Source organism: Mytilus edulis, chromosome 12, assembly GCF_963676685.1.
Source record: "Mytilus edulis chromosome 12, xbMytEdul2.2, whole genome shotgun sequence".
Taxonomy (NCBI): Eukaryota; Metazoa; Mollusca; class Bivalvia; order Mytilida; family Mytilidae; genus Mytilus; species Mytilus edulis.
Window position 1 is genome coordinate 66351379 of NC_092355.1, and position 72089 is coordinate 66423467.

Consider the following 72089-nt stretch of genomic DNA (forward strand, 5'->3'; position numbering starts at 1 on the left):
GCAAGTGAAAACCTAATTATCAATGTTTCTTAGCGTAATTTGACAAAATTGAACTTTTTTGGCTGCAAAAAGCGAATTGTTATTTCACTATTTAACTTTCATTATTGATTGAACAAAAAAAATCAAACTTTAGATTTTTTATATATCTCGTAGCTAGTGCCCCTTTAATGACATCCTATATTAAAATGCATTTACGTTTGATAACTGTATATTGATTTGGGGTATGATCTACATATCATATATAAATATGCTATTGAGAATCTTGCATTATTAATGGTCAATTATTATATTAAATTAAATCGATTCATTTGAAAGTTCACCTTTCAAACAAAGTGCTTTCAAATAAGTTCCCAAATGAACACCGGTGAGTTAGTGCTTATATAAGCATGGGTCATATTTTAAATATTGTATATAAGTATAGGTCATGCTTTCTTAAATATTTATATAACTATAGGTACTGAATTTCAGTGAATGTTATATTATAATGGGTACGTTTTTTGAGGCAAAACTGGCACACCCACCGTGCGCTAGATACTCTCTGACTATTGGAAATATGCGTTTGTACATTTAATAGCGTGTTAAAATTGCTATATAATTATTAATAACCTCTAGCAAATTGGTTGTCTTTAAATTAGTTATGTTTGTCGTTATATAAATATTGTTATTTTACAACTAAAGACGACGAAATGAGCAGGGTGTTGTCAGACACAATATACAAACACTTCCAACATGTGAAAGATGCTAACAATGTTTAGCGTGAGACCTTCTAAAATGTTAGTTTTTTTAACGACTGCTCAGTCATTATTATCAGGAAGTATTTTTTTATCAATTCGTCTTGTTTTTGTAAATGTCAATCAACCAGGAAAGTAGATACATGTACGTATTGTTATGCGTTTACTTTTCTACATTGGCTAGAGATATAGGGGGGGGGGGGGTTGAGATCTCACAAACATGTTTAACCCCGCCGCATTTTTGCGCCTGTCCCAAGTCAGGAGCCTCTGGCCTTTGTTAGTCTTGTATTATTTTAATTTTAGTTTCAAGTGTACAATTTGGAAATTAGTATGGCGTTCATTATCACTGAACTAGTATATATTTGTTTAGGAGCCAGCTAAAGGACGCCTCCGGGTGCGGGAATTTCTGTTGGTGACCTTCTGCTGTTGTTTTTTTGTTGTTTTTTTTCTATGGTCGGGTTGTTGTCTCTTTGGCACATTCCCCATTTCCATTCTCAATTTTACATGTAAAAGGAGATTTAGCGGGTGTAGAAAGTACGCCACTCTCCCTTTTTGATTGTTGAAAATATATGATTTTTTATCGTAAAATTGTCAAAAAATATTTCGGCTCGCTACGCTCGGAAGTAATTCTTCGCTTTTTGAGAATTACGCACTTACTGTTTCAGAAATCTATGATCTACCACAATCTAATACAATTATCGTGATAGGGATGTAAAATATAGTACACGTGTTGTATACGAACTATGCAAGTTAACTAAGTATTTCCTATCCTAATTAAGTTTCAACGGGTCAATTATTCTTTCTATCTTTTTATCCAAAAAGATAAGTGAAATTATTGTAGTTTAGAGATAGAAATACAATATAGCCGTGAGCACAGTCAATTGTGCATACGCATTTAAGTAACGTGGGAGAGGTACACAAAGGGTTTTGTCTGCTTAATTTTAACTGCATGTATTCAAATTTGAAAAACTATAATTGATAAGAATTTGATATTAAATTATGTGATCTTTCAGATAATAGTATTAATTCCGATATCATATATACATGTACATGATATATCAAGGTCACGGGAAATATCAAAAACTATTTACCGGGTAAATAAGTTTCCAATAAGTAAACGACAAACACTGTTTTCTTAGATTGTCAATCAAATACGGAACCGAGCAGCAACGTTTTATGAATGTGGAAAGTTAACCGTATGAAACATTTTGTTCAAAAACTTTCTGCTAAAGTTGATTTTCATACTCTCAGAAAATGCATTAATTCATTACGGATCATCACAAGAAAATAAAGTAGGGTCCTACATTAAAATATTATTAAAACTAATGACAGTGGTTACTGTAATTAATTTTTTTTCAATATATATAGATATAATATATGAATATATTAAATTCTTATTGTGTACATTTTCCCCCTGGTTAGAAATATACATTTTAAGAGGGCCCGGAAGGTGATTTACAAAGTAAGGGAAAATGGCAAAAAAATATTGGATAATGAAATGAGAAAATAGGTATACAGAACAAGTAATTATAAGTGCAAAAACATAGGGAGTATTAAACTGTTGAAAATAAAAGAATAAGATTCCGGCAATTTTTGATTTACAGATTTATTTAAGAAATCATCTGTCATCATAAATAGTAAGATCGTTTTATGAGAATTATATATAGAGGAAGTCAGAGTTTACTTTAAAGATAATAAGAAACGTTTTAACAATTCATTGAATACAGATAGTAATTAAGGACCCTTATACATACCCCGGCTCTTATTTGTCATTTTTGAATCGATTTCAAAACCTTTATAAAATAGTTGCAAAGTCCGTTATAACCTTTTTTAGATTGGTTTAATATCTGTGTGTGGGTGTGTTTGTGTGACCGTTTTTCTTTTTATATGAAAACGGCTTCATTCCTCATAATGTATTGTTACATATAACAGAAATTATCATGCTAAAAGATACTGAACGGTTTAACTTTGTGAATAAAATACAAAGTTTACCGTATGAGCTCGATTAACCTTAACAATAATACAAAGAAACTTTAAAGTGTGTATAGATTTCATTTAATTATTGTACAATAATGAATTAAAACATTGAAAAGAATACGGAACTTTAAAGTTAGCGTGTTAAATTTTTATAAAATTTCAAAATCTCTTTTGACACTTTCCCCGTAAAAAAATCACAGCTGATATCAATTGTACACTCACAGATAACAGAATAAATTGATTGTTATCAACCAGGTACACTGAAATGGACAAATTTAAATATAAGGTAAGACCAATGTTTGTTTCATAAATGTAACAAAGTACGTGTAGATTTCGGCATGTGTAATGTATCCTACATTTTGGAGTGCATTTTATATCCACAAATGATCCACATGCTTATACTTTCGCAGACTATGAATGTGAAAGTTCGCTCTATGAAAATATTAAAATAAATGTGTACCCTTCTAATGGAACAGGTGTTTATAAATAAAATAAACACCACGTGGTAAACTTCCGGATGGTTTCGTATTTTATTACCTTCCATGGTGTATTGCTTTACTGATTGATTGACAAAGAAGGGGTCCAATGAGTTGAAAGTCCCTCTTTTATCTTCTGTCTCTTTCTTTTATAAAAATTGTCAAGACTTCCCAAAGGCGCGATCTAGGGGATCCTGCCCCCCCCCCCCTTTTCGTGGGAAAATTTGGTTGATTATATATAGGGAATCACTGAAGCATGACTGGAGCGGGCCCCCTCTTAGGTCAGTCAGCGGGCCTCCCCTTACAAAAAGATCATATATTATTCTATATATATATATATATAGAATGAGTCGCACAGATCGGTTTAAACGGCTCTTGTTTATTTCTATAAATAATTCTATGAACATTTTTTTGTCAATGAATTCCGTCCGAGCCTTTATAATAATCGTTTGAATGTGGAATGCGTCTCAATTTTGCAGGATTATACCGGCACAATGACAAGATGTTGTACATTCAAATATGAAAGTGGGAGTTCATACACGTTAATTGTAAAAATAAATAGATGTGTAATGCCTAATGGTTTGATAAAAATAAATTACTAATATCTAGTAATGTAACACTTCAACCGATTAAATTGTTCTTCCGTCTTTAACAAATGTTTAAGGATGATCAGATATTCGAAATCCTCTGGTTTTATCAATATTGGCCCTCCATAAGCTCTGGTTTTCTTTTCTTGATCTTATAAAATGTTAAATTTTCTTTAAGGCCATTTTGAAAATCTTGTATAATCCTTAACAATGCTTAAAAGATTTGAAAAGAAACATGATTTCAATGTTAAATGCATGAAAAATTCTATTCCCACTATATTTCCAATAGTTTATAGATATCTAAAAAAAAAAGTCGACGACAGGGATCGATGTATTCATTTTTTTTCTGCCTTTTAAGTTTCGTTAATTTTTCACTATCAGATTATAACAGTCCTTAAAGAAGCTTGTATTTCTTGTACAAAGTAGCGAAAATCCTCAATTTAAGGATCTCATTTTTAGATCTAATGAGGATAACTCCGTATTTTGTACCGATGTATATGGTGTATATATATATAAAAAAAAACAGAAGATGTGGTATGATTTCTAATTGACAACTATCCACACGAGACCAAATGAATCAGATATGTACAACTATAGGTCACTGGACAGCCTTCAACAATTAGCAAAGCGGCCAATTCCGCATAGTCAGTCATAAAAGGCCCCGAAATGACAAATGTAAAACGAGAAAACTACCAACGACCTGTAATGTGTGTACAAAAAATGAACGAAGAACAAATATGTAACACATCAATAACGACAACCACTGAATTAAAGGCTCCTGACTTGTGACAGGCACAAACATACATATTGTGTCGGGGTTATACATGTTAGCAGGATCCCAACCCTTCCCCTAACCTGGTTTACAACATAAGAACGAACTACCAAAAAACAGTTGAAAAGGCTTAACTCATCAGATGGATACACATAGAAATACATCTAACAAAAATACAGAGTGTATGCACTGTATAACTTTTATTGCTGTTCGTATATAATATATTAAAGGCTAAATATGAAATTAAATGCAAGCCAACGTATATTACAACCAGCCATATATAGATGTACTAACAGTGCGTTGGTTAATACCTACAGTGATGAATTAAGTACAAAAAGAAGATGTGGTATGATTGATAATGATACATCTCTCCACAAAAGATTAACGTGACACAGTATTTTAAAACAACTATAGGTTACTATGTCTTAGATCGGCTTTACAGACAAATTATTGGCTAGGAGTACAAAAAAATGTGACATAATAATAAAGAAAAGAAATTATAAGGTGCTTAGATATTATGGCTAAAGAATAATGAACAAAAAAATAAAGAAAAGAGAATAAAGGCAAGACGAAAATCCTTAATCTCCAAAGCAGCAGCCACTTCCCCATCCCAATCAAAGCCCCAAGCTATCAACACACCACCTTCAGATTTAGACCCTCAGTGATTTTGATTCGATGCTGATCAATGTATTTGAATGGGGATATATGGTTGTAACCCCAGCCCCCTTTATCCTGGTTGGTAACCCCCATTTTTAAAATGGCTGGATCAGCCGCTCCTGCATGCTTTGTGTTTTTGTCCTACGATATAGGGTAAAATATTTTGCCTAAAAACAGCTTCTTTTGTTTCCATAAAAGACACCAATTATAGCTCACAAAAGGTAATTTACCTTTTAGCTTACGCTTTTATTATTATAAATGCTCTTCATTCCTATGCACTCGAAACTCAGAAATACTGAAAACTAACCTATCCCTCATGAAAGATCTAGTAATACATGAGTTATATAAAATTTATATAATATTTTGAAAAAGTACTTTTTAATTGTTTATGTCATTGACAATATACATGTAGATAGATTTGGACATCGCTTATATTTAGATAATGTCCCCTTTGTGAAGTAGTTGTGTTTTCCATGGTACTGTGTGCATTTTTGTATATCAAAAACTTACCTTGAGAAATTTATATACGTTATATTTGCCAAGTGATAATGAAGTGCGAGGGCATTTGGCATGTATCTTGATATGATTGTCATATTTTTTAAATGACACATTTTGTCTGTTAATTTCCAGTTTATGGATTTGGAAATTGTTCCCACTTGACATGATTAATTTACAATTTTTACACCTTTTGTTAAATTCAAGACCTGTTTGGTTTCAATTTAAACCAAAAGCTATATATATATGTGTAAGACTCTAAAGTGCGATGTTCACGCTAAAGTGCGATGGTCTACGCTAAAGTATGATGGTGTCTCACGCTAAAGTGCGGTGGTTGTTCGTTTGCTAAAGTACAGCTTAGTGGTATGGCACGCTAAAGTGCGATGAACCAAACGGATAATATTATATAAGGCTAAAATGTTAAAGTACATGGATGTTAAAAAACTTCTTTTTGCAAAAGCTAGTAAGCTTAAATATGTAATAGGCTTTATATTTTACCGGTAGTGATTTGAGTGCATGATAAATATACGCTTGAAAACATGTACCTTTATTTAACATACGTTTCTGTTCCATAAAATTCACAATATTTTAATGGGGACCGCAAATTTATTTATAAAACTTCAAATAACGTAAATATTATTTAAATGTATCCGTTTTTCAATAAATGCAGGATACAGGATACGTATACGTATACTATTTTGTATCTATAAAGTAAACTTCAGATACAAGTTCTCCTTCCAGCACCCGAAAAAAACTCACATCTGCTTCAGCCGACAAAGCACGGTTTGGTTTAAACTAATTATTGTCTTGGACACTTGGTTTCTAGCTGCTTGCAATTGGTTTATAAGTTGTAATAAAATTGAGAATGGAAATGGGGAATGTGTCAAAGAGACAACAACCCGACCAAATAAAAAAACAACAGCAGAGGGTCACCAACAGGTCTTCAATGTAGCGAGAAATTCCCGCACCCGGAGGCGTCCTTCAGCTGGCCCCTAAACAAATATATACTATACATATATATTCTAGCTTGTACATTCATAATCCAACAACGTTTCTTACGTCTAAACTTTCGCGGACCATCGCACTTTAGCGTGTGTAAGCATCGCACTTTAGCGTATACCATCGCACTTGAGCGTGACCATCGTACTTTAGCGTCCCCATCGCAATTTAGAGTCATACATATATATATTCAATAAAAATTATCGAACCCCACAAAAATCGGAAATGTTCGAAGTCAACACTCATGAAAGATCTTTTATAATTCAAAACATTGTACCAAGCTCGTTAATGTCAACAAACGCGTAGATTGACGCGGAAACTTTAACACGTATGGTTTTCTTTTATTTTAGAGTTATTTTCAAATTAATTTTGATTTAGCTATTTTTTTATTAAATTCTTTCACTTTTTTTTTTAAATTATCATCTTTTTTTTCACAATTTTGTATGTACTTATAATACATATATATCACTGCCCTTCATAAGGGTGTGCATAGCAATTTTTTTTAGTGATAAGTGCTAGGGCCTTGGCATATAAGTCGTAATTTCAAATTACGCATTTCAAATACAGAGTTTGTCTGTTAATTTCCAGTTAATCGATTTGGAAATTGTCTGAATGAACTGTTGTCTGTATGATCTTTATATTTTTGTTCTTTGCATTTGGTCGGATTTTTGTCTTTTTGACACATGATCTATTAATTTCCATTCTCAATTTAATTCTTAAATTAAAGCTCCATGGACATGGTTTACTTCGTTTTTTTTTTTTTGTTAATGTATTTTTATTGCAACCAATATATTTCGGTCACAATAACTCTGGTTGTTCTTGTTAAAGTCTTACAGTTTTTGATTGCAATGCAACTCTATCTGTCATGGCTTATTCTAGTTTTTCTTGTTAAAGTCTTTTTGTTTGCAATGCAACTCTTTCTGTCATGGTTTACTCTAGTTTTTCTTGTTAAAGCCTGTTCGATTGCAAATCAACTCTTTCGGTCCTGGATTTCTCTAGTTGTTCTTGTAAAAGCCTGTTTGATTGCAATGCAACTATCGCGGTCATGGCTAAAACTAGTTGTTCTTGTTAAAGCCTGTTCGATTGCAATGCTTCTCTCTCGGTCATTTCCTACTCTGGTTGGTCTCGTTGTGGCGTGTTGGTTGTAACAGTGTTAATCCTCAGGTTATGGCTACATTGGTTGTTATGTTGAGGCCTGCTTACATTTGATGCAGCTCTTTTGGTCATGGTTTACTTGTGTTGTTGGTATTGTTGCCTGTATAGTTTTGTTACGCTGTTGGTTTATTTTAAGGCCACAGTTAAAAATATTTTGGTTTGCCCAAACCCTACCCAAAGGTTGAGACAGTGGGTAGGTAGGAAGGCATTTTCTTTTAAAAACAAATAAATTGAAGTATCAGATGTTTATTAGTCTTCATGCCTATTTGATTAAAAAAAACCTTCTTTAAATCAGGACAATAAAAGAATTTGAGTAGGCAGCTTTTTTTGGGGGTAGGTAGCTTTTGGGCATCAAACCTATTATTTATTATGGCCTAATCTAATAGTATTTTACAATTTTATTTCCAGGTTGAGCTACATGTCCATCTGGATGGAGCCGTACGACCACAAACAGTATTAGATATAGCAAAGTAATGTATTATATATGTATTATCGCAGCTTAATACTGCAGCTAAACTATTGTTTGTTGCCTTTAGGGCTACAGTAAACACACAATCTTTTTTTTTTTTGCCTAACAAAGGAATATTTGTACAATGTCGATTTCATGTCACGTCAAATTTAGAGTACTTAGTCTAGTTCATGTAAATAATAAAATGATACAAATTAGCTAACACAGAATTAATGCACAGTCATGGGCAATAGATACGTATACACTTTGATTTACAAGCGTTAAAACAAAATGAAAAAAAATAAGATACTTAACTCTTAAAGGGCGTTGTTGAGCGGTAATATATCGTAGATCTACTGAGTGATATCTAAGTTTCAAAGAATACATGTATGTAGTACTAGTGTACACAGTTAGCGCTTTGTTCATTGTCCATATTCTATCATCACAAAATAACCTACGATAGTAGAAGGGCAGTATGTTTTCTGGTCTGTGCGTTCTTCTGTTCGTTCGTCTGTTCGTTCGTCTGTTCGTCCGTCCGTCTGTCCCGCTTCAGGTTAAAGTTTTTGGTCAAGGTAGTTATTGATGAAGGAGAAGTCCAATCAACTTGAAACTTAGTACACATGTTCCTTATGATATAATCTTTCTAATTTTAAGCCAAATTAGACTTTTGACCCCAATTTCACGGTCCACTGAACATAGAAAATGAAAGTGCGCGTTTCAGGTTAAAGTTTTCGGTCACGGTATTTTTTTATGAAGTTGAAGTCCAATCAACTTGAAACTTAGCAAACATGTTACCTATGGTATGATCTTTCTAATTTTAATTCCAAATTAGATTTTTTACCCAATTTCATGGTCCATTGAACATAGAAAATGATCCGTGTACTTTGGACACATTGTTGTTCGTTATGGATCCTTTCCCTGTTCTGAGTTCTAGATTCACTGTACGGTTAGGCTATATTAGGTTTGTTTTAAGTAAGGGTTATGTTTAAACAGGCACAGTTTTCTCACGTGAATTTCACAGGAATATCACGTAAAATTCACGCGAAAGTACGTTTGAAATGCGCGTCAATTTCACGTGAGATTCTCATTCATTTAGATTCACGATAAATTCATATGAGTGACATTTCCCTATGTAATGTATGTAAAGTTTAGGAATAGTCTTAATGTTTGGAAGATTTAAATTTATACATGTATTATCATCTCTATTATTGCTAACCATTCCAAAAGACTTATTTTGATGAAGTATTATATACGCTTGGATTTATTTAGCCTTATATGGTTAGGACCTCTCTAAAGTAAATATTGACCACATGTAATTTATAGCAGAGTTGCACTACTCATGCACTTGAGAGAATAACGAACACTGAAATATTTGCCACTGGTAATTAAGGAACAAATAATCACTTATACTATATCAAATTATTCCCGTTTAACCTGATTGCTCATGTTTGTAAAAAATGTATACAATGTAGCGATTATTAAACTAAATGAATATTTTGTTAAGAGTGCTACTATGATTTAGGTTTAAAGCATTCGCATACTGTGGTTGTCAAATTCCATCATAATATATAGTACCCTTAACACTGAACGTTTATTTCAGATCTCGAGAAATTCACATGCACCACGAGAATATAGAGGAATTCAAACGAGATGTTGTTCTATATGAACGATCAACATTAGAAGCTTTGTTAAACTGTTTTAGAGTATTTATGCCAGTGATAGCGTATGTTTATGTTTGTCAATAGTTAATTCATACAACATTATGTTCACTAACAAACACATACAGACGCACATACACTTGTTATCATACAAAATAGATGTACTACATTATATAAGAGAAAATAAAAAGATATATAATTGAAGTAAAAAAATTATCATAATTATAAAAAAGTTGCTCGATCAAATTAATTCAAATTTAATTATACATGTACGCCTTATATTTTGAGATTTGACACAAGTGGCTAAAAAAAGTCAATTATTTCGAATGCATGCAACCCTGACATTTTAACGTTCTGACGTTCTTTTTAAATCCTTACATTGAATGCTTTCAAAAATATTTTCTATCTGATCTTCCAGTGTGTTTAACGTTGTCACACCAACATCATACTAAAAAGAAAAAAAGCTTAATCTATACTCGATACTCGTACGTCCTTACCAATTTCTAAAACCTCGTAAAAAACAGTAGATTTTATTTATGATTATCATTTCTAAAGGACAAAACAAAATAGGTATGTTTAAGATTATCAAAACAAATAAGAGTAATGTGAAACCCATAACTAATAAAACAAAGTAATGTTCAAAGGTCTTGTAGTTCCTACAAAATCCTGCATTGCAATTACCGTTTTGCCTTTCATTATCTTATGTTCTTGTTAAATTTCACAGGGGATGTAGAGACGCTATCTACAGGATTGCGTATGAATTTTGTGAAGATAGTGCCAAACATAATATAAAATATGTTGAGACTAGATATTGTCCACATTTGCTGGCTAATACAGCTGAGAAACGAGAATTCGCCATTAAACGTGGAGATATTTCGCCACGTGATGTTGTAGATATCGTTTGCACTGCTTTAGAAAAGGGATCAAAGGATTTTAATATTACTGTTAAGAGCATTTTGTGCAGCATGACACACAGACCAGGTATGTCTAGATTTTTTTAACGCCACTTTTAATCACCGCTTTTGGGCTATTTCGTGGCGCCCAGTTTTTTATTGGTAGAGGAATCCAGAGTGCACGGAGATAACTTCCGACCTTCGATAGGAAAACTGACTATACCAGTCAACAAGTATTAGCCTTTCAAAAAGGGCTAGTCATCTCTTAGCTGATTAAAATGGAAAGTGCTCTCGCTTTGTAGATTAATTCATTTACTAGAATAGCCACGTGCATCGGTTTGTAGATTAATTCATTTACTAGAATAGCCACGTGCATCGCTTTGTAGATTAAGTCATTTACTAGAATAGCCACGTGCATCAATCAACAAAGTTTACCACACACATGAGGTCACACGTTATGAAATAGTAAATATCATTTAACGTTGTTGTTTACTAAACTCCAGAAGATTCGGCTATTCATAGTTAAAAGTTACATGTGTACCAATATTATGAATATGCATGATTAATGACAAGGCAAAATCTAATTGCTAAAATAGAGAGGACAAATCCTATACTCAACGGGATTGAAGGACATTTACTAGGTTTGGATTGTCCTAACCAATCAATAAACTTTGATTATTCACGTCTCGTAATATCTTCCAATCAGGTTGTAAGAAGCATTCACGCACTGACTGTCCATCGTTCAATTCTTAATATCGTCTCCTAGGAATCGAGGGAACCAGCGCGAGTGTGGTTCGAACCCACAACCTCAGTGTTGACTGGCTAGTGATTACAGTAGATTACGTAAACCACTTGGCCACCGAGGCCTACACAATGTGAAGCTAAACATTTTAAAAGTAGAAGGAGTAAGCTCCGTGTTGAAGATTTTGACCTATAATGGGTGATTTTTACAAGTTGTGCGGTGGATGAGAGAGTGTCTCATTGGCACTCATACCACATCATCTTTTATCTATTTGATAAAAGTGAATATAGAATTATAGAAGAACATTTTTAAGAAACGCAATTTTCCTTAAAATTTTATTATGATATAAAGGAAGCTAAATATTTCCTTTAAATATCAGTTTTAAATTCAAACTCGACATAATTATGCAAGAAATGTAAATGTTTCTAAAATTGGTATTTACCACCGGACGTTGAAGAAAAGTCACCAATCTACTAAAGCCGGATATTGAAACGGTGTACCTTTATTTCATTTTGGTCGTTATAGCGACATAGAAAAGGAATAACACATTAGATCTGCAAACTCGTTTATACGACTTAGCTTGTAATGGGCCATTCCAGTTAATATCTGCTAAAGGGGGATGGATGGTCCTTTCTGAGGGGTGTAAAATTTATATATCTTAGGGGTAAAATTTTTGTTTTTTTCATCTGACACGTACACTTATACGCAAAAATTTCTGAGGGTCTTGCAGCAGTAAATTATTTAAAATAATTACATCTTAGGGGTTACAAAAAATACCTATTTCAGATCTTAGGGGTGCTTTGGAATGTAGACAGTTTCGTATCATGCATTATCTGGTATTGTATTTAAAAATTCTGATGGGTACAATCCTTGCAGTAAAAAATTCTGATAGGTCAATTTTTCCCATGAAAGCCCATCCACCCAATATGAACAGAAACTCTACATCTGATAGGTCTTAATTTATAGATCTGATGGGTAGTTTTTCATGATGTTTTGTTCTGATAGGTATGAAAAAAAATCTCCCCATCCATCCCCACCTGTCAGAAATTAACTGGAATGGCCCAATGTACTTGCTATACATGTAACGACTTAGCTTGTAATGTACTCGTTATACATGTAACGACTAAGCTTGTATTGTACTTGTTATACATGTAACGACTAAGCTTGTAGTTTACTTGTTTATACATGTAACGACTAAGCTTGTAATGTACTTGCTATACATGTAACGACTAAGCTTGTAATGTACTTGTTATACATGTAACGACTTAGCTTGTAGTTTACTTGTTATACATGTAACGACTAAGCTTGTATTGTACTTGTTATACATGTAACGACTAAGCTTGTATTGTACTTGTTATACATGTAACGACTAAGCTTGTAGTGTACTCGTTATACATGTAACGACTAAGCTTGTAGTGTACTCGTTATACATGTAACGACTAAGCTTGTAATGTACTCGTTATACATGTAACGACTAAGCTTGTAATGTACTCGTTATACATGTAACGACTAAGCTTGTATTGTACTCGTTATACATGTAACGACTTAGCTTGTATTGTACTCGTTATACATGTAACGACTTAGCTTGTAGTGTACTCGTTATACATGTAACGACTAAGCTTGTAGTGTACTTGTTATACATGTAACGACTAAGCTTGTATTGTACTTGTTATACATGTAACGACTAAGCTTGTATTGTACTTGTTATACATGTAACGACTAAGCTTGTATTGTACTTGTTATACATGTAACGACTAAGCTTGTAGTGTACTTGTTATACATGTAACGACTTAGCTTGTAGTTTACTTGTTATAACGACTTAGCTAACAAAATACTCAGCCAGCGTCTACTTCAAATGAAAGACTGACGAACGATGTGTATTTAGACATGGACAATATTTCGAACTTTAAAAAAAAAGTACTATATTAACCGGACTGTGTAAAACGTTTCAATATCTGCATAAGATTGTCAGTGCATGACGTTTGAATATTTAAACAAAAACATTACCTTCAAAATAGTTTATATCAAGTTATAATAAACTTAGAAATGTTTATAATGATAACAGATATTATTAAAACTAAATAGGTTTAGCATGTATAATAATAGTTATCAAAGGTACCAGGATTATAATTTAATACGCAAGACGCGCTTTCGTCTACATAGACTCGTCAATGACGCTCAGATCAAAATAGTTATAAAGCTTAACAAGTACAACGTTGAAGAGCATTAAAACTCGCTTTATTATTTGAAAAAATAAACTGTGTTCTGTGTTCTATGAGTTAATATATAATTGTTTATATATACAGAATGGTCAATGGAAATAGTAGAGTTGTGTAAGGAGTTTAAATCGCGTGGTGTAGTGGCGATTGACATAGCTGGGGACGACTTTGAACCAGGCGTTGAACCAAATGAATGTCTACACAAACAAGCATTTAAGGTATTAATTCTAAATAAAGATAAAATAGGTAAATTCTTCCAAAGGCCCATAATTTTACAATATACTCTTTGGTATAGTCATTTTTAGAGTTAGTCCCCTTAAATGCTAATTTTCAATATGTTGCCTTATGTCTAGATAACTATAAAAAAAAAAAAAAAAAATTGAAAACGAAAAATTATCAGCAGGATAAGATATACAAATATAAAAAAGAAGATGTGGTATGATTGCCAATGAGACAACTATCCACAGTAGACCAAAATGACACAGACATTAACAACTATAGGTCACCGTACGGCCTTCAACAATGAGCAAAGCCCATACCGCATAGTCAGCTATAACAGGCCCCGATAAGATAATGTACAACAATTCTAACGAGAAAACTAACGGCCTTATTTATATAGAAAAAAATGAACGAAAAACAAATATGTAACACATAAACAAACGACAACCACTGAATTACAGGCTCCTGACTTGGGACAAGCACATACATAAATAATGTGGCGGGGTTAAACATGTTAGCGGGACCCCAACTCTCCCCCTAACCTGTGACAGTGGTATAAATCGACATAAGACTGAAATTGATAAAGTTATTCTCTTTTAATGAAGATTTCTACTATAAGGTGATGCAAGTGAGCGACATACACTCTAAAGAGCCTTAGTTGACTCTATTCTAATACATTTTGTAAGACTAGTAATGATTATTTTTTATTCAATCGGGTTCTATGGCGTTTACCATAAAGCTTGAAAAAATGACAATCCATGCTTATCCCCAATTTCAACATTTTTTTATATCGATCTATTTTACAATGCACTATAAGGAATGAGTCATACTAATCTAGTTGTACAGCTTTTTAACAAAGTCTTTTGTTTGTTGTATTTTTAAAGGTTGCGTTCGACGAAGGTATCCATAGAACAGTCCACGCTGGTGAAAATGGACCAGCTGAAGGTGTTAAAGAGGTTTGTTATGTATTAAATAGCATGAATAGTTCATACAATGTTTACATAAAGTTACAGAAATGAACATTCATGTATATGAATGAATAGAAAGGCAATGAAAACAATTTGACATTTGACCAAAACGAAGGAATTTATTTTGATATATTAGGGTAAAGATGATTTTATATGTCATGTATGTAGGATAGTTATGAGCTAGAATTGTCTAAAATTGAAGACCAAACTAAAATAATGTGCTACGAGTATAAGAATGAAAAAAAGATAATGGGCAAAAAAGTTTTAAAGCTACATATAAAATTGTTATTTGGATGGAGAGTTGTCTCATTAGCACTCACACCACATCTTCCTAAATCTATATACATGATATACAAGGAGAACAAAGAAATCAAGACTCAACATTTGGACCCTTGTATATCATAGAACCAGTACCACAGTTAAAATCCCAAAGAAGCCACCAGTACCATAGTTAAAATCCAATCGAAGCCACCAGTACCACAGTTAAAATCCCACCGAAGCCACCAGTACCACAGTTAAAATCCAATCGAAGCCACAAGTACCACAGTTAAAAAAACAAAATGTTTACCAGATTAATAAACTGAACATTGAATGTCTTTAATTCAAGACATTCATTTTGAATATTAAGAAAAGAAGATTTGAGCTTTCATTTATGAATGAAACATCAGCCAACTAGAAGCGATCTATGAATACACATACGTTAGATGAATCTACTTCATATTTATCTGACCGCCTCAGTTGTCTTGTGGTAGCGTGTTCGCTTCGAGTGCGAGAGGTCGTGGGTTCGGACCATAGCTGGGTGAAACCAAAGACTTTAAAATTGGTATTTGCTGCTCCTCCGCTAATCACGCGGCATTATGGAGTAAGAACCTCAGAATCACAATAATGGTTCCGGGTAAAGTGAAATGTCTGCCCGCAAGCACGTTACAAATCCGACTGAGTTTGTCGGTCTCATACAAAGCAGCGTTAATATTCATGGGGTCATTCATATTTCATTAACATGTTCTCGTCCTGAATATGCATATTAATTTGCCGCTGACCGTTAAGCAGCCATTATCATCATGATATTTACAAATTGATATTTTAGGCATTAGAACATATGTATGCAGAACGAATTGGACACGGATATCATGTTGTAGATGATGACAATTTGTATCAACAATGTATAAAAGATCAAGTTCACTTTGAAGTTTGTCCGTTTTCCAGTATAAGAACAGGTTCTGTGTCCGAAGACTTAAAAAAACATCCACTTCTAAGGTAAATTATTTTGATATTTATGAATATGTATTTTTGTATACTGCATCGATGTCATTTCATAATCTGATGCGTTTGTAATGCTCGCATGACGAAATCTATTTAATACAATATCAAAGGCGTGTACAAACCAGATAGAATGTGCAGGTTTGATTGAACTAATCCGAAGATCAACAGTGATGAGGGTTGGAACCCCCCCTTTTTTTGGCCGATCAATGCATTTGAATGGGGACATATAGTTGTAACACCCCTTTGTCCTGGGTTGGGAACCCCCCTTTTTAAAATGGCTGGATCCGCCCCTGGTTACGTCTGCTTAATTTCTGGTTGAAACTTTAACATCCAAATTATGGTACCTTCACAAGGATCTTAAGGCATGTACAGTGTAAAAAACAAAATACAAATTATGTTACACTGCAACAAACGACAACCATTGAATTACTGGCTCTTGACTTCGGATAGGCACATTTAGAATGTGAATGTAATGTGGTTAAAATAAGGTTATCTAATTAAGACACGTAATCACAAGTGTAACCACAGATCAGAGCACATTTTTGTTTTGACATCTACGAATGTCGACTTCATTTTCAATCTCAAAACTTCGTATCTTGCATCAAAATTTTTAGGCAACAGTAAAATGCCAACGTGTCTTAAGGGCAAGAGGAACTTTTGACCCTTTCGGAGAATTTAACTCGTGTTTCTCTTCTCTTGCTTTTCTTGGTAAGGTTCGTTTTGTTTTATCTCAGACACGGAAATCAAACTCGTTCAAATTCATACTATGAAGCACTTCACACAACATTGATTTATAAATTGTTGCAAAGCATTACATGTATATGCCGGAACGGATATAATCCTAGATTTGTCAGTTTTCTTACCGAAGGACGATGGTTTTTGTTGTTTACTCTGGATTCATTGACCAATAAAAACTGTCCATCATGATGTAGCATGCTGAAAGTTTCGTTAAACAACAACAATTATTCAATTAATGCATAGAACCAATTGAATGTAGTTGTCATTTTGAAACATTTTGTTGGCCTTTGGGTGTATTTTTCTGTTATTAGGATTGATGTATTGTATATACCAGAATGTCCGTTTAAAAAGATAGTTGTTGACCTTTTTATGGTAACGTTTCTTCGACTACATCTCCAATATGTCAGTATTTTTAGTCGCAGTGTCATGTTATATGCTAATGCAACACCGTTTGTAACGTTCTTTTTGATTGGATAACGTCGCAAATGTTCATAGCGTCAGTAAATTGATACTTTAAAAAGCACGTGCAAGCGCAGACGGCGTATGAAAATTTTTAAATGAATGTTTTGATGTTGTTTTCTATCAGTTTTATTATACTGGAGATAACAATAATGTTTACGTGTCTTCGACTACTTCTTCAATATTTCAGTATGTTAATCGCAGTGTAAAGAGATAATACATTAGATGTTAAAATGTATCTCTGTTTGAAAGAGGTTTAAGTTCGAATTATAATTTATTTAGTTAAAAAAAATATATGTGTGGTTCCTTCTTTTAAGTTTGATAATAGCCTTCCCTAAATATTTTTTTTCATTTAACATTAAAGTTCATGACCCCTTCTGTGGCCATTTTTGTACAAACTTTTTAAACTTCAATTGTATCAAAACTACAGATATAATGAATAATAGAGATGGGCCATTTTGTACATATACCAAGGGGAAACAGAGCAGAGCATTATTATTAATTGTTTCATTGCATTTAATAGAAAAAGAGTACTTTGTGGCAAATAAACCAAGATTTTTATAGAAAATCCACAGCCTTTAATACAGAAATTTTTTATATAAAATTTCAAACATAGATTACTCACTTGCTTTTCTATAATGTGCTAGTGCTTATTTTTTACAAAAAATTCTAACCAACCTGTAAATTCCAAAATACCTCGTGCTGAGTCACAAAAGTCGAACGCACACTAAAAGGTGTACTTGATTTGTTCCATATTTTTTTTTTTAGCCAATAACTACATTATTAAAGTTGTTTTAAGGAAATCAATGCTAGCACTGCATGCACTAATCCTATATCTATCAGTCATCAAATTGCCAAATATGAGAGTACAAGGATAAAGGCTGTGGATTTTCTATAAAATTTCCATATGCTTAGCATTGAATCAACACAAAGGTACATAATCCTTAAGCACTATTAAAGTCTGCGTGTTGCTTTCGTAGACTCAATGTAAAAAAAAATATAAAATAAAATAAAAAAATCCCTACCTACCTACCCTAATTATTTTAGATGTCACTTGAATTCTGCTAACTCATGTTGTTTAATCATTTTTTATAACGTGTTATATTGTTCTGTTATTTGTCTTTTTTCTATTAATTGTTTATCATCTTTTATAACGTATTTATATTGTTCTGTTATTTGTCTTTGTTCTATTATTCATATTACTTTTACTATTTGGTCTGTTTCGGTGATATTCATTTCACGTGGCTTGGTACTTATACATCCCGTCAAAGTCTTGTTTGTATTATCTTTCATTTTTGCCTGTGTGTTTTGTACGTGTGACTTTTTGTGTTTCTTTGGTACATATGACGTGGGTCTGTACTTTTAAACCTCCCGCCATTATGTTATTGTGCTATCATCTTTGAAGGTAAATCCAGAAAAGCGCTTCGGACGCAAGAAATTAATAACGTGTTGTTTTCAATATTTTATAACGTATTTATATTGTTCTGTTATTTGTCTTTGTTCTATTATTAATATTACTTTTACTATTTGGTCTGTTTCGGTGATATCCATTTCACGTGGCTCGGTACTTATACATCCCGTTAATGTGTTGTTTGTATTATCTTTCATTTTTGCTGGTGTGTTTTGTACTAGTGACTTTTTGTGTTTCTTTGGTACATATGACATGGGTCTGTACTTTTAAACCTCCTGCCATTATGTTATTGTTCTATCATAATGCCATGATTATGTATAATTGTTCTATTATAATTTTGAAAATACTTTGAACGAAAAAATTATTTTATATCTCTTCCTCTGTGAAGTTTACATTCTGACGTCAAACACGCGATTCTACACTAGAGATGATATGAACCTTGCCATTTAGTCACATGACTTCAAATATTTCAACCCTTAATGAGTTGAATTACAATACATATATAAGTAAGCAGTTACTGTGGTTGTTAAATTTGATAAATGCTTTGTTGTGCTTCTTTATTAAATATTTGTTTGTTTTTATTCTAATTAAGATTGTTACACTGTGATGACTGCTTTACCCTTTTAAGACACTGTTACCTATTATGTTTTATTCGCGCATCGTTGTAAAATATAACGCTATTTTGGGAGGTTAATGCGCCATTGATTAGTAACTTTCCGTTTTGAATTTTCCTCGGAGTTTAGTCTTTTTGAGATTTTACCTTTTTTTAACTGGAACCACACTCTCTATTTTGTGTATTATATATATACCTTGTTTTGGTATTTCAGAAAAGTTTCTGCATTGCTATTTTTCTCGGTTTAGTAATTTATTAAATAGTTAGAATTCTCTTGACCTTAACGTTCACAGTTAGATTAGTTATGTTGGTGACATACATAATTTGACATACTGACCTATCACTAAATTAATTCCAATTTCAAAATTTCGAAATTACCATAAGTTTGAAAAAAAAATATTTAAATTATATGACCATGATTTTGTGTGTGCGTCATTAAATTGAAAAGGCATTTTTAGAATGAAACAACCTTTATTATGCCCCACCTTCGATAGTAGAGGGGCATTATGTTTCGGTTCGTTCGTCATTCCGTCTGTCCCGCTTCAGGTTAAAGTGTTTGGTCAAGGTAGTTTTTGTTGAAGTTGAAGTCCAATCAACTTGAAACTTAGTACACATGTTCCCGATGATATGATTGTTCTAATTTTAATGCCAAATTAAAGTTTTGACCCTAATTTTATGGTCCACCAAATATAGAAAAAGATAGTGCGAAGATCAGGTTAAAGTTTTGGTAAAAGTTTTTGGTCAAGGTAGTTTTTGATGAAGTTGAAGTCACATCAACTTGAAACTTAGTACACATGTTCTCTATGATATTTTCTTTCTAGTTTCAGTTTCAAATTTAAGTTTTGATCCAAATTTCACGGTCCACTAAACATGAAAAGTGATAGTGCGAGTAGGGCATCCGTGTACTATGAACATATTCTTGGTTTTTTTTGTCATTGAATTGTAAGGACATTTTCTAAATAAGACTACCTTGGTTTATTTGATGTGTCATTGAATGGAAATAAACTCATCATAGATACCAGGATTGATTTTTTTTATTTATGCCAAACGCGCGTTTCGTTTACAAAAGACTCATCAGTAAAGCTTGAATAGAAAGACTTTTATTTTTAAATTATTCAATCTCTGTTTTATTTTAAATGTGTCACTGAATGGAAAAGGCATTTTTTTTTAAATTATACTTCCTTAACTTTTTTTAGTGTGAGGTTGTAATAAACATGTAATTGTTAAATACACAACCATGATTTTTTTAAATGCAGAAGACATTTAAAAAAAAGGATATTATATTTTTAATAAGGCCACACTTAAAAATATTTTGATTTGCACAAACCCTACCAAACATTGAAACAGTGGGTATGAAGGTACGCATTTTCTTTTTGTTTTAGTTTGGCAAAGAGAAATTTAAGTATCAGTTTATTATTTATTAGTCTTCATGCCTATATTGAATAAAAAAAAACATTTTCACATCAGGACACTAAAAGATTTTGGGTAGGCAGCTATATTCTGGGTAGGTAGGGTTAGGGTTAAACAACCATATTCTTTTTTTACGACCCAATCAGAATTCCCTTGACCTTAATGTTCACAGATTGATTGACTCATCTGTTGATGACATAGATATTTGAAATACAGACCTTCTCATTTCAATAAATACAAATATCAAAAGTTCTCAAGTGTCAAACTGTGAAATAGACATGGTTTAAAAAACACGACCTGGAAATTTTGTATGTGTCATTGAATTGAATAGGCACCGCTTAAATAACACAACCTTGAATTTAATTTTTTATGTGTCATTGAATTGAAAGGTCATCGCTTAAATAATAAAACTATGACTCTCTTACTGTGTCATTAAATTGAACAGGCATTGCTTAAGTCAAACAACCAACCTTTATTTCCCTGGTCCTTGAATTGAAATAGACATGGTTTAATCAATTGTTAATAATTGATGACTATACTTAAATCGATGACTCTCTGTATAGGTTTGTCAAAGATGGCGCTAACTATTCTATCAACACAGATGATCCGGTTGTTCTTGACAACAACCTAGATGATGATTACCTTAAATGTAAAGACATTGGGCTAACAGACGAACAAATTATACAATCGGTTAGTATTATTTATATCGTCCCATATTTTTTTTTATTAGAGGTTCATGCTCTTAAAACCAAAACGTCAATACAAATGGAAAAATAAAATGAGAATGGAAATTGTGAATGTGTCGGAGAAAAAAAATGACCTTAGAGCAGAAATATCCGAAGGGCACTAAAGTGTCTTCAGGACAGTGAGAAAATTTTGCACCTTCTCGAGCTACAGCTTTCCCTTAAACAAGATTTATAATAGGCCAAAAGTTCCTGACTTGGAACGGTAGAAAACAAATACGACGGGGCTAAACATGTGATGAGATCATAACCCTTCTATACCTTTAGCGAATTGGATAGAACACACACACACAAAAATACGCATACTTAAACTCGGTTAAAGGTAGTCAGAGTCAGAACAGTTTTAACAGGTGTAATGTCAAACAAATTAAACGTCAAAACAATTAAAATGTTATTGGAGGTGAACGGTCAGACAAATACATCATCCCTACAAATCAAAATAAATAGAAGGTCACAGCAAATCCAAGGAAAAACAAAACGTAGCTACAAGTCAAAAGTAATAAAGGGTCACGGTCAAACAAGTAAAACGCAGAATACAAGATTATCGGACAAACAAATGATTGTTTACGAAGAACCAACACATTAAACTTAAACAGATCGAATGATTATAGCAAGTTCTAAAAAAGAGTAAACAAATCTTGACTCAAATTTAACATCTTTGTTATTTTGCTGGTAAAAAGACAATCTCAATATATATATAAGTGTCACCAAATGATAAGAATTGACAAAATATTTTCAAAATTTCTATTTTCTGTTTTCAAATGTTATTCCTTATTTTTCAGATATTTAATGCGGCACGTGCAAGTTTTGCATCAGACTCGGAAAAGACCCAAATATTGAAAGATCTTACATTGGTTTATGGAGAACATTAGGTATAGGAACGAAATTTTCTGATGAAAAGAACAAACGTTGCCATTTATTATAATTATTAATATTCATTTACTACACAATTTCTTATGAAAGCATATTAAACAGTTTTCTACAATTATCTTTTTCTTTTCATCATGTTGAAATCGTTTAAAAAATTTAAAAAAAAAACATTTTAAACTTCAAATAAGTCCATCAAATTTCAAACAATGAAAATTAATATCCATAGATGTTAAAAACAAATGGCAAGGTATTTTTAACAGATACATCATGTTAAGGAGTGGTATTTGCGAAAAAATACCAGTTGAGGGACTGTTCGAGCCGTAAGTCGAAAGGAAATTCATTCTCAAGACTAGTATTTTTTTTTTACAAATTCCCATTTAGAACATGCTATATCTGTTTAATTACACCGAATGTCAACGTTCAAAAACGCATTGATGATCGTGACGTTACAAGGGTCCAGTCGAATAGAGTATTTTTTGGCATATACCACGACAGAAATGGTAAAAAAGGCATATCCTTTTTGCATATACCCTGGCAACGTTAAAAAATGAACGATATTTATTTGATAACAGTATTGGTTAAAAATACACTGGCTATCAACCAATCGAAATCCAGGATTCTTACATAATGTGTAATTATGAAAATAAAATTGCCGATGCGAACACATAATAAAAATAGTCATTGAGTTTCGTAAAATACCATCATGCGTCATGTACATGTGGGAACAGTTATAAATTAAGACGAATTATTACATATGAAACCACTGCAATATTTACAGAAATAAAAGGACAAAAAAATGTAAACAACTATAGGTTTCCGTACAGAATCCAATAAATTGTAAAACCCATACCAAGTGGTAAGCTGTTAAATAAACTACAGGACAATGAACATCTATTTACAAACATTCTAGATTACCTTTGTCACCATCTTACGGTGTGTATATATCTCAACTTGTATGATTCTCTTGTGTATGTAACAATGTTTTAAATTTAAGGTGGTACCTAACACTACAGGGAGATAACTCTGTAATATCAGCTAAACGTTTTATTTACTTTGCCTTGTGAAGGCAATATAAAGCTTCTCAATGATCAAAATTAGTGTTTGTCAAACTGCTATATAACCAGTGAAATTTTTCTGATAAAACGCTTGGTTCAAATTTTTTGATTTTTTTATATTTTTGTTAAAGGGTCAAAGTAAATACTTTGTCAAAATTTTATAAAAATTAAACGAGCCAAATTAATTTTAGTGAAAGTGTTGGGTACCACCTTAAATGAAAGAAATTTATATATTACTGAAAAATTATTACATCAGGGTTTTCGATATCACAAGCTAGTCAAAACATTTACTAAATTTTATCATCTGTATAAGGACATCATTTGTAAATATAGCTCAACATGCAGACTTCTTATACGTTCAGGTATTTCACATCCAATATTCTATGGAAATAGTCTTTATATTGCACAAAAACGTCAGTATTCCCCTCAAAAGCTAACAAAACCTTTAAATAGACTTATTAAGAAGGGATATAGTTACGATACTGTTGTCAGGTCATTAAAGATTGCATATTTTGGCGTTAATATTGATTCACTTATAGGGTCTTTGCATCGGAACTAAACACATTTATTTAAAAACCAGTTGTTGGCATGACACGGGTTATGTTCTTCTCATATACATGTATGTTATGACGGTATGATACTAAACCCCTCACGAGAAGGAGGGTGCCTGATATTCATATGATGAAGACATAATCTTTCAATCAGTTTAATTGAAGTCTGGAGCTGGCATGTCAGTTAACTGCTAGAAGTCTGATGTTATTTATGTATTATTGTCATTTTATTTATTTTCTTTTGTTACATCTTCTGACATCGGACTCGGACTTCTCTTGAACTGAATTTAAATGTGCTTATTGTTATGCATTTACTTTTCTGTACTGGCTAAAGGTATAGGGGGAGGGTTGAGATCTCATAAACATGTTTAACCCCGCCGCAATTTTGCGCATGTCCCAAGTCAGGAGCCTCTGGCCTTTGTTAGTCTTGTATTATTTTTAATTTTAGTTTCTTGTGTACAATTTGGAGTTTAGTATGGCGTTCATTATCACTGAACTAGTATATATATTTGTTGAGGGGATAGCTGAAGGACGCCTCCGGGTGCGGGAATTTCGTGCTGCATTGAAGACCTGTCGGTGACCTTCTGCTGTTGTCTACTCTATGGTCGGGTTCTTGTCTCTTTGACACATTCCCCATTTCCATTCTCAATTTTAGATCTTGCACTGAATGTTCATGACAAGGGATTTTAACCAAATCACAACATGTTAAAACACAAAATTTATTTTCTATATCTTGCAACAATTTTCAATGAAACTCAGAAATCGTACTCTCAATATACATGATAGACAGCTATAAGCAAAACATTAAATTGAATGAAAAACTGAAATTTCTGTCAAAATATTTTAATTATTAATCGGTTAAAACTTTGTATTACATTTGTAACGCAGAGTACAACACAAAGGGTTTGGATAATTATACCTAGTTAAACAGTGGAAGAGTTATTGGGGTCATTAGATAGGTCATTGAATTGTTGTGCTGTTATCAAACACCCATGAACATTTATGTGCAGTTCCAGCAGTATGGAGAAACGTGGTGTGACGGACAAACTCTCGTGTACGTGTCTTTGTATATATGTTCTGCTGAAATACAATTTTACTGTGCCTGTTCAACATTCATTCTGCAGCCAAAACTTTGAAGACTCACATATCAGACATATAACACTATAAATAACACGTAGCAGATTGGTATCCAGAGAAAACATTGTCAACCGCGGCGAAGCCAAGGTTGACAATGCTTTTTCGAGGGGTACCAATCTACTCTTAACACCCTCAGCTATGTGTTATTTAATTTATGTTACTGAATGTCCTATCAATATTGTCTTTTACAGATGAATTCTATTTAAAAGTATTTGCTTTGACGTCTCGAACTTACCAACGTTACAATACAGGTATTAGAAAAATCAACAGAAGTGAAGCATAATGTTTTAATTATTTATTTTATTTTGACAGTCAAATAATACAATTTGAGCCGAAACGTAGAACTAAAGCATTGCCTATATAACTTGATGTTAATTTGATTCATTGTCCTTTAAATTATCGATTCTTGATTATTTTCAACAATATACATTATATAAAATATCACCTGCTCAGCCATGTGATAGAGTAAATTAACACCCTCGTATTAGCTAATCAAAATATGGCATTTTTATGTGAAGCATGAAAAATTAAATTGATATTCATCCATACTTCGTATACCTGATAACATGTTTTCATAGTTTATAAATGTCAACATTGCTTTGTTTCTCGGTTAAGTATCAAACCACTATTATTTTATATGGAAGTCTCTTGACCTAAGTTTTTTACTTTTCGAATGATTAACATTTAGTGACATATATATTTGACATAATGACCTGATTATTCAATAAATTCACACTTCAAAAGGTTGAATGAGTCAATAAATTTGAAAGGCAATGTATCAAAGACATTACCTTGGTTTTTATTTAATATGTCATTGAATTGATAAAAAAATGTTTGAATTACCTGACTAATATCATAAAATTATATACTTTGATATTATTTTAAATAGTATAACACAAGGAGGTTGAATGACGAAAAGCGTAACGTCGATACAATCGAAAAGGTTTTATAGGTCAAAGGTCGTCAGAAAAATCATCGAAACAATCGAAAAAATTATATATGGGGTACACGGACAAACAATGATATTGTGAAAACAAATAGGGAACTATTATAGGTGAATAGTCAAACAAGTTAATCATTGAAAATCGAAATCTTCTTAGAGATGCGCGGACAAAATAAATTTGTCAAAACAAATAAGATTTGATATCATGATCAAACAAACAAGACGTAGACACATATAAAAGAAATAAAAGGTCACGGTCAAGCGATAACAATTAAACACTATGTGCAAATGAAAAGTAAACATACCTTGCTTCAAATTTGAAATTCGTGTTATTTTTACTCGTACAAAAAAAATTCGGTTATAAGGCAATCTCAATAAGTGTTGCACCAAATAATAAGAATTGACAACATATTTTCAATTATTCTTCTATTCTATTTTTATCCTTTTTATTTGTTTTCCACAATAGTTTCTTCGAAATGGTCCTTAATATTACAAATAATGATAATCAATATTAATAGATTTTAATAAAGTGAACAAAATATTAAAGCAAATGACTAAGTCTTTTGAAACCAAAATATCCGATGCAAAAACAGAACAAAAAAGTCATTCGTGAAATAGCCTCATTCGTCATACACATATATATGAACAGTATAAAAATAGGAAGAATAAAACTTGAAAGCATATGAGACTACCCTTACGTATATGACAAATAACAAGGCACAAATATATAAACAACTGTACATAGGTATCCGTACAAAATTCAATTAGGTGTAATACCCATACACAGTAGTAAGCTGTGAAATCTGCAGATAAATAAACGGCCTTTAAAATTAGATAGTTCCAAACTCCCATGAGCAGAACCTTCCTTCCAGGGGATATAAACAAAACCAATGGTACGTGTACTTAACCTTGCCAAAACCATGTTTTCTTTAATTCTGCAACAATCAATTTAAAGGAAACTATAAAAAAAAAAAATGGAAAATGTAAGTGAAAATTATATCAAATAAAACGAAAAAATTCTGTTATAATATTTATCGATAAAAACTATGTATTTCATATGTTACACATAGTAAAAGTACGAGTAGATTAGTTAATTACACCTTATTCAAAACAGCAGAAGAGGTATATGGATCATCTGATAGGTCAGTATATTGTTGAATGACAGCACAGTTCTGCATTTGAAACATTTGCAACACTTCTCTTACGTGTTCATATCCTGACCCGTTCAATAAAAGTCATAATAAGAATCTTCAACGAACACATACAGGTAAAGACAAATTGCTGTGATGTAATAAGAAATTCGTGTGTATTTTATGCAGTATAGGGCTACATTGGGTAGCAGTCAGGTTCTATATATTTTAACAAACACTTGCAACACCTCTCTTACGTGTCCATATGCATGAGGTGTTGGAAGCCACATTTCTTCTCCTACCCATTATACATTTAGCAGACAAAATTTTGTATGTTCACATCACAGACAAACAACAATAATGGTGTATTTCAAAAAAAATATACATCAATATTACCTGTTAACATGTTTCACAGTTTATACATATCTGCATTGCTATGTTTTTCAGTTTGGTATCAAATTATCTTTTTTATATATATATTTAGAAGTCTCTTGAACTTAATATACACCTTCCGAATGATTCACTTTCTGTGACATATATATTTGGCATACTGACCTAACAATTTAGTAAACTCTAATTCCCAAAGGTGGAATTTGCATTGATTCGGAATCAATACGTTTCCTTTATTTTTATTAATATGTCAGTAAATTGAAAACAAGTTAAAGTGATAACATTACTGTTATTTGAAGTTCATGGTATAAGGTGGTTCTAAACATTTACTTCCTCTCTGTTTACACACGTATGTTTTCTCTTGAACTTAGAACAGATTGGAAAAATGAGTTCAATCTTATTAATAAAATAGTCTTAGATAGATGCAACTATCCAGTTTGATCAAGAAACAGATAAATAATACTAGTAAATGTATCTCTTACAAGAAGTTCTTAACAAATTGGCACCAATGCGTTGATAGCTTTTGCCTCGACAGTAATAAGTATCTAGCTATGTCGCTGATAACATGTATTTAAAGGACCAGATGATTATGAATTGCTTGCACAGTTCCAAGAAATGAATAATATACATCAGCTAATGATCAACTAAATAAAGTATTTAGATTTGATACAAATAAAGTTAAAACTTAGTACCAAGAAACCTTCTAAAAGCAAAATTTACATTTGATGGATATTTTTACAAATTGATTTTAGCTAGTTATATAGCTCGATTTTCACAAGTTAAGATACTAGTACATGCTTGGTTTTAAAATTGTTGGGTTTGATGCAGGTTAATATCAAATGTGATACAGAAACGAAGTTTATGAAGTGTTTTTTTTTTTCATTATTCGACCATTATGCTCTTTAAATGTGGACACCTGTTTGTTTTATATGTTTAGCCTGTTAATACATACAAATCTCTGTATTATATATCCAGCGTTGTTTTGACTATATAAATATGATGGATATAAGTGAATACAGTCAATAAAGGATAACTGGTTAACCTTTTATCTCAGACCGATCTGCATTAGGTCAACGATAATCAATCATTAAGTCTTATGTTCAACCGTTTTGAATATCTTACATTGCGACTTCCTGACAACCGAAGAGTATATTGTTTCTGATTGGTGCAATTTTAATGTTTTGAAAATGATTTCCTCAAGAACTTCCGACTTTATGATCAATTAAGGTTAGTTCAGGATCAGCTATTAATCGTTTATTTATTGCTGCTTGATCACTTGAAACCCTTTAAAATTATTATTTACGGAAACGTAGTAACCAGTATCTGCTAACCCTTCCAGAGCGCCTGTGCTCAATTCCAAAATTTGACTTAAAAACTTTGTATCAAATAAAACGTTATTAGAGGTTTAAGAGAAAAAATATTTGAAAACAAATGAAAAGTTATTCGTGTTATAAGATTTCAAGGTAAAACAAACAAAAAATCGAAACAGACTAAACGTTATTAGATATGCACGGTCAAACAAACTAGAGGCTCTAAAGAGCCTGTGTCGCTCACCTTGGTCTATGTGAATATTAAACAATGGACACAGATGGATTCATGACAAAATTGTGTTTTGGTGATGGTGATGTGTTTGTAGATCTTACTTTACTAAACATTCTTGTTGCTTACAATTATCTCTATCTATAACAGTACTTTCTGTGGAAAATGTTAATGAAAATCTTCAAATTTTAAGAAAATTGTTAAAAATTTACTATGAAGGGCAATAACTCCTTAGGAGGTCAATTGACTATTTTGGTCATACTGACTTATTTTTAGTTCTTACTTTGCTGTACATTATTGCTGTTTACTGTTTATCTCTATCTATAATAATATTCAAGATAATAACAAAAAAACAGCAAAATTTCCTCAAAATAACCAATTCAGGGGCAGCAACCCAACAACCGATTATCCAATTCATCTGAAAATTCCAGGGCAGATACTTTTGTAGATCGTGATCTGATCAACAATTTTACTTCCTGTCAGATTTGCTCTTAATGCTTTGGTTTTTGAGTTATAAGCCAAAAACTGCATTTTACCCCTATGTTCTATTTTTAGCCATGGCGGCCATCTTGGTTGGTTGGCCGGGTCACTGGACACATTTGTTAAACTAAATACCCCAATGATGATTATGGCCAAGTTTGGTTAAATTTGGCCCAGTAGTTTTAGAGGAGAAGATTTTTCTAAAAGTTAACGCAGGACGACGACGACGGACGACGACAAGCTCACTTGGCCTTTTGGCCAGGTGAGCTAAAAACTCATCGAAACATTATTAAAAAAAAATGCCAAAATGTCAGTACAAATTAAAATTGATAAAATGTTCATATTCAGAGAAACTAAAAATAGCTACAAATCAAAAGTGATAAAAGAATCACGCTCAATGAAATAAACAGATTTGAAAGAGCTAACACCTTCAATATAAACGGAAGTAATGGTGATAACACGTGGTAATGAAGGCTAAATAACTTATTTTATATACCACATGTACCCAGATTAAAATATGTATGCCATACGCGCCTTTCAACAACAAAAGATCCATTAGTGACCCTCGAATAAAAAAGAGTTGAAATTGAATTTTTGGGGTATTGAGGCCTCAAAATCACGTTAACAAGTATTGCAAAAATGACCTATGGTAATATATTTCAACGAAAGTAAACCATTTGTTTTTAAAAGAATTTTAAAGTTCATTTAAAATTCATAGTTATATACAAAGACAAATCATTTGAGGTTCTTAACGGCATCGGAGCTGATTGTATAATTTCAGTGCATTTATAGGGTTAAAAAGTATATGCACAATAGTTTCCGAAGTTGATGATGAATAAGGTCGTGACGACATCGTAAACGATGTTTATGATTTCATGATATCTGAATCAATAAAGTTTTAAAGAATAACAATTAGCTAACCATTGCGTTACGAATTTGATAATAATTAAAGGCAAGTTTATACATGTTTTGGGGCACTTTATAGCTTGCTATTCGGTGTGAGTCAAGGCACGGTGTTGAAGACCGTACCTTGAACAATAATGGTTTACTTTTTTAAGTTATTATTTGGGTGAAGAGTTGTCTCATTGACACTCATGGCATATCTTCCTATATCTAGTTAATTACCAATCCTTTTTTACGTGAGGACTTATCTTTTTACAACTTACCAAAGGATTAGCTCGACGAAGGTCACTAGCAGAGCAGCACCTCCTTACCTTTCGAAAATATCTTACATCACTTCGGTTTTAAGTGGGGATCTTGTCGCTCAGTATTTAATTTCCATGTGCTTTTACACTGTTGTTCGAATTCGTCGTTTTTCTGTTTTTTATAGAAATTGTCAAAACGAATGAAAAGTTATTAGAGGTGCAGGGTCAGCCAAAGAAATCGTCGAAACAAGGAAAAAGTCATCATTCACGGTCAAACAAAGAAGTCGTCGAAAAAATCGAAAAGTTATTTAGAGTTAAACAGACGAAAAAGAATTTTTTTAAACAAATCAATAAAAGATTCATGATCAAACAAATAAAACTTAGACATGTTAGACTCAAATCAAAACTACGTAAGGAAGATATGCGATATCATTTGTGAAACGGTTATTCCATAAAGGTCAACCAACTCGTGATTGCGTCCGTAAAATTTACGAAGACATCACCATTTGGAACTCTTGGTTTGATAGCTTCCTTGTTAGCAGCAACCCTCTATCAAGAAAATTATGATAGTAAATGCAAGTACGAGAATATCGTATCAATTGGGGTATATATACCCTACATGCAGGTGCTGCTGGAATGTTAATTATTAGTGTTCCTGTCTTTTTAAAATTGTACACTTTCTTTCAGTATAGGTATAAGAGGGTGTTTGAACAGCAAGCTACATATATTACCAATAGAATTGCCTCGCCTAATTCTTTACGAAGAAACAAGTTAGAGTGATAACATTACTGTTATTTGAAGTTCATGGTATAAGGTGGTTCTAAACATTTACTTCCTCTCTGTTTACACACGTATGTTTTCTCTTGAACTTAGAACAGATTGGAAAACTGAGTTCAATCTTGTTAATAAAATAGTCTTAGATAGATGCAACTATCCAGTTTGATCAAGAAACAGATAAATAATACTAGTAAATGTATCTCTTACAAGAAGTTCTTAACAAATTGGCACCAATGCGTTGATAGCTTTTGCCTCGACAGTAATAAGTATCTAGCTATGTCGCTGATAACATGTATTTAAAGGACCAGATGATTATGAATTGCTTGCACAGTTCCAAGAAATGAATAATATACATCAGCTAATGATCAACTAAATAAAGTATTTAGATTTGATACAAATAAAGTTAAAACTTAGTACCAAGAAACCTTCTAAAAGCAAAATTTACATTTGATGGATATTTTTACAAATTGATTTTAGCTAGTTATATAGCTCGATTTTCACAAGTTAGCTTGGTTTTAAAATTGTTGGGTTTGATGCAGGTTAATATCGAAACGTGATACAGAAACGAAGTTTATGAAGTGTTTTTTTTTTTTCATTATTCGACCATTATGCTCTTTAAATGTGGACACCTGTTTGTTTTATATGTTTAGCCTGTTAATACATACAAATCTCTGTATTATATATCCAGCGTTATTTTGACTATATAAATATGATGGATATAAGTGAATACAGTCAATAAAGGATAACGAAAACTGGTATTGAAACATTCTATTTTTACTGGTTAACCTTTTATCTCAGACCGATCTGCATTAGGTCAACGATAATCAATCATTAAGTCTTATGTTCAACCGTTTTGAATATCTTACATTGCGACTTCCTGACAACCGAAGAGTATATTGTTTCTGATTGGTGCAATTTTAATGTTTTGAAAATGATTTCCTCAAGAACTTCCGACTTTATGATTAATTAAGGTTAGTTCAGGATCAGCTATTAATCGTTTATTTATTGCTGCTTGATCACTTGAAACCCTTTAAAATTATTATTTACGGAAACGTAGTAACCAGTATCTGCTAACCCTTCCAGAGCGCCTGTGCTTAATTCCAAAATTTGACTTAAAAACTTTGTATCAAATAAAACGTTATTAGAGGTTTAAGAGAAAAAATATTTGAAAACAAATGAAAAGTTATTCGTGTTATAAGATTTCAAGGTAAAACAAACAAAAAATCGAAACAGACTAAACGTTATTAGATATGCACGGTCAAACAAACTAGAGGCTCTAAAGAGCCTGTGTCGCTCACCTTGGTCTGTGTGAATATTAAACAATGGACACAGATGGATTCATGACAAAATTGTGTTTTGGTAATGGTGATGTGTTTGTAGATCTTACTTTACTAAACATTCTTGCTGCTTACAATTATCTCTATCTATAACAGTACTTTCTGTGGAAAATGTTATTGAAAATCTTCAAATTTTAAGAAAATTGTTAAAAATTGACTATGAAGGGCAATAACTCCTTAGGAGGTCAATTGACTATTTTGGTCATACTGACTTATTTTTAGTTCTTACTTTGCTGTACATTATTGCTGTTTACTGTTTATCTCTATCTATAATAATATTCAAGATAATAACAAAAAAAACAGCAAAATTTCCTCAAAATAACCAATTCAGGGGCAGCAACCCAACAACCGATTATCCAATTCATCTGAAAATTCCAGGGCAGATAGATCGTGATCTGATCAACAATTTTACTTCCTGTCAGATTTGCTCTTAATGCTTTGGTTTTTGAGTTATAAGCCAAAAACTGCATTTTACCCCTATGTTCTATTTTTAGCCATGGCGGCCATCTTGGTTGGTTGGCCGGGTCACCGGACACATTTGTTAAACTAAATACCCCAATGATGATTATGGCCAAGTTTGGTTAAATTTGGCCCAGTAGTTTTAGAGGAGAAGATTTTTCTAAAAGTTAACGCAGGACGACGACGACGGACGACGACGACGACGGACGACGACGACGACGGACGACGACGACGACGGACGACGACAAGCTCACTTGGCCTTTTGGCCAGGTGAGCTAAAAACTCATCGAAACATTATTAAAAAAAAATGCCAAAATGTCAGTACAAATTAAAATTGATAAAATGTTCATATTCAGAGAAACTAAAAATAGCTACAAATCAAAAGTGATAAAAGAATCACGCTCAATGAAATAAACAGATTTGAAAGAGCTAACACCTTCAATATAAACGGAGGTAATGGTGATAACACGTGGTAATGAAGGCTAAATAACTTATTTTATATACCACATGTACCCAGATTAAAATATGTATGCCATACGCGCCTTTCAACAACAAAAGATCCATCAGTGACCCTCGAATAAAAAAGAGTTGAAATTAAATTTTTGGGGTATTGAGGCCTCAAAATCATTTTAACAAGTATTGCAAAAATGACCTATGGTAATATATTTCAACGAAAGTAAACCATTTGTTTTTAAAAGAATTTTAAAGTTCATTTAAAATTCATAGTTATATACAAAGACAAATCATTTGAGGTTCTTAACGGCATCGGGTTAAAAAGTATATGCACAATAGTTTCCGAAGTTGATGATGAATAAGGTCGTGACGACATCGTAAACGATGTTTATGATTTCATGATATCTGAATCAATAAAGTTTTAAAGAATAACAATTAGCTAACCATTGCGTTACGAATTTGATAATAATTAAAGGCAAGTTTATACATGTTTTGGGGCCCTTTATAGCTTGCTATTCGGTGTGAGTCAAGGCACGTACCTTGAACAATAATGGTTTACTTTTTTAAGTTATTATTTGGGTGAAGAGTTGTCTCATTGACACTCATGGCATATCTTCCTATATCTAGTTAATTACCAATCCTTTTTTACGTGAGGACTTATCTTTTTACAACTTACCAAAGGATTAGCTCGACGAAGGTCACTAGCAGAGCAGCACCTCCTTACCTTTCGAAAATATCTTACATCACTTCGGTTTTAAGTGGGGATCTTGTCGCTCAGTATTTAATTTCCATGTGCTTTTACACTGTTGTTCGAATTCGTCGTTTTTCTGTTTTTGACAAATAACATATGAGTTTCAATATGTCTGTGGTATCCTTTTTCGCCACTCTTTCATTTTATTATTTAATCATCAGGCGTGTGTACGTTTCAATAAAGCATGTCCACTTCAAACTAAGACATGCTACAACATTTACCTTTTTATACCCGAACACACATATAATTGAAAAGTTTATAAGTATTCCGAGTCAAATGAAAAGTCTTAAAAGGCCTACGGTCAGAGAAATCATCGAAACAATCAAGAAGTTGTATAAAAATTGCAAGGTCAAATATAGAAATTGTCAAAACGAATGAAAAGTTATTAGAGGTGCAGGGTCAGCCAAAGAAATCGTCGAAACAAGGAAAAAGTCATCATTCACGGTCAAACAAAGAAGTCGTCGAAAAAATCGAAAAGTTATTTTGAGTTAAACAGACGAAAAAGAATTTTTTAAAACAAATTAATAAAAGATTTATGAACAAATAAAACTTAGACATGTTAGACTCAAATCAAAACTAATAAAAGGTCACGGTCAAACAAATTAAACGCAAAAACCAATTAAAAGTAATACAAAGCTATCGATTAAACAAATGATTGTTTACGAAGAACCAACACCTTGAATTTAAACAGATCGAAGGATGATAGCAAGTGCTAGTGGGGAGTAAACATACGTTGAATCAAATTTAACATCCGTTTTATTGCTGGTAATAAAGGCGATTTCCAGAAGTGTCACAAAATGATACGAACTGACAAATATATTTCTTATTTTTGCAGATATTTAATTCAGCACTCGCATCAGACACTGAAAAGACTCAAATGTTGAAAGATCTTAAATTGGTTTATGGAGAACATTAAACATTGGAAAGACATTGTCTATTATAAAACAATCATTACCATTTATTTTTATTAATATTTATGTACTAAACAATTCCTCCTGAAAGCATATTAAACAGTAAAATAGCATCATGCGTCATGTAGTGTAGGAACAGTTTTAAAATAAGACGAATATGATATATAACATATGAGACCACTGCAATGTTTACAGACATAGAAGGACATAACAACTATTGGTTTCAGTACAGAATTGAATAAGGTGTAAAATCAATACCAAGTGGTAAGCTGTAAACAAAAAATACAGGACAATGTTCAGATACTTACAAACACTCTTGCACAGCACTTTCATTTTTTGATCTTGCAACAAAAAATTTCAACGAAACTCAAACATCGTACTCTCAGTATACATGATTGATAAATATAAGCAAAACATTATATTGAATGAAGAACTAAAATTTCTGTAAAAGTATATTAATCGGTATAAACTGTGTATTACATTTGTAACGCGGAGTTAAAACACGAAGAGTTTGGACAATAAAACAGTGGAAGAATTTTTGGGGTCATTGAATTGTTATGCTATTATCAAAAACCCATGTATATTTATGTGCAGTTCCAGCAGTATTGAGGAAAGTGGTGTCTCATGTACGTGTCTTTATATATAGGTTTTGCTTAAATTCAATTTTACTGTGCATGTCCAACAATCTTCCTGTAGTCAAAACTTTGACTCACATAACAGGAATGTTACACGTCAAATTGATATACATCCATACTTCATGTGCCTGATAACATGTTTTCATAGTTTATAAATTTCCTCATTGCTATGTTTCTCAGTTTAGTAATCAGCTATTAATTTTTTTATGTCTAGAAGTCTCTTGACCTTACTTTTTTACCTTTCGAATGGGTAATTTTTAGTGACATAGATATTTGGCATACTGACCTGATATTTCAATAAACTAAATTTCAAAAGGTTGAATTGGAAAGTCAATGTATCAATTATATTACTTTGATTCTTTTTAATATGTAATTGAATTAATAAATAAACTCATCATAGATATCAGGATTCAAATTTAATATTTACAGCAGACGCGCGTTTCGTTTACTAAATACCCATCAGTGAAGCTCGAATCAAAAAAATGTTCGAAGTACCAAATAATGTACGAAGCTAAAGAACATTGAGGACCAAAACTTCCTAAACGTTTTGCCAAATACAGCTAATTTAATCTATTCCTGAGGTAGAAAGGCCGTGGTATTTCAAAAATTCAAAGTTTTGTTAACAGTTAATTTTTAATCATGATAACTAAAAACAAAGTTTGAATTACACTACCTTGGATATTTTTAACACTTTTTAGGTGTTAATTTTAGACCTCTTGTAACTTTTTTAAAGTGTACATTTTCTTCCAGTATGTTAGTCGGTGTCTCTGAACAGCATGTGCCAAATATAAACATTAAATGTAGCATCCATCGAGGCAATTGTCACGGTAAATTTCTTACAAAGAAAGAAGTTGGGATGATAACGTGACTGTTCAATTGGTATATCATGGTATATCATGGTTATCAACATTTACCCCTTTTCTGTTAATTTTCCTTCTCTAGTCTGTCTGTTTTGCCAGTTGAAAAATGCGTTTGAATATCACTTGAATATTCTCCGCCTCTTTTATGTTTCCATTAACAAGTAAATTCGTGTTTACTTTGCTATCTTACTACGTCCGCCATATTGTTTTCATCAAGTAATTTGCATAGAACTTACAAGACATGCTTATCTCCTTTTGTATTTCCTGGTTTTAAATTGCACTTTTATTGAGGAAACACGACAACTATCATAAAATTATATACTTTAATATTATTTTAAGTAGTATAACACCAATCTGCTGGGACAAATAATTTTTTCCTGTGGATATTAATAAGTTCTTGTAATCATCGGGAAATCGTGATACAGTTTCACTTTATACACATGACATGAAACAAAATAGGGACAAAGATACCAGGGACAGTCAAACTCATAAATCGAAAATAAACAGACAACGCCATGGCTAAAAATGAAAAAGACAAACAGACAAACAATAGTACATAAAATGTTGTTTTCAACTTACCCACATTGTCAATATCTAGATGTAAGACAAGATATGAGGCCGATTTAACTATATTTGCAGTGTCCTTTATCTCAAGTTCGATGGGATAGATCCGGTCCACATAGTCACCAAATTTTTAATTATTTAGTGAAAGAACATCATCTATATATCGGAAAGTAGAGTTAAAGGATATCGCTTACTTCTTATCTTTCTTCCTAAGACGTTCCTGTATGACGTCAGCCTCATAATAAAAAAGAAACAAGTCGGCAAGTAGAGGGGCACCAGTGGTTCCCATTGGAATGCCGACAGTCTGATGAAAAACAAGTCCTTTGAACGTAACAAATATGTTGTCAATAAAGAAATCAAGCATCTTGATAATGTCAGTTTCAGAGAATGTTTTGTTTGAATCAGAGTGATCCTTTACAAAGTAGGATTTATCCCTCCCTAAGACAATATACTTGTATTTACGTTGGCCATTCTTTTTTATGAAGCAAAGCAATACCAACTCTTTCATTTTGTCTTTTAGTTTGTAATGTGGAATACTTTTGTAAAGAGTATAGAAATCAAATGTGTTAATACTATTACAAGATGAAAGAGAGTTAGATTGTATGTACTCAAAAAGATGTTTGGAATTTACAATATGAACTTTTTTACACACCAAAACACATTTAAAAAGAAATTCACTCAATTATTGAATTATAAAGTTTGTAAGTACAAATAGGTACAAAGAAACAAAGTCAAACAAACAAACCGGATGTTATTAGAGGTTTAATGACGAAAACCGAAACGTCGATACAATCGAAAAAAAAATAAAGGTTCAAGGTCGTCAGAGAAATCGAAACACTTGAAAAATTATATATCGGGTGCACAAACAAACAATGATATTGTCAAAAAAAAAATTGAGAATGGAAATGGGGATAATGGCAAAGTGACCACAACCCGACCATAGAGCAGACAACAGACGACGGCCACCAATGGGTCTTCAATGTAGCGAGAAACTCCCGTACCCGGAGGTGTCATTCCACTGGCCCATAAACATATATGCATACTAGTTCAGTGATAATGGACGTCATAATACACTTATTATACACAAGTTAATAATTATACACAAGAAACTAAAATTAAAAATCATCCCTGAATAACAAAGTCCAAAGGCTCCTTACAACATTGCGGCGGTGTTAAGCATGTTTTTTTAGATCTAAACCCTCCCCTATACATCTGACCAATGTAGAAAAACAAACGCACAACAATACGCACAGTAAATCTCAGTTTAAGAGAAGTCCGAGTACGATGTCAGAATATGAAACAAAAGACAATAATACATAATTAACAACAGACTATTAGCAGTTACTGATATGCTAGCTCCAGACCTAAATTAAAATGCTTGAAAGGTTATGTCTTCATCATATCAATATCAGGCACAATCCCTGCTGTTAGGGGTTAAGTCTTATAACATCATGCAATATATGAGAAGAACATAACCCGTGTTATGCCAACAACTGGTTTTAGAATAAATGTGTTTAATTCCGATGCAACGACCCTATAAGTGAATCAATATAAAGCCAAAATATGAAATCTTTAATGACCTGACAACAGTAGCGTAACTATATTTTTTCTCTAAAAGTCTATTTAAAGGTTTTGTTAAGTTTTGAGGTGAATACTGACATATTTGTGCTTTGTAAAGAGTATTACCATAAAGGATGTAAAATACCTGAACGTATAAGATGTCTGCATGTTGAGTTATATTTACGAATTATTACCTTCTATCGATGATAAAATTTAGTAAATGATATCGAAAACCCTGGTGTAATAATTAAACAAATGGAAAAATATTATAGATGAATGGTCTAACAAGTAAATTATCGAAAACTCGAAAGTTTATTATAGGTGCACGGAAAACAAATTGTCAACTTTTTTTATCAGATATTGATAAAAGATTCATGATCAATCAAACAAAACGTAGACACAAATGAAAATTAATAAAAAGTCATGGTCAAACGATTGAAACACAAATAACGATTTAAAATAAAACACGGTTATCGGCCAAACAAATAATTGTTTACGAAGAGCAATACCTTTAATATAAACAAATCCAAAGATGATAACAAGTGCTAATAAAGAGTAAATAGTTATCAAAAGAACCAGGATTATAAACAAACATTGCTTCAAATTTAAGAATTTGTAATGTACTTTGTACGACCTTTCGTTTGATATACGACAAGCATACCTTCTGAAACTTTTCGCTTTTTACACTAAATGACCTCATCTGCCTACATGTTCCAGATCGGAAGTAAGATATATGTAACATAGACTTGATGATCTTTCATTTGATATGCGACAACACCATGTTCTAGAAAGTTAGGTTTTGCACTTTATAACCCCCTCCAACTCATGTTTGGAGGTCGGGAATTTTATATTTCAAATGTACACTTCATGACCTTTCATTTGATATACAGCAATCCAATGACCCCATCCAAACAATTTTTGGGGAACGTCAATTTGAAATTTGAAATGTACTCTTTATGTTCATTCATTTGATATGCGACAACCTTACCATATGCGAAATTTGAATTTTGCACTCAACGACCTCACCCGTCCCCCTGGGATGAAAAGGGGTTTAAAATTTTCATTTTTAAGTAGAGTTTATTCAGACCTTCAATTTGATACATCAAATGATTCCATTCGGCAAAGTGCTAAAAAATGATGAAATATCAATTATATAAATAGAAGTTATGAAACTTACAAAGTCAATGCAAAACATGAAAATGTCAAATTGATTTTTTGGTGGTTTTTTTCAATGGAATGTTTTTGGTATTTGGTCAAACATATAACTATGTTAACCTCTTCAATTCTAAATATTTTTTAAGTTGTAAGCTGTTGTTGATTCAGAAATACATGGCTCCGCTAGCAAAATTTCATACTGCATTATCTCTAAAAAAACAATAGATAACTCAAATCTGTTAAATAATAAATGATCTACAATTGAAGAACAACATTATAGCAAGAAAAATAGGACAATTCCAAAGTTCATTAAGGCAACAATGAATCATCAAATATATGATGCAATACCAAACTTAATAACCGGAAGTCGTAGATACACGGGACTACCACCATTCAACTCAGGACCACTTGACCTTTCAAATATCACAAGGTCAAGGTCATAGTATATTATACTGTGAAGATCAAGGTGAAATTTAATAATGAACTAATTTTTACCTCAACTTGAAGGTATTGAATTACTGATCATCTTTGCAGTTTATGGTAGGTTGATATCTGTTACCTTTAAAAAGATATACACACAATACTATACTTTTAGGAATCATCCTGTTGTAACTTTTGAACAGACGGTCGGACATTTTTGGGCTTATTGTATAACATTTTATACACAGTATGTATGCAGCAACTCTTATCGTTTTCTGAATATGTAAGCTTGAAATTGAAGCGAAAATATTTTTTGCACTCATTGAACTTTGATCTTGGGTACAAATTAAAGGTCACATAAATCAAAGAATATTGGTGAAGGTCCAAAGTCTCTTCGACTTCCGGTTCTCAAAATATAATTTTTCGAAAAATGTTTATTTTTTCAAGACAAATAGCTCCTTATCAGGTCGAATAACCTACTATTTGTTTTATTTATATTAACATTGCTATCTGTTCCTGTACATGCTCCCATTTTCAATTCTTTTCTATTTCTTATACTTTTTAGAAAATTGCTAATAATAGAAATTGCTTCAAGGGGATATAACTCTCAAAGGCGATGATGAAATCCTACACAGCCTCATCCGGTAATAGGTCAAAATGAGGTCTATCGATGGTCAATATTTAGTCTTGATGACTTCAATAGAAACGAGGGGAGGGCATGTAAAAAAAAATGCTGGAAGAAAAAATAACATTAAAAAAAAACAATAAGGTCTTTCCTCACGTAGTCATTCGTGAAATAGCCTCATGCGTCATACACATATATTTAAACAGTATAAAAAAGGGAGAATACAATTTGATAGCATATGTTACCACCATTAAGCATATATCAGTTAACAAAGCATCTGTACATATGTCTCCATACAATCTTTTAAAAGTAGTAAAACCTTCACTTAACAGTAAGCTGTGAAAAACTACAGATCAATAAATGGCCTTTAGAAATAGATAATTCATAACACACATGCACTGAACCTTCCTGATAGGGGATATTTACAAATCCAATCGTACTTTAACCTTGTCAAAACATGATTTTTTTTATAGCTCTGCATCATTCGATTTGAAGAAACCTCATATTTAAAGGTAACAATAGAAAAATATAAGAGAAAATTATATCAAATCAAAACTAAAATTAGTGTCAAAATATCTAGCTATGGGTTAAAACTATATATTACAATGGTTACACATATTAAAAGTATTAGTAGATTTGAAAATGTCACCTAGTTTAATAACAGTGGTTTAGTTATTGGGGTCATCTGATAGGTCAGTTAATTGTTGGATGACAGCCAAGTTCTCTGCACTTAAAAACACTTGCAACACCTTTCGTAAGTGTCCATATTCATGGCCTGTTCAATAAAATCCATAATTGGGTCTTCAACGTACACATATAGATACACACAAATTGTTGTGATGTAATATAAAATCGTGTATATTTTTGCAAAGTTCAAAGAGTATGGCAGTTTGTTGGGTGTTCTCTGGACTTCAAAAACACTCACAACACATAGTTTACGTGTACATATGCTTGACGTGTTGCAAGAAAAACATCTTTCTTTACCCAACATACATCTATACATCACGGACATACAACAAAAATAGTGTATTTCAAAAAAATTTACATTTATATTACCTATTATCATGTTTCACATTTCATACATATCCGCATTGCTATGTTTTTCAGTTTGGTATCAATTTTTTGTCATATTTAGAAGTCTCCTGACTTTAATTATAACCTTTCGAATGATTTACTTATATTAACACAGATATTTGGCATACTGACCTGATATGTCAATGAAGTGAAAAGGCAAAGTTTAAATAACACGACCTAGATTTTATTTAACATATAATTTATCTTTGACTTGTAAATTTTTAGTTGATAACGTGACTGTTCTATTTCATGGTTAAGGATGGTTCAAAACATTAACTTCTTTTCTCTTTACATCTTTACAAATGTATGTTTCCTTCTCAATTTGAAACATATAACAAAAATGAGTTCGAACGTATATGCAAATTGAAAACAGTTTCAGGTAGATACAACAATCATGTTTGATAAAAAAAAAAGTAGAATCACTAAATACTGAAAGGGACATATACATAATAAATAAATCTCTTTTCAAGAAGTCCTAAAAAATGTGGCACCTTGTCAGTCATTGCCTCGATACCAATTAAGATCAAGCTATGTCGCTAATAACATGTACTTAAACATGTTAAAGGACCAGATGAATTGTTTTGCATAGTTTCAGGACATGAATAAACTCATCATAAATACCATGACTAAATTTAGTATATACGCCAGACGCGCGTTTCGTCTACAAAAGACTCATCAGTGACGCTCGAATCCAAAAAAGTTAAAAAGGCCAAATGAAAAACGAAGTTGAAGAGCATTGAGATAGAAAAACCTTAGTATTTCAAAAAATTCAAAAATTTGTAAACAGTAAATTTATAAATATAACCATATCAATGACAATTCATGATACATATCAGCTAATGATCAACAATATGACTTATTCAGATGTCATACATAAAGTCAATAGTAGGTACCTATGTTAACCTCCTAAAGGCAAAGTTAACCTTCAATGGATTCTTAAAAAATATTGTTCATTTCTTGTTCTTTTTTGTCCCGTATAATAATATAGCTCAATATTCACGTGTTAAGGTATTAATACATCCTTGGTTTTTAAAATAGTTCGTTTCTGATGAAGGTTTATACCGAAAAATATTCAGAAACATTAAGTTGTTGTTTTCATTATTTGATCATTATGCTCTCTATATGCGGACACCTTGCATATTCTATATGTATAGCTTAAAATTTGCAATTTAATATACAAATGTCTGTATTATACGTCCAGTGTTGTTTTTGTTATACATATGTAGGACTTTAAAGTGCGATGGGGACGCTAAAGTACGATGGTCACGCTAAAGTGCGATGGTCTACGCTTAAGTACGTGGTTCCATACGCTAAAGTGCGATGGTCCGGGAAAATATAGATGTAAAAACGTAGTTCGATAATGACGTTAACAGTTGTTTATACAAACTTAAAAATTAACATACCAGAAAATATATTAGGAATATTTGATTAACAATTTTTACACCATATGTTCATGACTTACGAATAATTGATTAAATTTAAACGTTCTTTGTCGGCTGAATCACAATGTTTATTTTTTTCGATTGCTGGAAAAAAGATTTGTATCCTCCAGTCGACCATTTTACTATATAAATACAAAACAGTATACGTATACTTATCCTGCTTCTATTTGAAGCAAACGGATATATTTTAATCATTATGTATGTGGCAGTTTACTTTGTGATCCCCGTTAAAATGCCGTCGATTTTAATGAAAAGTAACATCGGTAAAATAGAGATACATGTTTTCATGCGTTAACTATGAATTGTCTGCTAAAACATAAGTTCGTACTGTATATTGTAGGAAAATACGGAAAAGGAGATAGCTCGGAGAACATTGCATTTCTCTCGCATTTAGATTTAAGCTTATGCAAATAAATGTTGCATATTCCGATAATGAACGAATTAGGGAGTTTTAATTTTCAATGACAAATGTAAGAGATGTTGTAACATTAGTGTGAACGGCAATCTACACCAATTCTCCAAATATTCAATACGCTCCGAATAGTAAACAATTGATTTTACATGAAATATAATATTAGCAAAACATATAAAATTACCTTTATAGCAATTATTACTTGATCGGACTTAATTTAGAAACAATTACTTCCGCCTACCGGTAAATTGTAAAGCCTATCACATATGTTATACCTTAGCATAATAGCTTTTGCAAAAAGACTTTTTAAACCTCGATGTTTTAATACTTCGATTCTTACCCTGTGTACCATCACACTTTAGCGTGAGATACCATCGTACTTTAGCGTATACCATCGCACTTTAGAGTCCTACATATATATGATGGAGATAAGTGAATACATTCAATAAATGATGACAGTAATCTGGTATTAAAACATTATATTCTAGTTTTTTTCTGATTAACTTAATTTTCCAGTTGCAGTCCAATTTTTGAACCTTTTATCTCATACAGGCAAGCTTAGCTGCAGACACTTGTGATAAGTTGCGTCTTGAAAAAAAAGTAAAATCACAAAAATACTGAATTCCTAGGAAATTTCAAAAAGGAAAGTCCCCCATCAAATGGCAAAATCAAAAGTTCAAACACATCAAACGAATGGATAACAACTGTCATATCCTGACTTGGTACAGGCATTTTCCTATGTAGAAAATGATGGATTGAACCTGGTTTTATAACTAGCTAAACCTAACACTTGTATGGCAGTCGCATCAAATTGCATTATTTTGTCACCGAGGTGTGAACAAAACAAAATTGACACTCACACCACATCTTCCTATATCTAGACACAATAGGTTAAACTGTCAAAAATAGGGGTGCAGCAGTCCACATTGTGTTATCATCTTAATCACTATAAAAACAACAAATGTAACGAAGAAGCACATGTGAAAGTGCATGCAACATTTATAACAGTGCGTTGATGTTGGTATGATATTGATATTAAACAACCAAAAAGTCGAAACAGTCTAACGTTATTAGAGGTGCACGGTCAACAAACAAAACCATCGAAACAAATGAAAAATCATTAAAGATGAATGGCAAAATGTCAGTACAAATTAAAGTGATAAAATGTTCACGACCACAAAAACTAACAATAGATACAAATCAAAAGTGATGAAATGTTCACATTCAGAGAAACGAAAAGTAGCTACGAATCAAAAAGATTTGGAAGAGCTAACACCTTCAATATAAACGGAAGTAATGGTGATAACACGTGGTAATGAAGGCTAAATAACTTATTGTATATACCACATGTACCCAGATAAAAAATATGTATGCCATACGCTACTTTCAGCAACAAAAGAATCATCAGTGACGCTCGAATAAAAGAGTACAAATGAAATATGAAGTTGAAGGGTATTGAAGCCTCAAAGTCACGACAAGTATTGAAAAAATGGCCTAAGGTTATATTTTTCAACGTTAGTTAACCGTAAGTATTTTGAAGAATTTAAAGTTGGGTAAACAGTTTATTTATAGTTATGATCATATCAATGACAGATCAACGTAGCTTCTCGACGGCATCGGAAATGATCTGATGTATAATTTTGAAAATATGTCATTTTTTTTTTTTTTTTTTTTTATCATTAATTGTTTTTTTAATTTGGCTTTTAACTAGCTGTCAGTAACTGCAAGTACTCTTAAATCGTACTTTTGTGTTGATTTGACCTGTTAATACTATTTGTAATGCTTTTTTGTTAACATGGATCTTGTCTTTATACCAGCTTTGATTATTTGGAATTACTAAAAATGTTTGCTTCTTCGTACTATGAACATCAAAAATATTTCATTTCTGCTTGATATTGTTCTTGCACCTGTACAGGAAGTGTTTTCTAGCCCTAATTGTATAGTTTTATTGTTGATATTCAACCCATATGTACCAAGTGTTAGATATTTTTTGTTTGATATTCAAGAAATTTCTTGGTGTTCCAAAACGGAGGATTTTATACACACAGAAGAAGAAGTATACTTAACAACAAAATTATTTTCATTTACCTGTATATAGTTATAAAACCACTAATTCATAGCCCCATTGCTTTCTATGTTAAATTCTGCAATTTCAAGAATTTATGGCTACTTTGTCTTAAGTTCAATTATAGTGGCAGTTATTTCATGTCAAAATTGTACCTTATCCTGTCTTGCGCTGCAATAACCAACATACCTTTAATTGCATATTAGAGCGTACTGGTTCCCTGAAGTTTGATAGTACAAAAACAAGAATGTCTGATCTGAACAACCAGTCCAATGTGCCCTTCTATCAAAATTTCATATATCTCTTTATTATTCAAATAAATCTTTCAACAAGGTTTAAACAGTGATCCCAAGTCCCCAAGCTTTCATTTGATACCACAATTAACAAAATATACCCGCTATTGACAAAGATACAGTTATGCGTAGGAACTACATTATTTAAAATATGTACTACTTTCTTGTATGTTCCTTCCGACCGGGTCTAAATTAGTGGTTCTATACCTATAATATAAATTATATAGATTAGACCATTGTTTTTCCATTTTTAATGGTTTTTCATTAGTAATTGCGGGGGCCCTATATAGCTTGCTATTCGACCTGCTCCGTGTTGAAGGCCGTACCTTGACCTATAATGGTTTACTTTTAGAAATTGTTACTTGGATGGAGAGTTGTCTCAGTGGCATTCATGCCACATCTTCCTATATCTATCAATGGTTTCCGAAGTTGATGAGAAATGAGAATTAGATTAGAGTCAATGGCAAATATGCGAAAGCCCTTGTGTAAACTTCACAAACAAACGTGTATGGCATACGGTGTAATGGTCGAGGGTGTTAGGTGTTATGGTGTAATGGTGTATGTGGAATGGTGTGATTTTGTAACGTACGATCTGGAATTATATGAATGAATGGTGTACGAAGTATCAAAGTTTAAAACTATGCCAAATATTGTGGCACGCTTTGTTTGAAATATTAAATTACATTATTGGTATTTTGGGATGTTGTAGATAGAATGGGGAATGGTGTATGGTGCAAAGGTGTAACATGTATTGTGTAATTGCACAGGGTATATGATGTTATGGTAGATGGTGAATGTTGTAATTGTGTATGGTGTAAGTGGGAAGTTAACACCATTCAGGAACTGTATTGCTAATTTAGATATCTCGTAATCGGTCGTTGTGACGATATCGTAAAGGTATAGATATAAGGAGATGTGGTGTAAGTGCCAATGAGACAACTCTCCATCCAAATAACAATTTATAAAAGTAAACCATTATAGGTCAATGTATGGCCTTCAACACGGAGCCTTGGCTTACACCGAACAATAAGCTATAAAGGGCCCCACAATTACTAGTGTAAAACTATTCAAATGGTATAACCAACGTTCTTATTTATATAAAAAACGAGAAACGAGAAACACGAATAAAATACAAAAATGTACATAAACAAACGACAACTACTGTACATCAGATTCCTGATATATATGATTTAATAGATTTATAGTAACACAATTAGCTAACCATTGGTTTACGAAGTTTAATTAGAGTAAGTTATACATGTTATAGCCAAATGTCAGTCTGGTATTGCTTGAAGATTTATCTCGTTTTACAACTTATCAAAGGATTATTTCGACGGGTGTCACTAGTTGAGCAGGCCCCTCCAACTTTTTTAAAATAGTTGTGATAACTCTACTTTTATGTGAGATCTTGTCACTTAGTAATCCATTTATCTGTGTTTTCAGACTGGTTTTCGAATTTTCGTTTTTCTGTTTTTGCGAATATCACTTTGGTATCTTCCGGCTCCCTCCTACATGTATGTCTTTATAACCAAACTCACCTTTAAAGCGAAATTCGCGCAATTTCTTCAATTGAAAAGTTTATGAAAAGTCGCTAAAGGTAACAAGGTCAAACTCAAAGTGGCGGATCCAGAAGTGGGGCCAACGTTCTGTCTAAGAGGGGACCTGCTCCGGTCATGCTTCAATGATTCCCTATGTAATCAACCACATTTTTAACAGAAAAGAAGGTGCCCGGAACCCCGGGGCCCCTCTAAATCTGCCTGATACTATTAAACAAACCAAAACGTATTTTGTCAGATATGAATGAAGTTCACCCTCAACCAAACGAAACAGCAATACATATATAAAAAATTGTCCCCAAAATAACTACAGGTTTACGGTCAAACAAATGAAAAGTGGAAACAAATCAAAGGTTATGATAGCAGTAAGTTCATGCAAACTTACAATTCGAAAAACCAAAATGGTATGAGAGGTTAACGGACAAAAAAAAAACAACGTCGGACCGATCGAAATGTCGTAATAGGTCCATGGTTATAGGTCCATGGTCAGAGAAATCGTCGACACAATCGAATTGTTTTTAGAGATGCACGGACAAAAAAAATATCATCAAAACAAATCACATTTAAGGATGTACTTAGGTGAGGTTTTGGAATTTGTGTCAAATGTTCGGACTCCTTGGTGTTTTTCCATACAATACAATGTAAAATATTTTGCCTCATAACACCCATTTATTTTTTCATATAAGACTTAATAGCTCATGAAAGGTCATTTACCAAAATATTAGAAGATTCTTAATTTTCTTTGTTTTGTTTTGAGACCTAATAATATCAATGCAAATATAAGGTAAAAGTCCGAGTCAACCTTTTCCCGCCATATTCTAAATCTCAAATATCTCGAAAAGGAGGTCCATGACCTATCAATATTTTTAGCTTATTTTTATCCTTAATTGATGCTCAAACAAATCACATTTAATAAAAGGTTCATGATCATACAAAAACAACGTAGATACAAATCAAAAGTACTAAAATATCATGGTCAAACAAATGTAACAAAGATACAAAATTAAAATTTATACAAGGTCATTGGCCAAACAAATGATTGTTTACGAAAAACCAGCACCTTAAATTTAAACAGATCGAATGATTACAAGTGCTTACGCAGAGTAAACAAACCTTGCCTCAAATTAAACATCTGTTTTATTGCTGATGATAATGCGATTTCAAGAAGTATCACAAAATGATAAGAATTGACAAATATTTTCAAAATTTCTTTGTTCTGTTTGCAATTGTTCTTCTATATAATGTAATCTAATGCGACACGTTCAAGTTTTGCCTCAGACACGACACACACTAAAATGTTGAACGATCTTACATTGGTTTATTGAGAACATTTAACATATGAAAGATACTGTCTAAAAATAAAAGTAATCTTAACAGAAAACAATCTTGATCACTTATTTTTATTAATATCCATGTACTACACAATCTTTTTATTCCTTTTTATTTGTTTTGCACAATAATTTAAATCGTCGAATTGGTCCAGCAAATTTCAAAAAATTTAAATTAAAATGTATAGACTGAAATCATGTTTAAACAAATGAAAATGAAATAGCCGATTCGAACACATAATACAAATAGCCTCATGCTTCATATACATGTATGTACAGTATGAAAATAATGAAAATATGATATTATTACAACATAACACTAAATAGATAGCTTTGATAAACTACAGAACAAGGAACGGTCTTTTTACAGATTTTACAAACACTATTGCACTTAACTGTTATGACAGGGGATATTTACTAAATCACTCTTTCTTCAACCTTGTTAAAACTCGTTTTGTTTTATCTTGTAACACTCAATTTAAGGGAAACTATATTTAAATCATATTCATAAAAGACATGATAGACAAATATAAGCAAAACATGATTTATCTACCTATAAATGGCTTTAAACTTTGTCTTATATCTGTAATACAGGATTAAACACACAGCAGTAGAGTTATTACTATAATATTAGGTGATTCAAAAGATCAGGTATTTTTTGTGATGTTATCAAAAACTCGTATACATTTATGCAACGTTCAAGCAGAATGTTTGGAGTCAAGAGGGTGACAGCAAACCACTCTGCATAATTGAAAATCTCTTGCGACACCTCCCTTCTGAATAATGTTTGTCGCTATCCAACATTCATGAGGGTTTGGATGGGGTTAAATGATTAAAGAATAATGCCCTTAAAAAATGAAGAATAGAGAATAACGGGCCAAAAAAAATGAAGATTAGAGAAATGCGTGGTCTAATTTTTTGAAGATTAGAGAATTTTTTTTAGAGATTAGAGAAAAAAGGGGTGAAAATTAAATGTTTACAGAATAACAACCCCCCCCCCCCCTTCCATCCAGACCCTCAGTAATCTTGATGCCAAGATTTTAAAAACATTAATCACAGACATATAAGAAGAAATGGTGGGTTTTTTTCCAATAAGTATACATCTATGTTAAATGAACCTGATAAACATGTTTTCACAGTTCATAAATATTCTCATTTCTATGTTTCTCAGTTTGTTTTTTTTTATATGTAGAAATCTCCCGACCTTAGTATTTACATTTTGAATGATTAACTTTTAGTGACATAGATATTTGGCATACTAATCTGACATTTAAGTAAATTCAAATTTCAAAAGTTTGAATTAGTCATTGAATTGGAAAGGAAATGTATCAAGTTTAAATCACACCACCTTGAATATTTTTTTTGATGTTATATTTGATGTGTTAAATTTTAGTTCTCAATTTTTCAAGCTGTAAGCTTTATTTCAGTGCATAAGTGGGTGCCTCAACAGAAATAATGATTCAGCTACGTATCTAATAAATATTTAAAAGAAGTAATCTTAAAAAAGGAAAGTCCATATTTAAATTGCAAAAACAAAAGTACAAACACATCAAACAAATGAATAAAACTTTCACATTCTTGACTTGGTAAAGGCTTTTTCGTATGTACAAATGGTGGAGTAATCTGGTTTTATAGCTAGCTTAACCTCTCATGTGAATGACAATCAAATTCCATTATATTGACAACAATGTTTGAACAAAACATACAAAAACAACAAGTAAAAATGTCAAAAATATGGGATTCAGCAGCCAAACATTGTGTAATAATATCAAACACATATGGAACTATTTAGGATAATTACCATGGAACTTCGGCAAAGTACCCCTTGGATGGATTTTTCAAAACAAATGTTCTACTGTCCCCTTTTATTATATAGTGTGGTCTTCAATTAATAAGGCACTTGTTTTAAAATAGTTTGGTTTGAGCTTTACTGATGCAGATCAATACCGACAAGTAATACAGAAACGTAAAATATCAAGCGTACACTGTAATATAGATAAATGTATGTATTATATGTCCAGGGTTGGGTTTTATTTACAGTTATTTCTTGTGTACTTTTATTTGTCTGTTTATTTTTTTTCCTTCATTTTGAGCCTGGCGTTGTCAGTTTATTTTCGATTTGTGAGTTTGACTGTTCCTCTAGTATCTTTCGCCCCTTTTTGAGATAAGTGAGAACATTCAACGGAGGTAAACCCAATATGGTATCAAAACATTTTTTTTTTAAATATTTTCACTGGCTTGATTAATCTACTTTTTATGAGAAAGGCACGGTCGTGGTGGTTATCATCGATACAAATCTTATAACTATAAGGGATGTAGGACCATACAAGAAAATTTCTATTCTTCAAATCAAGATGACATAATGTCAACGGTTAAACCAACGAAAAATGGATACAAATCAAAGTGATTTTTTCACATTTAAACAACCTTAACCTAGATACAATTCTAAAGAGATAAAAATATCACGGTCGAGAAAATAAAAAGTGTATATAGAACAGGTTCTTTAGCTTCCATTAACACTTGTTATCAATGCAACATAGTTCCTTATATATTCAAGGTGTTAGCTCTTCCACCTTGACTATATAAGGTTCTATGTTGATAACAAGTGGTAATGGAAGCTAAAGAACCTGTTCTATATATATATGCACCTACATAAACATTTTATGTACCGAGATAAACATTTTATGTACCTAGATACACATTTTATGTAACTAGATAAACATTTTTATACGCCAAAGACGCCTTTCATCAACAAAAGACTCATCGGTGAGGATCGAGTTAAAAAATTAAGAATATCAAATGAAATATGAAGTTAAAGAGTGTAGGAACCTCCTAATGCCGAAAAGCATTCACAAATACAGCTATGGTAATTTATTCCATAGTATTTTATAAACAGTTTATTTATAGTAAATTATGATCATATCATTGACAATTGTTTTCTTGTTCGTGCCCTCAAATGCAAATACAGTATTTATGAAACAAAAACTCAAACACATATCTATGGGAAACAGCTCGCGTAGACGAGTGCAGCAATGTTTTATTATCAAATAATTCAACTGTCCTCATATCACTTTGCCAGCACACTAAGACCGCTGCAGCATACATGTCTTACAATTATATCTACAATGAAAAATAATAAAATAGAATCTTTCATATCACAAAACCATATTTTCATAATGTTCTTTTTAACATCTGCAGAAAAAACATAATGCGTTTACAATATTATAAGATTATACAAAACATGTACAAAGGGGGAGGGGGAGGGGGGAAACTAAGACTGAGCTTCGAATGGTCAAGCTATGAAAATGTATTTTCAATGTTAACTCTATCGCGAATGACCAGTCCGTGCTATCATACAAAGATCTTTAAGCTCTTAACTTTGTTAAGGTGACTTACTGTTATGCTAAAAAAAATTAAATATTATTGTAAACATAAACACATGTTCCTAATATAACAACAAACCCATGTGATATCGGTAGTTAATAAATACATGTTATATCAACATAGAAGTAATGGCTACTGGACTGATGATAACACACATAACTGAAAATGCTACGTCCTTGAACATGTAAATGATGGTTAAAGTAAAACCGTTTTGTCAAAGAGTGTCACTTCCTTTTACCGATTATGTCTGTTTTGTTCACGCATTGTTGTAAAAATAATGGAATTTGATGCGACTGTCTTAAAATTGAGAGGTTTAGCGCTATAAAACCAGGTTCAATCCACAAGTTTCTACATTTGAAAATGCCTCTTCCAAGTCAGGAATATGATAGTTGCTGTCCATTCGTTTGATGTGTTTTATCTTTTGATTTTGCCTGTTCATTCTAGACTTTCCGTTTAAAATTTTCCTCGGAGTTCAGTATTTTTGTGATTTTACTTTTTCCTTCTTCTTATATAGTTCATCGAAAAGTATCCACATCTAATAAGAAAATATTCGGTTTCTACTTCATATGTAATATATGTTTTTCAGGTGCCACGAAAATATATCAAACATACATAAAGTACATGTATATTTATTTTGAAAAGTCAGACACGACTGACAGTACTGTGCAACCGTCAAATTCAATAAAAACGATAATAACTCTGCAAACACAAAATAAACATTTGAAATATAGCAACATTAATGTTGACTGCAATTTAGTTATGGTGTTCCGTATAATTCCGCCCGTTATTTGTAATTCAATTTCCGTGACCAGATGATAAGTTAAGCTAGCTATGAAACCAGATTTAATCAATCATTTGTTACAAAAGGAAAAGCCTGTACCAAGTCAGTCCATTCCTTTGTTGTGTTCAAGATTTTGATTTTGCCAGCTGTCGGAGGTTTCTTTGCCTTGTAGGAATTTTTATTTTTGCTTTTGTCATTAGTGTGATGAATATGCATATCTTTCAGCAATCTTATTTTTGTGTTTTGTCACAGGTCATTTCGACTCTGATGATTGCAGCATTGGTTAAAAAACTAAATCTTCTGATATTTTAATGAAAGTTAGACACCAATTGTCTAAACAGAAAACAAAAAGGAACAACTAACCTTAAATTAATTTCCTTTTTATTTCGATTTGATGATCTGTAAAATTTCAGAAAAATATAAGACGTAATCATTACAAAACCAGTGACACAAAATAGTTGAACGATAACCTCGATATAGGCTATAAAACAGTTTCGCAGAATATATTTTGAACTGGTTACGACAAAAGCTGTTCAAAAATATGTACCAAGTCAATAATATAAAAGCAGTTTTCCTCTTTCCCTTTTAAAATTTACATTAGAGTTCGGTATTTTTGTCAGACTTTTTTTCTAGAAAAGGTTAAGACAATTCTACTCTATACACCATATCCATCTAGCTTTACTCGTAAAACATATTAATGGACTGTTCCACCTTTGGACCGTTTCAATAGTTGTGTACACGTACAAAATTGTAAACAAAACGTTTAATAAATTTTTTTCCGAAGCGCTTTTCTGGATTTACCTTCATCAGGAACGCTCAAAGCCAAACATTTGAAATTCGAGGATGTATAAGTACCAAAACCGTTGAAGAGCTATATGACAGAAATACCTAAAATAAATAGCCAAATTCTTAACAGTCAACTTTGCCTTGACACTTATATTTGTTCATTTGTGTAAATCTCATTTTGGTAAACAAAATTAAAAATCTATACAAAAGTTTTGGCTTATTATTTGCAATTACAAAGCTGTGTTTCGTTTATTGAAATTATCATTATTTTTGTCATTTTATTTTGTCTTCTTTGATAAATTCATGATTACTTGGTGTTACCATATAACAATAAATGTGTGTTTATATGACAGCAAGGTCGATTTGAGTTCATTTGATGTGACCTTCAACAGTATTGTCACGTGTCAAACACAATATTTCTTGAAAATATTTTCAGATCTCGTATGATAATACTAGAACTGTTTCTAGAAATTTTTGAAATTATAATAATCCCTACTGAAAAATCTAAATCGCTTAAAGTTGTCATAAAAAGAGTGGACCGTAAACATGAACGGTGTACAAGTACCCAACGAGTCATTAGGCAGAAACCATTTGATTTTCTGGGGGGGGGGGCTATGGTTTTTTTTGGAGAAAAAAAGTTTGTTTCCAGTTTTTGGAGAAAAAAATAATTTGTTTTTGATTCTGAAAAAAAAAATTGTTTGTTTCCCCCTCAGATGCCATTATGTGTAATGCTTAAATTGAAAGGAAAAACTTGTCCAGAAAAAAAACCATAGCCCCCCCCCCCCCCCCCCCCCCCCAGAAAATCAAATGGTTGCTGCCTTATTCATTGCCGCTGACAAGTAAATAATAAAATATGCCCATAATGAACTTAACCGATTTGAAACTTATTTAAATCAGTTAAACTGAGGCATCAAAACACTCTCAGAGAAAAAAATACAATCCTTTTATCTTATATGTCATGTTCACGAGCATGTATTTCTGAAATAAAATTTGTGATACCTTATCATAACACAAGGTATCAAACTCTCCATTTTGAGAAATGTCAATCGGTTGCAAACTTCCGTTATGTTTAATTCCACCTTCGTCTGTCACACTTATACTTTTCTATCATATATATATATATATAAATATTAAATTATCTACAAAAGAAGGATGAAAGATACCAGAGGGTGAGTCAGACTCCTAAATCGAAAAGAAACTGAAAACAGCATGGCTAAAAATGAAAAAGACAAACAGACACATTCAGACACAACATAGAAAACCAAAGAATAAGCAACACGAACCCCACCGAAAACTAGGGGTGATCTCAGGTGCTACGGAAGTTGTGTATAACTCCAGTTTGAGTCATGTTTGGCTCGTTCAGATGAAACTCTGTCATTGCAACAACCTCTCTAATTATATATGTGTTGAGAGATATTACATTCATACGCAGGTGCTATTGGTATATTGAAATACAGCTGCCATTTCTCATGATTTAATTTGGTTATTAAGAACCAGATTTCTACTAAATAAAGTCATTATACAAACACGGATTAGATTTTGAACGCCAGACGCGCGGTGACGCCCGAATCCAAAAAATTAAAAAGGCCAAATAAAGTACTAAATTGAAGAGCATTTTGGACCAGAATTTCTTATTTTGACTGATAAAAAATGCTGAAGAACCATTTGTTAATAACTGCGAATATTACACACCCGTTTTGAAAATGTCGTTGTGTCACTGTATATAAAATTGTTTTGATTTTTTTTTTTTTATATTGAATCTATGTACAAATAATGACCGTCTTAAGTGAAACAAGGTAAGGTAAATTTCTTTAAGTTAGGAAGTTTTGGTGTTGGTTTTGTCAATAATATCTATGCAAAGATTGAACTCGAAATAAAATGTAATTTGATCATTCACTTTCAATTGTATTTGTCGAAAACGTTGTATACGTCCATTTCAATTGTTCATCTTTACAAGAAATATGTAACCAATGACATCGATCTTTGCTTTGTAATTATTACAAGTAACAACGAAAATATGATTTCCGTTTTTGTAATATGCGATTTCGTTTTAATCTTCATTAGGTAGCACGAAATGGAAAGCTTCGAACGTTCAAAATATAAAGCTCAACATCTACGTCTCTTAGACACTGGTGGGTTGTTGACATCTTTTTTACTCAAACCCTATATTTTGTTAGTATATGAAGACTTAGAATAAAAAAAATCCTAATATAACATACACTAAGGTAATTTTTGCTTGACTCTTCCTTATTACTTTTGACTTCATGAAAGAGGGACGAAAGATACCAGAGGGACAGTCAAACTCATTAATCGAAAATAAACTTACAACGCCATGGCTAAAAATGAAAAAGACAAACAGACAAACAATAGTTTACATGACACAACATAGAAAATAAAGAATAAGCAACACTAACCCCACCAAAACTAGGGGTGATCTCAGGTGCCCCGGAACGGTAAGCAGATCCTGCTCCACATGTGGCCTGCACATTAACTACCATGTTCGTCCTATGGACAGATTTGGATATTTCTGTTTGTACATGTAGAACAGACTTTGACACTTCTTTTTATTTATTTATCTGTATCTTATTTCTAACATAAAAGGGTTCATAATATAGGTAATGATAATACGTACACAGTTGTTTTTGTTTATGACATTATTATTATTTTTGTTATTTGATTTGTTTTCATCGGTTTCTTTATGATATTTTTTTATTATCGATTATTTAATATCGTAGAGACTCGATCTGAGTCTGTTTGATTTGGCCTTCAACTGTTATCCGGAAGTAATCTTACTGTCACGTGGTCTAACACGACATTGTTGGAAATTATTTTGAGAACTTCGTATGATAAAATGAGAAACGTTAAAAGAAAAGGATGAAATTATAATAACCTATGCTGAGCAGACACACAGTTTTTAAACCACACACCTTATTCAACAAGAAAACATCGAAGCATTAGATAAGTACCTGGCGGGAAATGTGATAGTGCTGTTGACGAGTAAACCTATAGCAACTTTCAGAATATCTTATGTATTATCTATAATGTTCACCTAAAAGAAATGCTACTCGGAGGCGAACTTAAGTTATATTTCGATTCTGTGATTTTCTATCCCAATGATTCCTTTTATTTACATTGTTTTTCATACGGATCGTAAATGGCGTTTACCAAGCCTATTTTTTTGTTTGAATCATTCAAAGAATGGATTTTATCATGTTCTCATTCTGTCACCTGTAATTAATCATTTCATCTTCCCGTCTTAACAGCCTCTATTACTAATTTGTCGTATAGCATAAGATAAAAGTATATTTTTTACATACACTTATACGACAAAGACACTATATGTTTATCACACGTGCAAGGGTATAAAACGCGGATTACAATGTGTTATATGTTGTTATGAATCATAAACTCATCATATATACCAATATGAAAATTTTGTACGCAACACACGCATTCCGTCTACAAATGACTCATCAGTGACGCTCAAATAAAACATGTCATAATCTTTCCCAATACGCACTATACTAACAATGTTTGCGGTTTCCCTGAGGAGAAATCAAAATATCAAGGATTTCAACCACATATATAACTTAGGAACGTAACGCAAATAACAAATAATTTTAATAAACAACTATGATGGCAAACATTTGACAGTCAGTACTAATGGATCAGACTTCAATACTGATTAAAAAAAAATGAAGACAGGTCGAAGTATATTTTTTGTGCTTCTTTGCTATGACTTTGTTTTCTTCCGATTGCCATTGTGACACGGTATTGATGGCTGTATCCCTATTTTAACAATTTACCTATTATGTCTATTTTGTTCACGCATCATTATATATATAATGAAATTTGATGTGACTGTCAAACAAGTGAGAGGTTTAGCGCTATAAAAACAGGTTCAATCTACCATTTTCTATATTTTGAGAATACCTGTACTAAGTCAGGTATATACCAGTTGTTGTCCATTCGATTGGTGTGTTTTGTCATATTTATTTTTTTATTTGATTAGGGAACTTCATTTTGATTTTTCCTCGACGTTCGGTATTTTTGTTATTTTACTTTTTAAACAAAATTGGTTATTATTTCATTGAATACGTGATTTATTTTCTTTTCTTTTTTTAATTCAAATTCCTTAAGTTTTCTTAATCAAAGACGTAGATGATTAAAGCAGATTTTTAACATCGTTAAGGATAGTTTGTTTAACCTTTCAGATGTTTTGACTCGAGCAACACTGATTTTTCTTACAGAAACAAGTATACGAAACAACACATAATTGAGACTTGATTTGATTTGATTGTTAATTTGTATTGAGATTTATGATTTTTGAATGTACTGTGTGTGACTGCCACCTTTCTCTTATCATTGTATTATTATTACTAGTTGTTATTGGTCGTTTCATGAACACTTTTTGTGTCAAATGAGGTTGAATGGCATGTTCTAGATATAAAACCTGTGTATGTTTCCTATAATATGTTCGTATTTTTATGTAAGTGAGAGTGCCAGTGTTAACTAAATCTGTGTGTAAAAGTTGATATTATTTATGAATGTATTATCTGAAATATTAGGAGTTTCAGGTCTCTGCTAGACTTATCAAATAGACTAGATTCCTCAATTGCATAACTGAAATTATAATTCATTTGAATGTTTCATGTGTAAGACTAGAACTGTGATGAGAAAATATTACATTGTAAGAGATTTGTGTGGTAGTCGACGTCAGATTTGATAGCTTGAACATGTTGAAGTTTAGTGAGAAACTTGCATATATATTTTTTTCAATTATCATTTTGATTATGGTCGACTATAATTTTTGTTGTCTTATTTTAGTTTTATATTCTCTGACCTACGTTTACCAACAACCATCACGAAATTTTATGAATTTCTTTTTCTTTCGGGGCGGGGATGTTCTATACTTGATTTGTATATGGTTGTTGGAAACGTAGTTCAGTACGTATCATACCGGAATCACAGGGGTGCTCCGGGATGATGTTTGTAAATAGTATAATCATTTATATATCCTCCGTATCATATTACATTAGCATGCCTTCTCTTTATCTCTTTACCACCGCATGTTAAGGTAGTCACACACAAATATATTAAGAGCAGTAAAATTAGTTATTAGAAACGATTTCGTCCTTTATTAGTCCCCCAAGGACGTTGAATGGTGGAGGAGAGTTAGACATATTATTTGTGTCCCTCTTCTTCTCGGCTTGTTTCTTTATTCTTATGAGGCTGATGTCATACAGAATCTTCTTACGAAGATAGATTATACTTTAGCAATATACTTTTACTTTACTTTCCGCTAGAAAGATGCTGTTTTCCCACTAAATGCAAAATTTGGTGACTATGTTGAACGCATCTATCCGATCGAACAAGAGATAACGGATACAACAGATACAGTTAAGTTAGCCTAATATCTTCACTCAAATCTAGATATTGACAATGAGGGTCGAAAACAAAACTTAACGACAAATGAGATGATTTTAGCTGCCCAATTGTTAACTTTCCATTTCTATGTAGCAAAATTCCAACAGCGCTTGCAAAAGAAGTATATATCTCCCAATTGATACGGTATTTCAGGGCTTATATTTCCTATCATGATTTCCTTCAACAGAGGTTGCTGCTCACAAGGAAGCTATTAAACCAAGAGTTCCAAATGGTGAAGTTGAAGTCATCCCTTCGTAAATTTTACGGATGCCATCACAAGTTGGTAGACCGTTATGAGATAACCGTTTCACAGAAGATATCGGATATGTTCCTCATTACATAACTACAATCTACTTTCATTTCACCACGAATGTGACCTACCAATTATATAAAAGAAGATGTGGTATGATTGCCTATTAGACAACTCCCAACAAGAGGCTTTGTAATAATATGAGCAACACACGACGGGTGCCATATGTGGACCAGGATATGTTAACCCGTCCGAATCACCTGAAATCCCCCCCAGTGTTTTGGTGGGGTTCGTGTTGCTTAGTCTTTAGTTTTCTACGTTGTGTCTTTTGTACTATTATTTGTCTGTTTGTATTTTTTTTTTAGTCATAGCGTTTTATTTTAGTTTTATTTTATATCTATGAGTTTGACTCTCCCTCTGGTGTCTATTGTCCCTCTTATAAATACAAAACATTGTTTATGTGTGTAACGTTTCCTTTTTTTGATAAACTTGAATAACATCTAATTGGCTGTTTCAAAATTTACATGAAAATGGAAATAACGTAACGTCATTACTATTGTTTAGAAATGGAATAGGTTTCTAACTTCTTTCAAAAATTTAAGTAAGGAACACAAAATTTAAGCATTATTTGTTAATTCAAACATTTGAAAGGATGAAACGATATTTCTGTTATGCTTATTGGCTTTGGCTTTAGTTAGGCAATTTATACTTTTAAGCTGAATTACATTAACTAATATTTGTTAAACTTAATTCCATGTTCATGATTATATGTTTGACACTTTTTTTTCAAATTTACAAATAACATTGGACTTGACGTATTGTGAATAGTGCTATCAACAGTCAGGTATTCTAAGTAAAAAGTAATTGTATGACAAAAAGAGAAGAGATACATAATTAGGACAGTTTGCAAAAACGCAATTATTAAATTTTCACTTCTTTCTCAGAACAATTTAAAGCCATTTAATTAAATATGTAAAACTATTTTAAGGTTTTTCTTAAAAGATTTCTGATATTTGAACGACCCCTCCATCGGACGACCTGTGGTGTCGTTTATAATGTTGAATTTTTGAAAAGGTCTTAAGATATTTCATCTATCGGAAGACATGGCAGTACAGCTGAACTTATGTTCTAAATTGTGTTGAACAAGAACATGATATATCTGTTTAATTACAACGAATGTTAAATTTAAAAAACGCATTGATGATCGTGACGTTTCAAGCGTCTAGTCGGATAGAGTATTTTTTGGCAAATACCACGGCAGAGAGGGTACAAAAGGCATATCCTTTCTGCAAATACCCCGGCGGCGTTAAAAAATGAACGATATTCATTTGATTGCAATAAATTGGTGAAAAATACACTGGCTATCAACCAATGAAAACCCAGAATTCTTACATAAGGTGTAATTAGACTAGAAATAAAGCTTTCTGCCGTATTGAATCAGTGTAGAGATAATCGATGCCTCGGTTATCACTCCTTAAAGGATATGACCCATTGCAAGTCATCAGTTAAATAAAATTTTAAAAAGCTTGTGTTACAAAAAAAAATAAAAACAACACGTTTAATAATTTCATGCGACCGAAGCGCTTTTGTTGGTTTACCTTCATCAGGAGCGCTCAAAGCTAAACATTTGAAATCAGAGGATGTGTAAGTGCCGAAACCGTTTAAGAGCTATATGACAAAAATACCTAAAATAACTAGCCAAATTCATCCAAAGTCAACTTTACCTGGGGGAGTTGAAACCTTAGTTTCCTAAAAATTTCAAAATATATGCGATTTGAGAAAGTAACACAAAGGACAATGTTCACTTTAGGTCAATTGTCTTGCATCTTTGTTAAAATGAAACTCTTCATAATAGTACATTATTAGCTTCAAAATAAGTACTGTTATATATATTGTCAACAGATATTGTTTTATATTAGAACATTTTTGACAATTCTACTCTACAAACAAATTCGGACAGTTTTATCTTCAAATGCTTATGATTGTTTTACCCTTGAATGTATTAAAATAGCTATGCTTGCACATGTAGTACTGACTTAGACACTCTTATTTGTTAAAATGTATATATTTGAACTACTGTATATATTTGCTTAGGGGCAAGCTGAGGGCGCCTCCAGGTGCAGGAGTTTCTCGCTGCATTTAAGACCTACTGGTGACCTTCTGTTGTTGTCTGTTCTATGGCGGGTTGTTGACACATTCCTCATTTCCATTCTTTTTTTTATTTGTATTTATTTTGCACTTGATATTACACAGGATAATCAATCGGAATTTGGAGAAACTGATATTTTTCATATTTAATATATAGCAATAACTTGAATTTGTTAACATACAACATGGCGTATAACACACCTATTCTGGTTGTCGGATTCATTCGAAGAAGGTCTTCTCAGTATGTCAACCGGAAAAAATTCTTTCTTATTATCGCCTTCATAGTGATGTGTACCAATTGGTCGTAAAACATACGATAAAAATATTAGATTTACACTTATATAACGTAGAAATTTTATGTTTATAACATGTGCGAGGTGATAAAGCGCGTCATTCAAAGTGTGATATGTTGTAATGATTCATACACTCAGCATAGATACCAATAATAAACATGTGTACGCCAGACACGCATTCCGTCTACAAATGACTCATCAGTGACGCTCGAATAAAACATGACTTTTGTCATAATCTTTCCCAATATCTGTAAATCAACAATGTCCACGAAGAAAAATCATAATGTCAAGGAATTCAACGACATACATGCGTAGTGTAACATACCCAATCCGACACCTGCATTTTACATCATCTTACTTTAATCGACACATTTATCTGGTCCCAAATATGTCTTTCATTACAGTTTTCCGACCCCCTGCTTAATCCTACATTGTCTTCTGGAACCCCAGTTTGTATGATAATACAGGTTACACTGTATACAGCTTAAAGACGTCCAACGCACAAAATTTAAAAAAAAATATAAACAAGTATGATGCCAAAAGTTTAAAAAGCCAGGACTAATGGAACAGCTTACAAAGATGTTCAAAAAGTTAATAACCGGTCTATGTATGATTGGGTTTTCCTTTCGACTACTTAATTTCGTTCGGAAGTTCGAGACTTTCAGGTTTTCCTTATCGACGGAAAGATGTTTAAATCAGATTTGTATCATCGTTTAATATATTTTTTTTTCTTGGAGAATGAAAGACTTGTTTATGCTTTACTAGACACACAGTCCGACACTACTTTTGTTTTAGATGAAACACGTTGTGCGTTAGGACTCTATAAAAAATGATGTTAAACTCTCACTTTCTACAATGCATGCAGAAAATCATATAGTTGACAGTCGTAAAATAAAAGGTCTAGTGGTAAGGAGATTTGACAGTGAGGTTAGAATACCACTTCCACAGGCTGTTTAATTTTCCACTCGAGCACCACTGATTTTTTTTTATACGGAACACGTAAATGAAACACGAGTCGGGTGTATCACATAAAGAGCCTTCTTTCTTTTTGTAACGTTGCCTCTGTTGAATAACATTGAGTTATATCCAATTGACTGTTTCGGAATCTAAAGGACAATAGATAATTTTATTGGCTTGATCCCCCCCTCCCAAAAAAAATGACGTTATGTGATTGGTCAAATTTCCATTGCTTAGAACGACTTTAACCAATCACGACGTTTTAGTTTACACTTTTGAAAATATATCTTGAAGAACAGATTTTTAAATTTCTATTTTTTTTTTACCTAATATGATTTATTTCAATTAACTGTCATTTTTTGACTGGAGTATAATGAAAAGGCTTCTTTCATAAAAAAAAAAGAGGATGAAAAAAGATTTTAGAAGTATTTGTTGATTTAAACAATTACAGGGATGGCACAATGTCTCTTTCATGTATATTTGGTTAAAACTAAAATGCCTCAATAGCGTGCTCCCCTCTTTATAGTATCAAGTAAAATAACAAAATTTTTTTTTTTTTTTTTTTTTTTTTTTTTAATAATTATTTAGTTTATTGCACTATTGGTTGTTAACAAATATCTAAAAGGTACAACTATCCCAGATAGGTTTATCCCTGTGTGTGAATTATCAAATGAACCAGGGGATTCACAAGATAAACTTATTATAAGTTATAAAAGTGGTTAATAAATTATTACAATCTATATAGTTTACAAAATCTGCATAGCAATAAAATCCGGAAAACATACGTTCTCTCTGTTTACGTTTTTCTAACAACTAATAGGCCTTGATATAGGCATTTTCTTTATTAGAAATGATGGATTGAACCTAGTTTAATTGCTAGCGAAACCTTTCACTTGTATGACAGTCACATATAATTCCACTATATTGACAACGGGTTGTGAATCTAACAACAGCCACAATAGGTTAAATGTCAAACATTGGTTAAAATCCCTTGGGTTTAGTTTGTAACCAGGATTTGTTGCTTTTTCAATCGACTAATGAATTTCGAACAACAGTATACTACTGTTGCCTTTACCAATCATTTTGACAACAGACAATATTATCAACCTAGAAAAACAAAAAGGCATGTATACAAAATACATTAGTTAATTAAATTAACCAATCTGATGTTCGACGTAGTTTCTTGTTCAGCAATCATATGATTAAATGTTCGACACTTTGTTACAAATTTGTAATTTACATTCGATTTTTGGTATTGTGAATGGTCCTATCAACAGTCAGATATCATAAATACATGTGAAAAGTATGGATGTATAAAATGAGAGAAACACAATTAGAACAATTTGCAAAAAAACAATTGTTAAATTTTAAGTTCTTTCACAGACCAGTTTAAGGTGGTATTGAAGTCTAAAATAAAAATGATAGAATATGTTCATACTTTGCTAAAACGTAGTATCTATTGATATATGTTCAACGATATTATAAAAATGATGGTTACCGCGCATTTTCGTAAGCTTCAGGTTGTGACAAAATGGCACATTTTGTATGAATTATACAAGAAAAAAACACTATTTTGTGATTAGAAACTTAACAAAATTGTAAAATAAATTAAGAAAAGATAGCTTTCAGACAATGCTTTGAGGATAAAAAAAAAAGATAGGGTTATCGTATGTTTTTTTTCGGCTAAAATACAAAATAGGAAAATTGCATGTTGATTCCTTTAGAAAATGTACTGTTTGAGGGTTACCGCCCAATAAAAAGCTAATTTGAAAACGTTTAAAAACAAGTCATATTCTTATAAATTGGTTCTTTTAAATAAAAATACTCATTAAATATCTGCATTCCTGCATCAAATTTTGATACTTTGATAGAAAATCAGGACCTTAAATTCTCTGTTTTTTACAATCCAAGATGACGAAAGATATCCATACCACCTTAAAGCAGAGTAATCGAATTTTTTTAATACTTTTTATAAGGTATTTTCTTAATGGTTTCTAGTCTTAGAACGATCCCTTCCCCTGATGTATTAACCTTCTAATGTTATGTCGAATTATTGAAAAGGTCTTTTGATATTTTCATCCATTGAAAGGCTGGACCTAATGGTATGAATTGAGTTGATGATTAAGAAACAGTAATCCAATAATAATTCACCGATAAAAATGTTTTAGAACCATCTGTTCATAACTGTGAAAATTAGACACAGTTATCGCCTTGATTTTTTTTTTGTGTGTCATTGTTTGTGACATAAAAAAGTTGCGAAAGATGCCAGAGGGACATTCAAACTCATAGATTGAAAACAAACTGACAACGCCATGGCTAAAACAGAAAAAAAAAGACAAACTTGCAAAATGATACTACACAACACATATCCTAGAAGACTGAAGACTAAGCAACACAACCGTACGAAAAAATGTGTATGTAATGTATTGGCACATTTACGGTTTTGTCCACTTTCAATTACATAATCACGTATGATATGCTTTAATATTTTGTTTAACTCAATGTAGCTCAATTTCTATTCAATAAAGGCGAAGGTTGATATGTTTATAACTGTAAAGAATTATTACAAACTTGGGCCATTTCAAACGCTTTGTCGACTTGCGCCTTTCCAGGGAAAATACATAAATTTGACTACCTATGTTGCATTGGTATAGTTTTAAGAAGTGATTATTGTATATGACAACCGTAATAATCGATATACATCTGATATTATTAGGTTTTTTTTTTTAAATAAGTGATGTTGATTGACCCCACTGCATGTCTACTACAGTCACAAAAATACCGAACTCCGAAAAAAATTCAAAACGGAGAGTCCCTAATCAAATGGAAAAATTAAAGAATAAAACACGTGAAACGAATGGACAACAACTGTCATATTCCTGACTTGGTGCAGGCATTTTCATATGAAGAAAATGTTGGTTTGAACCTGGTTTTATAGTGCTAAACCTATCACTTTTATGACAGTCTCATCAAATTCCGTTATTTTTACAGCGATGCGTGAACAAAACAGACACAATTGGTAAAATAGTCTAGATATGGTTACAGCAGTCATCACTATGTTAATACAATTGAGAATGGAAATGGGGAATGTGTCAAATAGACAACAACCCGACCATAGAGAAAACAACAGAAGAAGGTCACAAACAGGTTTTCAATGCAACGAGAAATTCCCGAACCAAGAGGCGTCCTTCAGCTGGCCCCTAAACAAATATATATATTAGTTCAGTGAAAATGAACGAAAACTAAACTCCAAATTGTACACAAGAAACTAAAATTAAAAAAAAATACAAGACTAACAAAGGCCAGAGGCTCCTGACTTGGGACAGGCGCCAAAATTCGCCGGGGTTTAACATGTTTATGAGATCTCAACCCTCCCCCTATACCTCTAGCAAATGCAGAAAGGTAAACGCATAGCAATAAGTTTATTCTCAATGGGGAACTTAACAAAATGCCAACATTTAATTTTAGCAGATATTGTAAGACACAGTTATAAGCTGTAATTTAAGGATTTGCAATGAAAATAACTGATTAAAAACATACATGGACCCTAGAATTTTAGTTTACAATTATTAAAAAAAAGAAGAATGTTTTTGTGTAAAACATTAAATTGTTAAATCCCTCTATAAAGATCAAATAATTATTTTTATGATAGATCGTTCTAACTACAATGTAGGTAACACTCTATTGATTCATAAAGACAGATATCAATATTTACATTTACTGCAGTTTTTTAAATTGTGTGGTACGTTGGGGAGTTGCTGTTCGTTCTGTTATTTTTCGACATCGGCTAGATATAGGGGAGGGTTGAAATCTCACAAAACATGTTTAACCCCGCCCCATGTTTGCATCTGTCACAATCCATGAGCCTTTATTGTTTGTCTTGAATGATTTTTAATTTAAGTTCATTTATATATTTCATGACGTCCATTATTACTGAACTAGTACATATTTTTGTTGAGGAGCTAATTGAAGAACGCCTCTGGGTGTGGGATTTTCTCGCCGTGTTAAAACCGCATTGGTGGCGTCGGTTGTTTACTACAAACAATGATCGACCCTGGTTTTAAATTAAGTCACACATATGTTTGTTTACATGAAGCTTTTTCTTCAACGCATTTATATGACGACACACCTTGAAATTAAACTCTCATCGTCACAAATTATTTGATAATTTTTCGCACAGAGATATGACGTCAGACGATTTCACAGATATAAGTTAGGATTTTATGAAAATTTCATTATTCATATCTCTTCTGCTTCTAAGGAGTTTTTGAACCTCGGTAAGTGTTTCTACAATCAGATTATGGTATATTGCATGGAGTGTGTTACCTTTAATTCAAATGTTTGAATGGGAAAATGTTTTCAGATTTCTGGTAAAAACCAACTGTTGACAGTCACTTTTTTTCTTGGATTGCTTTATTTATTCTATCACTTTATGTGTCTTCATGTATATAACTGATGTTAATGAATAAGAAAAGGTTATTTGTTCCATACTTTATCTTTTGATTTCAAATATTTTGGCCACGAGCGTCACTGAAGAGACATATTTTGTCGAAATGCGCATCTGGTGCAACAAAATTGGTACCGTTGATTTTATTATCCACATATTAACCTTGGTATGCATCATATTTGAGGACGACGTTTGTTAGATGTTACGCATCGCTCTATATTTTGTTTGCATTTTTTCATGAAAATAAGCATAACAAAAAATAACGCATTCTGCATGTTCTGGGGTAAATTCAAAAAGGTGAAATCCATAGAAAATTACAACACTTAACTATAATTACATTTACTTGATTTAAACCAGTTAACGTTATATTTTACAACTCATGTATTTTTGCAACTGCAAAAACTAGAAAGTGACTGAATTTATAACCAAAAACATTTTCGACGAACAAATATGACGGACATAAACCAACGTTTTTATCATTCTGCTTAGGTAATAGAGTATTTGCTTTTCTTAATCAGCTGTATGTCATAGACATCTTGTAACTACAATCCCGTTTCCTAATGTGACCTAAAGCGTAAGACTTATTACTGGGTTTGTACTAACATGACCAACACAAAAGGTGAGACATGTGGAGGAGATCTGCTCACCCGTCTGGAGCCCATGAACTTCCCACAGTTTGTGGTGGGGTTTGTGTTGCTTATTCTTTATTTTTCTATATTGTTTTTGTGTACTATTAATTGTCTGTTTGACTTTTTCTGTTTTAGCAATGGCGTTGTCAGCTTATTTTCGATTTATGAGTTTAAATGTTTCTCTGGTATCTTTCGCCGTTCTTTTTTGTTATCTCTTTTCCTTTAAACTATTTATACTTCATATGTTGCTACATTCTTTGGTCGATGGTGTAAACCTTTCAGAACTTTTCTAAGGGAAATTCATTGGTCTGCAGCTAGACACACCTACTTCAAATCTACATCAGATCAATTTTAAAAGTAAAACTGTGTGGGTAATAATTGGTGTCTACCATCATTGTAGAGCCTGCAAAATAGGCATTTCCATCATAAGCTGGAGAGTTTGATCCGGCTTACAAAGGAATTATAATAATCGTATTTATGCCGTGATAAAGATAACATTGTAAAATACACTACTTTTGTCGTTTTAGAAGAAACCCATGCAAATTATCTAATACAAAAAACAAACATTTATTTTACCATCGTTAAAATGCTGGCTGAATATACACATAAAAATTCAGCCAATTATGTACTAGTACCACACGTTGCCTTCTTGTACTTTGGACATATTCCAAAGTAAATGATAATGAAATTGTATTTAGTTTTACCTAATTCTACATAAACATAATGGAAATGTGAGCCATATTCACAGAGTTGTTTCTTTTAGTAACAGCTTGGAACAATACTTAAATTAGGTATCAGTTTTTCCATTCAATTTTGTATGTAAAAATAAATTTTATTTAACGTTTTACAATTTAAAAGACTATCAAAATGTATACACCATTTGATGTTTCGTCTCTAAAAATCAAAATTCGTTTCTAAATCTCTTTTTTTTTTAGGTTGATATCAAAATTACAACTTTTTGGTGTACACTTTTCAAAATGATTTGTTTTTACTATGTGGGTACTGGATCATTTCTGTAGTGATCATATGATTACTAGACCAAATATTTCATGATTATTTGATAATCGTAGACTGTTTCATTAAAATGTTTGAAAACGTATTGAGTATGCGCTGATATTGGCAAAATCATTGTTACTATGTGATTACTTGGACACCCCTTGAGGACCTCAATAATACTAAGCCCACTTAATTCCCTAGGGTATTCTACAATAATAGAATAATATATATTTGATATGTTGTTTGTTCAAAAATAAATTCAAACTCGTACTTGTCCTATATATATGGTACATTCAGTGTGCCCAAAGTTCGGTAAAACAACTATTAGCTTCTCATCAACTTACATGTATATAATTTTAAATGGTGTATTTGAACAAAATGTTTAATATTATTTCTTTCCAACCTATATTCCTTCGTGCACTTTAGTAATGTTTCGAGGAAGCTGACTATGACTAGAAAAGTAATATAATTAAGGATGAACTTATGTGAGGTTTAGATATTTTTGTCGAATGTTTGGACATCTTTCGGTTTTTCTTTACTAAGATACAGGGTAAAATATGTTGCATATAACACCTATTTGTCTTTCCAACTAAGATTTCATTAACTCATTAAAGGTTTTTTATTAAATTTAAAGCAGATTTCTTTCAACTTGAGACCCAAATAATATCAATGCAAAATTGACAGATTCAAAAAATGGAAAATAGAAATGGGGAATATTTCAGAGACAACATCCCAACCCAAGAGTAGATAACAGCCGCAGAAGGCCACCAATGGGTCTGAAATGCAGCGAAAATATCACGCACCCGGAGATAATTCTCTGCTGGCCACTAAATGAAAATGTCTACTAGTTCAGTATAATTTGACGTCATAAAAAAAAAACTCCAAGCATATAAATGAACTAAAGACGAAACGCGCGTCTGGCGTACTAAATTATAATCCTGGTACCTTTGATAACTATTAAAAACAAAAAAGAATAACAAAGACCAGAGGCCCCTGACCTGGGATAGACGCAACAATGCGACGGGGTTAAGCATGTTTTGTGAGATCTCAACCCACTCCCTATACCTCTAGCCAGTGTTGAAAAAAGAAACAGACAGCAATACGCATAGTAAAACTAAGTTTAAAAGAAGTCCGAGTCTGATCTCAGAATAGGTAACAAAAGAAACTAAGCAAAATGACAAAGATACATACATTTACAAGTGACTACCAGCAATTACTGACATGCCAGTTCTAGACCTCAATTAAACTGACTGAAAGATTATGTCTTCGTCATTGAAAATCAAGTTTATGAGTTTAGTATCATATCATCATAAAATATATGGAAAGAACATAACCCGTATCATGCCAACAACTGGTTTTTTAATAAATGTGTTTATTTCCGATGCAACGAACCTAATTTAGTGAATCAATATTAATACCAGAGTATGCAATCCTTAAAGACATGACAATACTATTGTAACTTTATTCCTTCCTGAAAAGTCTGTTCAAATGTTTGGTTACATTTTGAGTTGAATACCGACATTTTTGAGCTTTGTAAAGAATAATACCATAAAGGATTGCATTTTTGGGGGGGATGTTAAATTACATAACGTATAAGTGTGCCTGTTGATTTATATATACGAATGATGTCATTGTACCGATGATAAACTTAAATAAATGTTTGTGATATCGAAAATCATGGTGTATAATTTTTTTAGTAGTGCAGAGATTTCTTTTGTAAAATTAAATACGTTGTTATATACATTCAGCATTTTCAGCCTTTTCCATCAATTCCAAAATTAAACAGACATCCCAAAAAGATTATCACTATTCTTTCAATATATTTATCCTATTTTGTTCCTTAATGAACGCACTTATGACTTATAGTATCAAATTTAAATTCTATTCTATTTCAACTAATATAAAAAAAAAGAAGATGTGGTATGATTGCCAATGAGAAAACTATCCACAACTATAGGTCACCGTACGGCCTTCAACAATGAGCAAAGCCAAAACCGTATAGTCAGCTATAAAAGGCCCGATAAGACAATGTAAAACAATTCAAACGAGAAAACTAACGGCCTTATTTATATATAAAAAAAAATGAAAAAACAAATATGTAACACATAAAATAAACGACAACCACTGAATTAAAGGCTCCTGACTTGGGACAGGCACATACTTAAATAAAGTGGCGGGTTTCAACATGTTATCGGAATCCCAACCCTCCTCTTAACCTGGGACAGTGGTATAACAGTACAACATAGGAACGAACTAAAAATTAGGTGAAAAAGGCTTAACTCATCAGATGGACAAAAATACAAGTTGACGTGTTATTCAAAGGGTTATGAGTAGCTAAAATGAGGACTAAAGTCATAACATTGAATGAAGAGTGACAATAACGAAATATATAAACAATATATAAAATAGTCGAAGAATTCTTATAAAAACTATTTTGAACA

General features: G+C 32.2%; 1 protein-coding gene across 2 annotated transcripts; it reads left to right on the forward strand.

Annotated features, from left to right (window-relative positions):
• Window positions 1-2855: 2855 nt before the first annotated feature.
• LOC139498954 (adenosine deaminase-like) lies at window positions 2856-22618 on the forward strand. Of its 2 annotated transcripts, XM_071287547.1 has the most exons (9): window positions 2856-2994; window positions 8258-8319; window positions 9898-10020; window positions 10680-10936; window positions 13897-14027; window positions 14913-14984; window positions 16084-16253; window positions 21454-21580; window positions 22416-22618. In XM_071287547.1, exons 1-9 carry the CDS (start codon window positions 2974-2976, stop codon window positions 22503-22505), a joined length of 1053 nt encoding a protein of 350 aa, XP_071143648.1. In that variant the 5' UTR covers window positions 2856-2973; the 3' UTR covers window positions 22506-22618. The 2 variants fall into 2 exon arrangements, with proteins under 2 accessions (XP_071143648.1, XP_071143649.1); XM_071287548.1 differs by lacking the exon at window positions 21454-21580.
• Window positions 22619-72089: the final 49471 nt, after the last annotated feature.

What these genes read in the sequence shown, in the direction of transcription:
- LOC139498954 (XM_071287547.1), top strand. Translation starts at nt 2,974, where the DNA reads ATGGACAAATTTAAATATAAG. An exon ending in TACACAAACAAGCATTTAAG is followed by an intron (nt 14,028 to 14,912) that starts GTATTAATTCTA and finishes GTATTTTTAAAG; the next exon opens with GTTGCGTTCGACGAAGGTAT. An exon ending in AAAAAACATCCACTTCTAAG is followed by an intron (nt 16,254 to 21,453) that starts GTAAATTATTTT and finishes CTCTCTGTATAG; the next exon opens with GTTTGTCAAAGATGGCGCTA.